At 42.2% G+C, this 72,089-nt stretch overlaps 1 protein-coding gene and 1 pseudogene across 1 annotated transcript; both read right to left on the bottom strand.

Annotated features, from left to right (window-relative positions):
- Positions 1 to 33,504: 33,504 nt before the first annotated feature.
- On the bottom strand, positions 33,505 to 33,610 carry LOC129022204 (5S ribosomal RNA; annotated as a pseudogene).
- A 23,990-nt stretch (positions 33,611 to 57,600) lies between these two features.
- Positions 57,601 to 60,532, bottom strand: MC3R (melanocortin 3 receptor). Its single transcript, XM_063659343.1, has 2 exons — positions 60,393 to 60,532; positions 57,601 to 60,153 (listed from the first exon to the last, which is right to left on the bottom strand). Exon 2 carries the CDS (start codon positions 60,123 to 60,125, stop codon positions 59,043 to 59,045), a length of 1,083 nt encoding a protein of 360 aa, XP_063515413.1. The 5' UTR covers positions 60,126 to 60,153; positions 60,393 to 60,532; the 3' UTR covers positions 57,601 to 59,042.
- Positions 60,533 to 72,089: the final 11,557 nt, after the last annotated feature.

Here is a 72,089-nt window from a genome sequence, read left to right as displayed (position 1 = left end):
TGAGTGGATGGGAAAGATGTAAATGAAGAGGAATTGGAGGTGAGTTTTGAGAGGCAGTTAGGGTTTGGGGCCCGGTGCTGGGAGGGTGGGACCATGGGGCTGGTAGTGGCTTTCACAACGGGAAGAAATGGTGTGGGCAAGGCAACTATCAGGGAAGCCTGGAGACAGGGGTCCCTAGCGACTTCTCTGTGCCATGGGTGATGGAGAATTGCTCAGAGCAGTGGGAGTAGGGACAGGCCACCACATTTGCATTTTTACAGCAGGGGTGGAGAGCTGACACTGCCCAAATTGCTTCAATAGAATAAAAACAGCGTCAGAAAATCCATGGACCAAAGTGAATCAGCAGCAACTCTCCAGCCCCCACATGCGTCTTGGCTGTCATTCTATCAGTGTTATTTTTTATTTTTTTAAATTTTTTTAATTGTTTTCCTGGAAGTGCTAGGTGCTTTGAAAAGACATTTGAGAAATAAAGGAAAGAAGGGAACAAAATACCCAAATTCTAAGACCTAAACACAAACACGCCCACATTTTGGCTTTTTTCCCCCAAATATAGTTTGTTTTTACACAGTCGGTGTCATAACACATGTGCAACATGGTGTCCTCATTTTTCACTTAGGTTATAAGCATTTCCAACTTTTCATATATACATTAGAACTATTACTTGTAGGGGAAAGATAGTATTCTATCCAATGAATGTATGAGAATTGATTTCATGATTTCTTTCCTTGTTCTAGGTAGATTAATTGTTCCTCGTTTTCTCTCCAAATACAGCAGCTCTTGTCAACATTGTCTTTGCGCATTTTCTCTTAAATAGTTTTTCTTTGGATTTTGATTGCACTTATCAAATGGCAGAGTTGAAAGCCAGAAAAAATGAGCAAATAGCAAGTTATCTAAATACAAAAAAGAGCTTCTTGGAAAAGAGGTGGTCAGGCACTGAGGAGCAGTTGATCAGTTTTCCTTTTTTTTTTTTTTTGACACAGAGTCTCGCTCTGTCACCCAGGCTGGAGTGCAGTGGCATGATCTCCGCTCACTGCAACCTCCACCTCAAAGCGATTCTTGTACCTCAGCCTCCTGAGGAGCTGGGATTACAGGCGCGTGCCACCACGTCCAGCTAATTTTTTGTATTTTTAGTAGAGATGAGGTTTCACCATGTTGTCCAGGCTGGTCTTGAACTCCTGACCTCAGGTGATCCACCTGCCTCAGCCTTCCAAAGTGCTGGGATTACAGGTGTGAAACACCACATCTGGCCTCAGTTTTCCTTCTGTAAAACATGTCCTGCAAAAATCTCCTTGTGTGAAGTGTCAAACTGTGTAATGTTAAAGGGTGGTAGGAAAGAATAAATGTCAAAGACAGTTGAAAAATTTAGCATGTTATTTTACTGCAGATCAATTTTTTCAGAGCCTCTAATGGGGGCAGTGTGCCTTATACATGTTTTTAATTCATTTTAGTTCTTTTTTATCTTTTAAATATATTTTAACCTTGCAGAACAGGGTGAACTCATAGGCAATATGCCCAGAGTCAGCCTGATTTTCAATAGCAGTGGCGTCCAGAAGTTCTTTCTGCGATTGTGGAAGTGTTCTCTGCACTGTCCAATAAGGTAGCCACTACCCATGAATAGCTGTTGAGCACTCAAGTGTGGCTATTGAGACCGAGGAACTGAATTTTTAATTTTAAATTAAATTTAAACAGCCTCTTGTCTATACTAGACAGGACAGGTCTAGAGGAAGACGTAAACTGACATCTGTCTCCAACGGATCTGTTCACAGAATCTTTCTTTTTCCCTGTGGCATTTCTGGAGAAAAGAGCATGTTTCACAGGACACACCTTGGGGAAGTTGGTGCAGAATATTCCACCTTGTAGGACATTTGAGAATCAAAGATCTCTAGGAAAAATAAGAGAAATCAAGAAGCAAAAATGAGCTCTCTGAGTGTAGGAATCTGGTTTGTTTTTTATTTTAGAATATATTTTAGAGACATGGTCTCACTCTGTGGCCCAGGCTGGAGTGCAGTGGTGTGGTCATAGCTCAGAGCAGCCTTCAACTCTTGGGCTCAAGCAGTCCTCCCATCTCAGACCCCAAAGTAGTTGGGACTACAGGTGTGCACTACTACGCCCAGCTAATGGAACCTGGCTTCTTGTCTTCCAAGTGCTGAGCAGAGCTGACACACAGCAGATACTCAGTGAAGATTCGAGAGATGAAATCATGGTCCCAAAGATAAGCAGAAGAATTCTGACAAGAACCCACATCTCCTAAATCCCCTATTCAGTTCTTCCCACTTGCTGCTGTTCAAGTATCACTTCTTCTTTGGCCTTTCTCAAGATAATCCTCTTTCTGTCCCACTCAGTGAAGCTTTTCCTGTTTTCTGCATTTTTACGGTGTTTCGTTGCCATAAGCTCTTCTCTACTTTCATGTGCCTTTCTCTAGTTTTCCTAACAGATCTTTAAATAAATCCTCTGTCCATGTTTGCTTCCCTATCTTTCACAGCAATAGGCATGTTGGGTGGGTAGATAGAATGTCGTACTCTTCTGCTTGATTTCCTTATGGGAGGTTTCCAAATTCAATCGACGCCAGGAGAAGCAGGAATAGGTGACTTTCTTTCGTGAGTGGTGCTTTGAGCCCTGCGGAGGTGCTTGCTTTTGTTTCTTTCTCTTCTGTATTATTACAGCTACCTTAGCTAAATCAAGTCCTCTTCCAGGTCACACATGGTCTAACCCTGGGTGCAATGACTCTTTGAGGAGGCAAGAGTTTAAAAACATTTGAGAGGCAGGGCGTGATGGCTCACACCTGTAATCCTAGCACTTTGGGAAGCTGAGGTGGGCAAATCCCTTAAGCCCAGGAGTTCAAGACCAGCCTGGGCAACATGGTGAAGCCTTGTCTCTACAAAAATACAACAACAACAAAAAAAGTCAGGCATGGTGGTGCATGTCTGTGATCCCAACAACTCGGGAGGCTGAAGTCGGAGGATCACGGGAGTCCATGGGGTTGAGGCTGCAGTAAGCTGCGATTGTACCATTGCACTCCAGCTTGGGCAACAGAGCGAGACCATGTCTCAAAACAAAAAAATGTTGAGATCATTTATTGAGATGGGAAATCTTTAATTATCTTTTTTTCTGGATACAAGGCCATGGTTGCTCAAGTGCTTCAAGGAATGGTGGATAGGAAAAGGTTGATAGTAAGTTATTGAACACCTGGGAAATTCCAAGAATATATGTTAGGAATGCATTTAGCGGCGAAGAGAAGGCAGACTACAGAGTGTTGAACTAGTGGGTATTATTTTCTCCCATATGAAGTCCAGAGGTAGAAGTCCAGACCCAGTGCTGTCAGAGACCTGGGATTTTTCTCCCTTTCTGCTCCACCATTTCCAGAATCTTTGTTTTGTTATAACATTTGTCACCTCCTAATTGCAATGTGGCTGCTATACCTCCAAGCATAAATTCCGTGTACCAGGTAGAAAGAAGAAAGATGAGTAAATGGGCTTTGGGTACTTCCAACTTTGTCTTTCTTTGTCAGAAAATCAAAAGGTTTTCTGGAAGTTGCCCTAGAAATGAAATGTTTGCTTACATTTCTTTCACTAGAATTGGGTTCCATGGTCATCTTTAGGCAAATCGGTGGGCAAAGGATATAAAATTATTATGGCACATTTAACCAATCATGATTCACCCTCTGGAGCTGGGATCAAGATATCTCTGCTGCTATCTGGAAAAAAAAATTCAGGCGCGGGGAGAATTTGTTAGCAGGGAAGCAATGAGAGGAGTGGATATTGGGAAGGAATCTTCCAATGATGATTGGATGGAATCTTCCATGATGATTGTAACAGATACCTCTTGGGATACATTCTTCCCTTTTGTCCCTTAGGTAGGTAGTTCTCAGGTGCATTCTGTAAGACTTCTAGAAAGGGCCATGAGTGGAGCAACTGGTCACCTCAGCAGTGGACAACTCAGTTACACATTTTTGTACTGACTCTTTCTCTGTCACTATTTGTTTCCTCTGTCCCTCTTTTTACTCCCTGATAATCTCACTTCTAAATAAACTACTCATGTATCAGCTTGCATCTCAGGCTCTGATTCCAGAGGAGCACAGGCTGTGATACTAACCAACTGGACTTCTGGAAGGGAAGAAGCTAGAAGGCAGATAGAGATGCTTGGAGACAGGGACCTCAGGAACAGGAGGGTACGGGTCTCTACTCTAGTATCAGGGTGCCTGCTCCTATCACCTCTCTAGTTGCCTTGTTTGCTCTCTGTTTCAGAAATTGCCCACTGGAATACAGGAAGGTCTCATAAAGAGGTGAAATAGGCTGATACAGGCATTAAAGAGTGGGTGGGGATTGTGGTGATCTGGAGAACACCTGCCCTCTCCAAAGGGGGTAGCCACTAGAATTTTGCCTCTTTTTCATTTTGTTATAAAAAATTTTCAAATTGAGATGCTATAATTAATATTTTACTATTTGATTTACCACATAAGTATTCATCTGCCCTTGCATTTACCTACCATTTCATTTTATTTTTGGATGCATTTCCAAGTATGTTGCAGATATCGGTACACTTTGCACCTGCACACTTCAGCATGCATGTCATTAACTAGAGCTTAACATTGATTTACAGTTCTCCCCTCCCTTTTTAGAGTTAAAATATACATAGGTGAAGTGTATATATTTTAAATATACCATTTAATGATTTCTGACAAATACATGTATCTAAGTAACCCAAATAGCTGTCAAGATGTAGAACATTATAATTACCCTAGAAATTTCCTTCATTTGCCTTTCTAGTGTCTCCTCACCCCTACCCCACCAGAGACAATCACCATTGTCTTTTTCTCCCATATAGTTTAGTTTGGCCTGTTCCTGATCTTTGGGGGAAATCATCAGAAATTTGATTTTTTTTTTGAGATTGAGTTTTGCTCTTGTTGCCCAGGCTGGAGTGCAATGACATGATCTCAGCTCATTGCAGCCTCTGCCTCCCAGGTTCAAGCGCTTCTCCTGCCTCAGCCTCCCGAGTAGCTGGGATTACAGGCATGCGCCACCCTGCCCGGCTAATTTTGTATTTTTAGTAGAGATGGGGTTTCTCCATGTTGGTCAGGTTGGTCTTGAACTCCCGACCTCAGGTGATCCGCCCGCTGTGGCTTCAAAGTGTTGGGATTACAGGCATGAGCCACTGCGCCTGGCAGAAATTTGAGTTTTTACATGAATTAATTTTAAATGTTGTTAACTAATGCAAATTATATAAAAAATATTGTGTGACCAAATAAATCACGTCTACTGGCCTGATGAAATCAGCAGATTGCCAATTTGTGCATTCACTACACTCCATTTATATAATTTGTACCCAATCCATTTCCATGCCAATGTAACTTTAAATTAGGGATGACCCATCCAGGCTACCCTGGCGTAACATTTTTACACCAGTCTACATTGTTGCATTCCCACCTATGCTCCCACAGTGAATTGTAGTATTTTTCCCTATTTCCTAGTTCACATTCTTGAAGGTATTCTTTGGTTGGTCCACTTCATTTTTTCACGCCAGACTGTGGCGCCCACTGCTAGGCAGCTCCTGGATTGGCTGCTCTTGTGCACAGTGTTTGCCAAAGGTCCAATCAACTGTGGCCACGGAGGTCATGTGATATTAAACATGGCTGCCTAAGGGCTGGCTTTAATAAGGGGGTCTTCTGTTCAGGGCACAGCTGCTTAGGTCTGTTTGTGGCTGGCAGAGGCAGAATACTTGACTTGTAGCAGCAATGATAGCGATCAGTCAGGTAGTGGAAAACTTGATTTTAAGGGCTGTATAACACTTATCCTGCGGATGGATCACAACTAATTTAATTTTTACTATAGTTGGATGTCTAGGTGTTTTTGAATTTTTAAATGATATACACCGATATGATGAGCTTTCTTGTGCAGAAATCATTGTTGGCATGTCTGATTATTTCTCTAAGATCAACTTCTAGATAGAGGGTTGCAGGAGCAAAGTGTATGCACGTAAATGCTTGACCAGTTGATAGTCCCATCAGCCACAGAGGGATTTAGAGCAGGCGTTAAGCTTGAAGCTCTGAAGTCTGCTGTGAGAATGAAATGAGATAGCAAATGTAAAACATACATCACAGTGTCTGGTATATAGTAGGTACCCAGTGAACAATAACCAGTATTCCCATTTCCCTATGCCCTAGTCATAAGCAGACACTCATATTTAAGAAAAGTTGCCAACCACCAAAAAGTGTTACCATTATTTTTCACTTGCATGTTTAAGGCTTTTTATTTGTAGATGAGCTTGCACAGTAGTCAGGGGCTTATTTGTCTATTCAAGTGATCAGGACCATTTTGGATATTTTCTTTTATTTATCTTCTTGTTCAAGGAAGACTAGGGAAGAAGAAGGGACATATTGTGTTTTTGAGATACATGTGTGTAATCTCTATTCTTAGCACTGTCGTGGGATAGGCGTTACTTTCCCATTTTGTGGATGAGGAAACTGAAGACCAGGGAGGATAAGTAATTTGTCCAAGGTCACCCTAGTAAGTTGGGGTCTGTCTGACTTCAAAATCTATGTTCTCAGTTCTGTATTGTGCTGTCTTTTGCCCTTGATCCTTTTGGAGGGAACGCGTGTATTAGGCAATTGGGTGCCCGCAGCCTTCTATTTATTTGTTTTTTACTCTATGGTATAACAGGTATAGCATTGTAGTAAGAGCCTTGTGTTTGCATCCAGGCTGCCACACTTACTGGCTGTGTGAGCTTGAAGAAGCCACTTCCTTTTTCTAAGCCTCAGCTTCCCCCTCTGTATCCTGAGGATAACAATAAGTACTTCACAGCATACTGAGTGAGATAATGTGTGCAAAGCACTTAGGTCAGTGCCTGGCATATATTAATAATTCCGTAACTGGGTAGTAGCAACAATAATGTGTGCACCCTTATTGCTGAGTTGTCAACCGAATTTCTTTTTCACTTGGAGTTATAGACTTTGGAATCTGGAAAAGTTACTGTTATACTGGTGGTTTCTTAGGGGTTTGTCATCTGTTTAGTGCAAGTGTGTGTGTGTTCCCAGCATTCTGCCTTCCTCTTCTGTCAAGGCATCCTTTGCCTCTCCTTTGTGGCCCCCCCAATTATTCTATGTACTTCTGTGGGGCCACCAATCACCCTGCTCTCTCCTGACTACAGAGGCTTAGCCAATCATAGGATGTCATGCTTCTGATAACAGTAATTGGTCCAAGGGCAGTTGACCTAAATGTGTCCAATCAGAGTGTTTCCTGGAATAGACTTTTGGCATGGTTGAAAGGAGTTCTCTTCTTGTGGGAGTGCCTAAACTGGTGCTGTAGTCCTGACTCAGAAAGAGCCTTTCTGCATGAGAAGAGGATGAGGCAAAGAGAATGATTGACAATGTTGGGAGAAACAGTCTTATCATAAGTCCATGACTTTCCAGCAATCTTCCTAGATATAAGAGCCTTCATGTTCCTTTGTGACTTAAGCTAATTTAAATAGCATTTCCAAAAGGAAGGTATACAAATCCACCGCATTTCTCAGTACTTAATTATAAGCTCTGGGCCATATTTTGGCCAAGTCCACATGGTTCTTCTGGTGCAATTATACAAAAAATTTATTCTAAACATACATGTATATTTCTTTCGTTTTCCTGGCAATCACCAGGGATACTATTTAGGCACTAATACTCTTCTCTGTTTCTCCAAACTGGTTATACCTTTCTGGATTTGGAAGGTAAAGCGTATTACCCCAATACATCAAAAAGCAAGCAGGTGACTGTTATTAAATAGCTATTGAGAGAAGTTTGTCTTGCAGTTGATGAAAACCTGCCATGGTACAAGACGCAGCACCCTAAAACGTTTCCACCAAGAATTAGAGGCACTAGCAAGAATTCACACTGGAGTTAATTGGGGTCTTCAGAGGTAGGAAAACACTTCCTGGAATAAAGGAATCTCCTCCTGGCACATGCCTGATGAGCTCAGCTGGGATGCACTTGTTCAGAGGGGTGCGTGCCCTGGAAAGGGACCGTAGTGGATGGGGGAAGAGTTAGGGTCTATTGGTCTGTAGATGGTATCTAATTTGGGATTAGGACTCACTGGCCAGTTTTTTTTTTTTTTTTTTTTTTTTTTTTCAAGAAGGTTCCAGGAAGACTCATTTCTGCCCTTTGAGAATTTTGATACTTGACATTTTCCAGGTTGATATTTGAGTTCCAGTTCTATTTCTATTTTCTTATTTATGGTACAATTCAAAGACTGTTGAACCGAAGGCATCTTGTTTATTCCACAAGTGTTTACTGCATACCTCTGTTATGCCAGGCCCTCTCCTAGGCCCTGGGGAAGCATGACCAAGACATGGCTTCCAACCTAGGGAAACACTTTTCAATGGCGGGGAGGGGTGTGCACACCAATGATGAGTAGGTTGTGGTTAGTAGGATGATGGGTTTTTGGCATCTGGTGTTTGAGCTTTTGCTTTTTTGATTGCCTGCCATCTATGCCTCCTTTTCAGGTTATAAGCTGCTACTTTCCTTTGGGGCCCCATATACTCCAACTTGCAGATCATGTAGCTTGGATGTGGCTGGCCCTCCAGTTTAGATCAAAGGGTTGGCATATGACTTAGGTGTGGCCAGTGAAAACATTTTGCCTCCTGGTGCAGTAATTGTTCCAGGATGAGAACACAATTTAAGCCAGTGAGTGTCAGTATTGGGCCTACTACTAGGACCATCACAAAAGACAGGCGTCATCCTCTGGGATGAGTAAGCTGGAAAGATGGAAGCCTGAAACTGCTGGCAGTACCCTTGCTTTGGCAGGGGAAAGGTGCCTGAGAGTGACACCAGCCTGAGGCTCCTGCTGAAATCGCCTGTGTTCTTATTTCCAGCTGTGCCTGAAGTCAGGTCTATCCTTTGGACTTTCTCTTCAATTTAAGTCATTTTGAGTAGTGTTTCTGCCTCTTGGAATCTAAAGGATCCACATGAATGTAATGAAGTTATGTGCCAGGTGCTATGAGGCGATGAGAAGGAAGAAGAGTATGTACCACTGTCTTCCTGGAGGAAGTGACACAGGACCTGAGTCTTGAAAGCCCAGTAGGACTTAGCCAGCTCAAGGGGTTCTGAGCAGAGTGAGCTACATAAGAAATTACATAGGAACATGACAGTTTGTGCAGTGTTTTGGAGATCAATGCAGTTCATTGTTATTGGAGTGAGGTTGGGAGTAGTGGAACATTAGGTGGATGAATAAATGTCCCTATCCCCGTCCCCAAGCTGATGTGTATTAAGCACTTTCTATTTATCCTTCAGGAATTGCTGTGCACTTTACCTGGATTTATCTCATGTAATCCTTCCACAGCCTCTTGAGGTGCACACTCTAGTTATCTCATTTTACTGATGAGGAAACAAGCTTGGGGAGGGGCTAAAATAATGTGTCCAAAGTCACTTAGCTAGGAGATGGTAGATGCAGAGCTTATGAGGGCCTAGGGGAGACCTCGGAGGCTCTTTGCCAAATTTTGATTTTATGTTCAAAAGACTTTTCATCCATCCTCCCATTTCTGTTCTAAGATTGGACCATCCTCACCTTTTGTTCATGTTAGTGTCCATTCATCCCAAAACGATGCGAGCTCAGTTAGTCCCAAACTTTGACTTGACAGCAAACCCATATATAGAATTTCAGAGGGAATGTCTAGAGTTTCTGTTTGGATTGTTTGCCTTGCTTGGGATGAGATAAATCAAAGCGGGTGGCAGTGCCTGCATTCTGAATGTCCTGTGCTGACATAGGTAGGTTATAGCTGCTACCTGAGAGCAGTTGTGCTTGCCCACATGAGTGACAGCAGATCTGTGATACACCTCTTGGGTTCTGAGAAATAAGTGTGATCTCTTCCTGGTTGATCCTCGTACCTCCACCCCGCATTTTGGTCTGAGCCCTTGATGGATTCAGTTTTGTTTCCAGTTCAGGAGCCTACGCATTTCCCCAGGATGCAGGAAAAATGTGTCATCTTCCCTCCCTTCCGATAGCGGACCCTGTGTGTGAAGCTCTGCCTCCCCTGGAGGGTGGTGTCATCAAAAGTTTAATGGTTAAAACACTTCATACTCAATAATCAATAATCAAACACATCAGAGGGAAAGTAGGCTTACAGATTAATGGGTAGTAGCTTAGAGAGGGTGGGTGTATTAGTATGTTCTCATGCTGCTGATAAAGACATACCCAAGACTGGGTAATTTATAAACTGGTAATTAATTGGCTCAGTTCCACATGGCTGGGAAAGTCTCACAATCATGGCGGAAGAGCAAGGGACATCTTACATGGCAGCAAACAAGAGAGAATTTGTGCAGGGGAACTGGCCTTTATAAAGCCATCAGATCTTGTAAGACTTATTCACTATCATGTGAACAGCACAGGAAAGACCCTCCCCCATGATTCAACTATCTCCCACTGGGTCCCTCCCATAACATGTGGGAATTATGGAAGCTACAATTCAAGATGAGATTTGGGTGGGGACACAGCCAAACCGTATCAGTGGGTTTTGTGAAGGAATTTTAGGCCGTATTTGGCTTATTGTGCAAGAAAAGGGGAATAGGTTCACTTGTTTTAGGGTTCATTTTTTTTTCCAGGAAGGCATTTTTATTACTTTTTTTTGAGGCTCGGTAACCTCAGAACAAGGCGAATAGGCTGCAAGGTAATACTTGAAAAATGAGAGTTAAAGCTAGAAGGAAAAATGATCCTACTTGAGCCTTGTAAAAATTCTGTAACTTAGATACAGTAGGTGCGTGGCCTTGTCTCTGTTTTACAGAAACAGAAAACTGTGACGCCAAGAAGCTTAGCAAGTGCCCGTGGTGCATATGTAATAACCAGCAGGTGTGAGATTTCAACTCAGATCTTCATATATGGGTTCCAAGAGGGTGGATCAAGAGGCATTAGAGTCAGGGATAAATTTGATTCCATATTTTGGAGAAAGGGGACATGACAAAGCATTTGACTCTTTGCTTCAAGTCTAGTTGAAGAGACAATGCTGCTGGAAGGAAATTCAACAAATATGTCAGCCAAATAATTCCTGAATCCAGAGCATGTCCCAAGAAGGGGACTAGTGACTAAGTGAATGGTGATTTACTTGCAAATCACCCCAAACCTATTTAGAAAAGCTATGCCTTAGTCAGGGGGCTGTAACAAAACACCTGGACTGGGTGGCTTAGAAACAACAGAAATTGACTTCTCCCTGTTTTGGAGTCTGGGAGTCTGAGATCAGGGAGTCAGTGTGGTCAGGTTCTGATGAGGAACCTCTTCCAGGTTGCAGACCCCAGTCTTCTCATTGGAAGGAGGGCTAGAGAGCTCTCTCGAGTCCCTTTTATAAGGATACTAATCTCATTCATGGGGGCTTCACTCTCACGACCTAATTATCTCCCCAAAGATTTACCTCCTAATACCATCACATTGGGGATTAGGATTTCAACATACGGATTTTGAGGAACACAAACATTTAATTCATAACACATGAATTCCCTCTACCCTTTTTTTTATTTTTATTTTTTTTTAAATTTGAGACAAGGTCTGGGCTCTATCACCCAGGCTGGAGTACAGTGGTGCTATCTTGGCTCACTGCTACCTCTGCCTCCCAGGCTCAAGCCATCCTCCCACCTCAGCCTCTCAAGCATCTGGGAATATAGGTGTGTGCCACCACACCCAGCTAGTTTTTATTTTTTTTGTAAAGATGAGGTTTCACCATATTACCCAGGTTGGTCTTGAACTTCTGAGTTCAAGTGATTTGCCCGCCTCGGACTCTGAAAGTGCTGGGATTATAGGCGTGAGCCACCAAACCTGGCCCCCTATTTACCCATTTTGAGGTTGACATTCAAAACTTTTATTTGTGGGTTCAAATCCTTGCAAAAAATATTACTTCTGGCATATTATAAATATTGACATTTTAAAATAAAAAAGTTATATGTTTAAATATATCCAATGAGTTCAAACCCATCATTATTCATTTAAAAATGTATAAAAAATTATTTAAAATTTTACATGGTCTCTTTTTTCTTTGAAGTTACTATTTTAAAAATTTCCATACAGAGTCTTACTCTAATTAAATTTATATTTCTGCTTCAAAGACTTTTATTGATCATTCTGTTATGATTCTCTACAAGCAAACATATACATACACACACACACACACACACACACACACACACACGCTGGAGATGGTATATATTTTTTCTAGCACTGTAAGATTTTTAGTGCCTAAGGAAATTCTTCTAGGTTTGATTTGAAATTCAATTGTTATTAATATAATTGAGCCACATAACACAAATTCATTAACAATATGAGAATTTTTTTTTTTTTGAGATGGTGTCTTGCTCTGTCACCCAGGCTGGAGTGCAGTGGTGCGATCTCGGCTCACTGCAGCCTCTGACTCCCAGGTTCAAGCGATTCTCTGCCTCAGCCTCCCAAGTAGCTGGAATTATAGGCGTGCACCATCACACCCAGCTAATTTTTGTATTTTTAGTAGAGGCCGGGTTTCACCATGTTGGCCAGGCTGGTCTCGAACTCCTGGCCTCAAGTGATCCACCTGCCTCGGCCTCCCAAAATGCTGGGATTACAGGAGTGAGCCATCACGCCTGGCTGAGAAATAATTATTAAGCATAAATGTAATATTTTATTAGACTACATTGCTTAATAAGATGGATAGAGCTTCTTAATGCTATTCAAAAGGAGGAAATTACTTATTCTAATGATACAGGGATCAGCATTAATTCTGTTCTTACTATGCATTTTTATAGATGTAAATGCTGAGAAACCTTGTTCACACATGAATAAATCGATAGACGTGAAAATAATTTTGTTACAGCAATGCCACTCAATTATTTAAGCTCCTCCTGAGCTATATGCCAAAAATCGCATGGCAAATTTGCCATAAAATTTATTCTTAATGATCTATGAGCTGACAGCTCAATTAGGTCTTGCTGTAATATTTTTGAAAGCAAAGAATTGGAAGCTATTGGAATTGTGGAAGGATTTATCCCCTAGACTGTAGGGTTATTCATTTTCTCAACACTTAACTCCAGTATTGAGAATTATCATTTTGTGTGATGCCTTTGGACTTTTTGGACCTGGGGACGTTACACCATAGTAAAATTATGGGTAGGGAGAGGTAGGCTGTGTGTGTGCATGTGTGCGTGTGTACGTGCCTGTGTGTGTAGAAGGAACAGGATAAATATGAAAGAGGAGAGAGGAAAAGTTGGTGCAGGATTCTTGAGCACTCCTGGGCAGAAGGAATGTTCTCAGGTCAGTTTTAGAGTGAGCATGTTTGAGATTTGAGAACCTGGAAACTGATAATTTGAAAACTATTCCTTTGCTGGGTGTGGTGGCATGTGCCTGTAGTCCCAGCTAGCTGTGTCTGTAGTTCCAGGAGGCTGAGGTGGGAGGATCACCTGAACCTGGGGAGGTTGAGACTACTGTGAGCCATGACTGTGCCACTGCCCTCCAGCTTGGGTGACGGAGTGAGACTGATATGGTTTGGCTCTGTGTCCCCACTCAAATCTCATTTCAAATTGAAATCCCCATGTGTGGAAGAAGGAACCTAGTGGGAGGTTTCGCCCATGCTGTTCTCTTGATAGTGAGTTCTCACAAGATCTGATGGTTTTATAAGTGTTTGACAGTTCCTCCTTCACATGTACAGTCTCTGTCACCTGGCACCATGTAAGATGCCTGCTTCCACTTCCACCATGATTGTAAGTTTCCTGAGGCCTCCCCAGGCAGGTGGAATTGTGAGTCAATTAAACCTTCTTCCTTTATAAATTACCCAGTCTCTGAGAAGTTCTTTATAGCAGTGTGAGAATGGACTAATATACAGACCATGTCTCAAAGACCCCAAAACCAAACAACAACAGCAAAACTATCCTCAAGGCTGACTCCAGAGTCTTCATGGTGTGCATACTCCACTTTGAAGCTCGCTGCTGCAGGCAACGTGAGTTCAGGCTGAGTAGACCATAGTGGGTATGGGGAATGGTAGAAGGTTTGCCAGGCAGCTGGGTTTTGTAGCGACCCGACTACAAGAGGTCCAATTTGGACAGCAGGGAGGGGGAGAGGTGTGAGCTTTAGAGTGAGAGCTCAATTCAAATCCTGGCCTCATCCAGTGGATGCAGAAACTTGGAAAGTTATTCACTTTAATAGGCTTCTGTTTCTCGCTGCAAAATGGGGATAAAAATGATATTTGCAACTTTAGGCTCTTTGCAAGATCCCACAGAGACAATGAAAGACAAGGTTTCAGGCTAGCATAGTCTTCAGGGCAAGAGTGGTCCCTGTGCCCAGCAATGTCCTCCCACTCCCAGGGTGGGGGCTACATTGGGGTGAGGAGTCTGGAGTCAAGGGGACATGCCCGCCTTAGCCCATGCCCTCTCTTCTGTGCTGCCTTCCAGTACCAGGACCCTGGAAGGAATTCCCTCCTGCTAAATCCCTATGTCTTCTCCCAGGGCTGCACGTGTCTCTTCTCTGATCAATTCTTCCAGAGTGCCTCATCCACGGGTGCCCCCATCAGCCTGAGGAGTGGCTAAGGCCCTTCAGGGTGCGGGACTGAGTCAGGGGAAGGAAGAACAGGGGGTAAGGCTGGGGGTGTGGTCAGTGTAGTGGGGGGCTGTGGCACCTCATGAGCAGAAGTTTTAGGCTTGGGTGGAAGGAGGTGAGGGAAGTCTCATGGCCTGATGTTGGGACTCTTCACTGGTATGTAGATCGTGGGGGTGAAGGTGGGGGAAGAGATGAATCTTGGTGGGGGGGTGAAAGATCTCCCCTCTCAAAATGAGGAAAAGAACATGGTTTCTGTGAGTTTCACAAGAAAGTGGAAGAGGCCAGATGATGTGACCTGGTGAGGGAGGGAGAAATTCTTTGCAATCCCATCTTCCCATTCCCACTCCTGCCCAAAAGGAAATCATTGTCTTTGGCAGAATATGCAATTGATGTCGAATTTGTACTATCCACAGTTATTTGGATGAACTGTTGCTTCATGCATGTGTTTTTGTTTTCATTTTCCATTTTGTTGTTAGGTGGGTATGTTTGTCAAGGTCGGAGAATAGAACTAATTTTATTTAACGATTTCTTACCCTACTTTGTAACATTGAAATATTGAGACTTACGTATGTGGACCTCAATTTGTACTTTTGCTCTAGGTCCTGCCAATGTTAAGATCAGTACTGTTTCTGCTGCAATAAGTATTTTCCTAAATACACAAACAAAACAATAAAAAATGAAGAGGTGGGCAGGTTATATTAAAATATGTCATTCCCAAGTGGAAGATCTGCTTTTTCTGGGGGTCAATCATCACTGTACTAGGCAGAACAGGCCAGACTTGCCTGGTTCTTAACCTTGGCAGCTCATTGCAATCACCTAGAGAGCTTTCCAGATGACTGGTGACTGCGTCCCACCCCTAGAGGTTCTGATTCATTGGTCTAGGGTGAGGCCAGGCATCCAGCTATCTAAAAGTTGCCCGGTGATTACAATGTATAATAAGGGCTGAGAACCAGTGAGCTCGAGGAATCCTCAATTGGCTTCAGATGAGTTGAGTGAAGGTTTACCTTTTTCAGGTGGGTAGTGTTATGCCTGATGAGAAAAACTGGACTGATTCTCTTATAATCTGGACTTTTTGGCCACTGTAACTGCCTTTTAAACAGCTGCCTACTAGTTATGTTGCCAGATGTTGTTTAATCTTTGTACCTCAGTTTGCCCATTGATACAATGGGAGGTAATCATAATTTCTTACCCTTTGGGGTTGTCCTGGGGATTAGTAAGATAATTTGTAAAATGTTTAGAACAGTTGTCAGCACTGAGCCGAAGCTACATGGCACTTCTTAAATAAGGGCTGATTTGTTTCTGATGCATTCAATCTGAGACATCCCTTTGTGGACCATCGGTCAGGGACAGATGCCCAGTATTCTTTAGCTAACTTTAGCAAAGGTACACAGAGTGGCTTGATTTGTTTCTGGACATTTACCCACAAGGAAACAAATGGACCACACAGTTCTGTCTGTACCAACTCAATGATGTTGGATATAAAAGGAGCATTAGGGAGCAGAACAACATGTAATTAACCAGATAGGCAAGATTGTTGAGTTTAGCATCAGCTTTTATTTTTCTGTCTATTTTGGGTGGTGATGATGGGGTTGAAATATCTGGAATAATACAGAGAACGTCTGTGCTCACACAAGGAGTGCTTTTTCTCCCTAAGTCAGGGCCAGCTTCATGGGCATCTGACCTGCACAGTTGCTCAGGGGTCTATGTTCAAAGGGGCAGTTGCTTTTGGTTTAATGCCCTGCTGTGGCCATCTTGAAACTCTTAACAGTTTTGTCACTGAACTTGTGTTTTGTAAGTGAAGTCTGATGGCACAATGTGTGTGCGCAGAGGAGACACCTGCAGTGTGAGTATACATTGCAGTTCCTTACTGCTCATTTGCATATAGCTTTCACAATGACCCATGAGCTCAGGATTCCAGTGGGCCCACCCCTCACAGAGTTTAATGAGACTCAAAGGGTACAAGACAAGCACCTTGCATTTTTGGCTGAAGGAGCTGGGAGGCTGACAGCCTTGAGAGGTTAATTTTTTTTTATTTGAACCAGAACTTGCCTTGAAGGCGGTGTTGTTCTAAGAAACAAAAATGACATCCTTTTTTACTTCTCTGTACTAGCCAACCACTTACGCTGAAGATGAAACAGAAGGATAGGAAAGATAGGGCAACCCAGAGCCCGTTTTCCTTTCACTTTTTCTTTCCTCATCAGTAAGCCAAATGTAGACAGTGTTGGTAGGATGTGCAAGTATCAAGAAGTGAAATAAAGTTATTGGTTCAGCGTTTCTAATGTTCTGGCGAGAATGAAATACATATGCACGTATGAACTACAAAATACAAATTGGGTAATCTCAGTGACACTGCACATGAGTTAAATGCTCTTATATTTGCATTCAAACTGACATTGCACAACATAAACAGTACAATTCATGCTAATAATTTATTTTTTTCTTAGAACAATATTGATTAGCAAATAAAAGACACCAGGACAAATTCAGAGGCCGTGGAGAAAAGGAAACAGCTTTCTCTTCTGGTACATTTAACAGCATTTACCACCTACTTTTTGGACAAGGCACCTCACATTTTCATTTCCCACTGGACCCTGAAAATTATGTAGCTGGCCCTGTCAGAATTATGCTAGAAGAGGTCAGTCTCCACGGGTGTCTTTCTGCATTAGCTTCAAAGCTGTTAAGCTCCTCTTAAGCCGCTGTGCAAAACAGGTTGCTGAGTGAAGGCTTTTGGAAGTGCCTGTGGTGAACATTGTTTGGCTTCTCAGCATCTATTTCTTCACTTTTCAATATTCTTTTGGCAGTAATCTCTCTACTCTCTGACTGTGTGCTTCAGTGGCAGGGCCACACCCACAGGTCAAAGGTGGAGTGACCTAGAGTTAGGTCAATCACTGCATCACAATATCTTGGTCTTACTGATTGGTTCAGGGATGGGCATGTGACCCAACCAGAGCCAATGAAATGCAAGGAGTCTCAGGCTGGGAATCCTGGGAAAGAAACCAGGATTCATATTTGAACCTGGAAGCAAGTTGGCTAAAGGTTGCTACCATCTTGCTGCCAGGCATGACCTGAGGAAGAAGCCAAGTTATTGAGATGGAGAGAAACCAAGTTGCTGTTAATATGATGATGTCTGAATTATTTGCAAATTGAACATAAAGCCAGATCTATCCTTTTCAGTTAAGCAATCAAATCTTTGTGTTTTAGCTGTTTTTTTTCTGTTATGTGTAACTCAAAGAATCCTAATAGATAAATGACATGTGCTAAATTATTGAGTTAAAATACTCTTTGATTTTTTTTTCTTTTAGAGACAGGGTCTCACTCTGCAGACTATCCTGGAGTACAGTGACATGGTCACAGCTCCCTGCGCCTCAATCTCCTGGGCTCAAGCAATCCTCCTACCTCAGTCTCCCCAATAGCTGGGCTATAAGCATGCACCACCACACCTGGCTAATTTTTAAATTTTTTGTAGAGGCAGGGTCTGGCTATGTGACCCAGGCTCATCTCAAACTCCTTGCCTCAAGCAATTCTCCTGCCTCAGCCTCCCAAACTTTTGGGATTACAGGTGTGAGCACCTGCCCCTCTTTGATTTCTTATAACTTCTACAAATAAGATAATAACATGTAAATAAGACAATAATGGATAATAATGGATGGGATAATATTTTGAGACGTTAAATTTAGAGTTTATTTCTTTTTCTTTTTCCCTTTTTATCTCCCATTCAGGTAGAAAGCAGCTTTAGTGTTTTTTTCTTTGGGCAAGATTTGTGGTAGGCAGGAAGCTGAACCTGCCTGGAAGCCACTTTTCTTCCTGGATTTGTTTTTGTTTTTTGTTTTTCAAAGCCTAAGTAAGACAGGAGTCACAAACTGGGCCCCACTGGGCCTGTTGTTGCCTACGAGGCATTTTTAGTTGACTTATATAGTAGTTTTAAAATTGGACCATTTCACTCACACATCTGGATTTCTGAGATCTCCAGGAAAAATCAGATTACCTGGCAGCTCTGGTCCTAGCATTCCTGTGTGATAACTCTTGGGGGATGTGGAATAGCAGCTTTCTTCTTGAAATGGGCCATGTGTTCTCTAGTTTGCCACAACCTTACTACTTCCTTTTGCCTTATTCCCTGCAGATTTTATTCATTAACATACCTACTGGGGCCCTGAGCTCCCACGTGGCTACCTGCCTAAGCCCATGCAGAAGAACGGGGTTTGAGGAGGGAGGGAATGCTGATGAGAGAGATATTAAAAGAGATGAAAGGATTTCCCCAGATTTACAAAGAAATTCCATAGGCTGGGGCAGGAGAAAGAAATCCTTGGGTCTCAGAGCAGTGGGATCCTGGGCCCTGTTCCCTGGACAAACCTCCAATATGGCAGGACCCTACAGAAGATCTTAGAGAGGAAAGATTTTCCTTCCTTAGAAGGAAGATCTTGGAGAGGAAGGATCTTCCTTCCTTAGAAAGAAGATCTTAGAGAGGAAGGATCTTCCTTCCTTAGAAGGAAGATCTTAGAGAGGAAGGATCTTCCTTCCTTAGAAGGAAGATCTTAGAGAGGAAGGATCTTCCTTCCTTAGAAGGAAGATCTTAGAGAGGAAGGATCTTCCTTCCTTAGAAGGAAGATCTTAGAGAGGAAGGATCTTCCTTCCTTAGAAGGAAGATCTTAGAGAGGAAGGATCTTCCTTCCTTAGAAGGAAGATCTTAGATGCCTCCCCATGTTTACCCAGGGGAGGCATATCCTTAGCAGGGGGCTATCAGCATCGCCAGAGTCCTGACCCTAAACCTGGGATGGAAAAAACAGAATGAAGGAACCTGAAGACACTAGGAACTAAGAATGCTCTTCACAGCTGCAGCTACTGTGGACAGATGACCAGTGTCCCGGGCAGCTTCCCAGTTGGTTCTGGTAAGGTCTTAGCCCTTGTGCATGGCCTTCAGGGTGCAGGTAATGGTGGTCAATGGTGGTGGTTTTGGTGAAACACCAAGAACCATCAGGACTGAATTTCTTACTCCAGCAGAATGAAGGCTTGGTGTCAAAATCAGTTTATGGAAGATAAAGAGATACACTATTTTTGGATATCTGAGTTTATGGAGAGGGAAAGCCACTAGAAATTTTTAAAATCCCCTTCTGGTTTGGAACTTAGCATAAGACAGACCTGTGTTGAAATCTCCAGTTTTTGTATACAGTAACAAGCTATACAGTGTGGGCTAGGTTTTCAGCCTTCTGTGACTTAGGTTCCTTATTTGTAAACTGGAATTTGTAGCACCTGCTTGGCCCGTGGTAATTCTGGGGGTCGAATGACATAATAAAACTGAAAGTACTTAGCCCTTTTTTTTTTTCTCAGATGGAATCTCGTTCTGTTGCCCAAGCTGGAGTACAGTGGTGCGATCTCGGCTCACTGCAACCTCCACCTCCTGGGTTCAAGCAATTCTCCTGCCTCAGCTTCCCAAGTAGCTGGAATTATAGGTGCATGCCACCATGCTTGGCTAAGTTTTGCATTTTTAGTAGAGATGGGGTTTCACCATGTTGGCCAGGCTGGTCTTGAACTCCTGACCTCAGGTGATCCGCCTGTCTCGGCCTCCCTAAGTGCTGAGATTATAGGCGTGAGCCACCATGCCTGGACATAGGTACATATTTTTATGAAGTAATTATCTCATAGTTACATGTTTACAGTTTGTACTTTTACACTTAGTATGCAAGTTTTTCAATATTGCTGCATACTGGACATAGTTATCACAGTTAATATTTGCACACTGCTTCTCTGAATTGATGTAATAATAATAATAGATTGAATCCCTCCTCTTAAACAATGAGCTAGGCTCTTTACATATATCATTTGATTTATTCTTCTTTACAGTAGCATTGGTTGGTGTTCATGGCATTTATTTTTGGAGTTACTACCTGTGATGGCGTGTTAGAGAGGTTATTCTGCTGGTGTGTCTTCAGCATTTCTCTATCTCTGGCTCATTTCCATTTGGCAGGCAACAGTATCTAGCTAGACTTTCATAACACTGTTATATTTATTATATTTATTTTTGGATTCTGGTTCTCCTCTACTTCTAGGCACATAGTCTGGAGTTCTGGGTCCTCACAGGACTGCTGCACTGATGAGTTTTGCCTGAACTGTGGTGTAGACTTTGGGTACTTACGAAATGCACTTCTGATGTGTAATGCCACTGGGATTCAGGATTGCTTGCTTCTGCCACAAAAGCCCGCATATCCTGACTAATGCTGCAAGCAGTGCGATTTCTGCATTGTTAGGAACAGATATCCATGTTCCATTTAAAAATATTTAAGTTCACAAAGGTATCCTCTTCCTAATTTTCCGTCTATTTTAGGACAGGTTGTATACTAACGTGACAGTCATCCTGGAGGTAATACAAAAATAATAACTGAAATTTGAGAAAATGGGTATTTTTTTAAAAATTTTTATTTTTTTTAAGAGCAGGAGCTACCATTTATTGAGTGCTTATTAGTGCCAGGATGTTATAAAAATCATATTATTTATCACCCCCTCCCATTTTATTCACTCACTCCCATTTTGTTGATAGTGATACTGAGCTCACAGAGGTTACATAATGCCCAGAGTTACAAAACCAGCCAGCAACACAGCCCCTCCAACAGAAAAGCTCTTTTGACTACACCATTCTGCCCTCCAAAGACCCCTTGATAGTGCAAACTAACTCTAAGTCTTTTTTTCCCACCGAATTTCTTAGATTAAAATTTGGAGAGTTTTAATGAAATGTTCTTAACTTGTGGATAAAGGGGAAAAGTCCTGGGAAAGTTTATTTCTTTCCATGTATGAGGCAGAGAAGGATCCAGGACCATTTTCTTTGTGTTATTTCTTATAGAAGCTTCAAGGAATAACAGTGCCCTCCCTGCCAAACACCAGAACACCAAGACAATTGATGAAACCACCCTTCCTCATCACTTCCATCTGGCTGCATATTCTTTCTTTCTTTTTTTTCACATTATTTTCGTGGCTATGTTGCCACTTTAACAATGAATCCCAAACTTACAGTGTGTCAGAAACACTCATGGAGCTTGTTAAAAACATCACTTCCAAGTTCCCACATCAGACCTGCAACACTGGCTTCACCACAAGTATAGACCAGAAATGATGCTTTTGGACCATCTTTCACAATTTGAATGCAGTCAGGTTTGGGAAGTTTGCACTTCTTTGCCAATACAAGCTCTTACACAACAAACATATACACTCCTGAAAAGTTGTGGTAAACTGAAAATTTTTAAATCATCACATTTGAAGTGCAAAATGTGTTGGATTTAATAAATCCAAAAAATAATGGATAGGTAAAGGAGATTAAACTTTCTAAAACTAACCAACCTGCAATAATTCCTTTAGTAATGTGAAGAATACTTCCTACAATTTATTACTTTTCAATAAATTCAGATTTAAAGTCAGTAGTTTTAGTGTTCTGTATTTTATATGTGTAAACCTGAATGACTGGATATAAGAATATGGCTCTTTCAGTCACATCTAAAATACTGTTAAACAGAAACAAAGTAATTATATTAATAACAAAAAAAAATACACTCATTTCAATAACATGATGAGATAAAGCTGTGAAAATGCCTAGCATACCATACATAAATGCTTGATAAATCTGAAACTCAAAAATCCTCTGCTAAGAAATATGATCTTTATGAACATATAATCTTCATAAAGTTGTTATGAGGATTTAAGTGAGTTAATGTGAACCAACTACACACTCACTAGTTGGTTGTAGTGGCCAACTGCAGCCAAAAAGTCTCAGTAATACAAGCAGCTATCTAGTTATAGGGAAGGAAGACACAGAAAGAAACACTACTAAGCATGACATGCTATAAGCATTATCTCAGGTAATCCTTATATTCCTGAGAATTAGGTTTGTTTTTCTCATTTGTACTATACAAAAACAGGAATGACAGGCCCTGGGTCACAGGGCTTATAGCCATAAGGCTAAGAGGCAAACTCAATTTTGACTGCTCCAAAGCATTCACAGAAAACAACAACAACAACAACGACAACAAAAAACATACCTGTGGTAGTAGGAGTTAAAAGGATCATGGGTCGTTGGCAGCAAAAGCAGAATTATTCACTCATTCGTTTGTCCATTCAGTCATTCATTCCACAAAGATATATGACATTTAGCATCTGTCATGGGCAAGACAGTGCTAGATATAAGACCCAAATCTGAAAGTGTATCAAGAGAGACAAACACATAAAGCAGAAAATTGTCTAACAGTGCAGAAATAACAGGCTCAAGAAAGTGGAGAAAACGGGTTTAATGTCTCACAGTAGAAAGTACAGAATGTTCAGGAAGGCTTGGATTTAGGGTAGATGTGCATTGCCTTTAGTTCTTTTTTGCACATTTTGCTTAGGCTAAATGTGGGTTTCTGGGAGGCAGCGAAAATAAACGATGACAAGGAGAAAAATAGCTGAATCTGGTTAAAGGTTTAAGGAAGGAATGAAAGCTGCAGGTGAAGTTCTGATAGAATGAGATTTTATTGAAAATGCTGAAGAGAAGGGTTAGATGGAAGGGCATAGATATAAATATGATTCTTTTTGCTGGTGCTTACAGACAGGCATCCACTGGACTTTTCTATCATTCATGTAAAATTGTGCTTGAATGCAGGGGGAAAAACCGTTCTTCAAAACAGAGGCTCCCATGTGGCAGAGTGCAGAGAGGGTCCCTGTTCCTGGTGGTGGGAACTGAACACCAGGTGTTCAGTTCATGGTGACATCTGTGAACTTGTGTGGTCAGAAAGTGAAGTGCCACTGGGATTCAGGATTGCTTGAAAGTGAAGATTTACCCAAAGATTCTGGATGTGGGCAATGTGGGGGAATATTAAACAAAATGACCTGTTGGGAGTTTTTTCTGTTCACCATACCATTTCCATGATTTGGGTGAATCATGCTCACTTGTGCAATTTTTGGCCAAGTTGCCTTAGGTAATTTTTACATAATATTTATAAAACCTTCCTGTAATTGTGACTCATGGTCATGCTTCTACTCAGAATTTTGTTAAAGCTAAACATTTCAGGGAAAAAAGAAGGCCTGAGTGATGTGGAAGGCTTTCAGAGAACTCAATTAAGGAAGGCAGGGTGGTCAAGGCTATCATTTGCCGCAAATGCCCTTAGTCACCAAAGCTGCAGCGATAGAGATGCTAATTACATTTCTTTTACATTTCCCCTTCATTTGTTTGGAATAAAAAAGCAATAATATATACACATTTGTCGAAAGTATTCAAATGTTACCCAAATACATAAAGCCAAAGTGCAAGTTTTCTTACCTCTTGTCTGCCCGCGACTCCCAACCTGTAAATGTGACAACTGTTAACTCTTTAATATACATTCTTCTAGGACTTTCTTTATGAATGTATACTCTTTAGCTAATTACAGTTATCTTTTTATTATACTAAAGTAATACAAGGTCAGTATGAAAAGTACACAGAAACCTTAAAAAATATATTCCCAACATTTTGCCGTGTGTGTGTGTGTACATATATATACAGGTATATATGTGTGTTTGTGTATATATATGTATACGTATATACACACACACATGCACTTAAAAAAAAAGAAAGTAGTATCATAAAATGACCCAATGGGCAGTAATACTTTTATCATGTTTTAGACATGAAGATGTTTGGGCTTAGGGTAGGGACATTGAATAACCTACCCAAGATCACACAGGTTACAAGTAACAGAGTTGGGATCTGAACTCAGGTTTGTCTGACTTCAAAGTCTGTGTCCCTGGTAACTATGTCCTCCTGTTGCCCTTTCTATGTCAACAAACAGATTCATCCCATTTTTTAAATAATGCCAGACAATTATCTCGTATAAATGTGCCATTAAAAACAATCTCACTTGGTAGCTTTTCAGATGAACTGAAAAGGTGAATGTTTGGTAGCTTCTGTTTCTGTATTTTGTTTGAAAAGTCATGATGTTCTGATGCCAAGGGTTCTTCATGGTTCAAGGTACCTCAACTGCTGCTGAAAAACAGAGCACTGTGTTCAGCTGTCCTTCAGGAAAGTAACACTGGCAAATTATATTGCGATATGTATACCGAGGAATGTGGTTTATGAGAACCTGACCCTGACACTCAGTTTTCTGTCCATTTTGCGTTTCTCCTTCCTTCTTCTTTTCTTTTCCTTCAACACATTAACCCTACATCTGCTGAGTATAAAGGAAGTTTTTTTAAAAAAAATTAATTTTCACTGACATATAATAATTGCACATATTTATGGGGTACAATATGGAGTACAATTTATGGGGTATATATTACATATATATTTATATATATTTCATATGTATTTATATATTTCATATGTATATTTCATATATATTTATATATATTTCATATATATTTATAAATATATATTTCACATATAAATATATATATTTCATATATATTTATAAATATATATTTCATATATATTTCATATATATTTATAAATATATATATTTCATATATATTTATAAATATATATATTTCATATATATTTATAAATATATATATTTCATATATATTTATAAATATATTTCATATATATTTATATATATATTTCATATATATTTATATATATATTTCATATATATATATAAATATATATATTTCATATATATTTATAAATATATATATTTCATATATATTTATAAATATATATATTTATAAATATATATATTTCATATATATTTATAAATATATATATTTATAAATATATATATTTCATATATATTTATAAATATATATATTTCATATATATTTATAAATATATATATTTCATATATATTTATAAATATATATATTTCATATATATTTATAAATATATATATTTCATATATATTTATAAATATATATTTCATATATAGGAACATATTTCATATATAGGAATATATTTCATATATAGGAACATATTTCATATATATGAATATATGAAATATATATATTTATAAATTATATATTTCATATGTATTTATATATATTTATATTATATATCATATATTATATATTATATATAATATATGTCTATATAAATATAGACATATATTTATAAATATATATATTATATATATGAAATATATAAAAATATATTTCATATATATAAATATATATTCCCCATATATATATTTCATATATATATATGAATCCTTCCCGCTTCAGCCTCCTGAGTAGCTGGGACTACAGGTGCGTACCACCATACCTGCTTTTTTTTTTTTAATTTTTTTAATTTAATTTTTTAAATTTTTTTGTAGAGATGACATCTCACTGTAGCCCAAACTGGTCTCAAACTTCTGGACTCAAGCAATCCTCCCACCTCAGCCTCACAAAGTGCTGGGATTATAGGTGTGAACCACCACACTAGGTGGCTTATTTCATGTAATGTAATGTTTCCCAGGCTCATCCATGTTGTCAAAATGACAGGATTTCGTTATTTTTATGGCAAATTGTACTCCATTTGTGTGCATATACAACATATTCTTTATCCATCCATCTGCTGTTAGACACTTAGATTGATTTCATATCTTGGCTCTTGTGAGTACAGCTGCAGTAAATATGGGAATGGAGATATCTCTTTGATATACTAATTTCATTTCCTTTGGATGTATATCTAGTAGTAAAATTGCTGGATCATGTGGTAGTTCTATTTTTAGTTTTTTGAGGAATCTCCATACTGTTTTCTATAATGGCTGTACTAATTTACATTTCTACCAACAGTGTGTGAGTGTTCTCTTTTCTCCCCATCCTTGCCAACACATCTTTTCATTTGTCTTTTCGATGATAATCATTCTAACTGGAGTGAGGTGATATCTCATCATTGTTTTGATCTGCATTTCCCTGATGATTAGAGATGTTGGACATTTTTTAAAGATAACTGTTGGCTAATTATATGTCTTATTTCTAATGTCTATTAAAGTCTTTTTCCCATTTTAAAATTAGATATTTTTCCTATTGAGTTGAGTTTTTTACATATCATGAGTATGTTACAAGAATATATCATGTGAGCCACCGATTCAGGAATATACCATGACTATATCACAAGAATGTCAGATGTATGGTTTGCAAATATTTCCTGTAGATTGTCTCTTTGTTGATTGTTTCCTTTGCTGTTTAGAAGCTTTTTAGTTTGATGTAATCCCATTTGTTCATTTTTGCTTTGATTGCCTGTGCTTTTGAGGTCTTATGCAGAAAACCCTTGTCCAGTTCAATCTCATGAAGCATTTCCCCTGTGTTTTCTTCTGGTAATTTTACAGTTTTGAGTTTCACACTTAAGTCTTTAATCCATTTTGAGTTGATTTTTGTATTTGGTGAAAGATAAGTGTCAGGTTTCATTCTTCTGCATGTGGATATCCAATTTTCCTGGCACCATTTATTGAATAGACTACCCTTTTCCCAGTGTGTTTTCTTGGCACCTTTGTCAAAAGTTAGTTGGCTGTAGATGCATGGATTTATTTCTGAGTTCTCTATTCTGCTCTGATGGTCCATGTGCCTGTTTTTATGCCAGTACCATGCTGTTTTGATTCCTATAGCTTTGTAGTATATTTTGAAGTCAGGTAGTATAGTGCTTCCAACTGCCTCCAACTTTTTTTTTTTTTTTTGGTCAAGAGTGCTTTGGCTATTCAAAGTCTTTTATAATTCCATATAGAAAATTATTTTTAATAATATTCTTATGATACCCTAAGGGCTTTAATCACTGGCTGCTGAGTTTAATATGGGAAAGTCTGTAGAATTTCATCTCATCCCCTTCCACTTTGGTTCAATGTATGGTGTAATGGCAAATTTTATGTGTCAACTTGGCTGGGCCATGGTACCCAAGTATTAGGTCAAACATTACTCTAGATGTTTCTGTGAAATTATTCTTCAGATGAGATTAATATTTAAATAAGTAGACTTTTAGTAAAGCAGATTACCCTCCAAATTGTGGGTGAACCTCACCCAACCAGTTGAATGCCTTCATAGAAAATGACAGAGGTCCCCAGAAGGAGAGGGAGTCTGGCCTACTGAAGGCCTTTGGACTTGAACTGCAGCTCTTCCCTGGGTCTCCAGCCTGTTGGACTACTCCACAGATTTTAGATTTGCCAAGCCTCCATGATCGGGTGAGCCAATTCCTTAAAACATATCTATCTGTATCTCTCTCTCTCTCTCTCCCTCTCTCTCTCTCTATATATATATATACACATATGTATATACACATATATATACACATATATATGTGTATATATATATCTACCTATACTTCCTGTGAGTTGTGTTTCTCTGGAGAACTAATAGGTAGGGTGACTGTATAATTTACTCTCCACACTGGGACACTTTTAATCATTGCTGTAATACATTAATTTTAATCTAATCTTCTTATCCCTTGCCCCCTCCCACTTCTGAGTCTTCAGCATTCATTACATCACTTTGTATGCCTATGTGTACTCATAACTTAGCTCCCACTTATAAGTGAGAACATATGGTTTTTGGTTTTCTATTCCTCCATAGCCTTTCTTTTAACATTCTGGAATAATATAGCCCCCCCGCCCCATCCTTTTTTATAAAATTGTTACTTTTTTAATAGTTATTTTAAATTTCCTCATGGTTAGATTCAGGCTTTCCATTTCTATTTGGGATACTATGTAGTAATGTTGTAACCATCTTAGATTGTCCCATCTGTAGATACACTCTGTCCACCTGTGCCTCACTAGAGATGTTAACTTTTATCACCTAGGTGACTTCTCCACTGAACGGAGACTGTTTTTCTTGTATTAAAGAAGCAATTTGTATAGAGACACTATAAGATCACTCATATATATTGTTTCTCATCAAAATTTTCCCCTAGAGTTGGCATTCTTTAATGATTTTTGCCTGAATTAATGATTTCTACAGATCTGCCACTTCCTGCACATTTACCAGTTGGCAGTTAACATCCTCTGGTAAATAAGAACCTCCCTGTGTTAGTTAGTTTGTTTTTGCATTGCTATAAAGAAATACCTGAGGGTGGGCAATGTATAAAGAAAATAAGTTTAATTGGCTCGTGGTTCTGTAGTCTGTACAGGAAGCATGGTGCTGGCATTTGCTTCTGGTGAGGGCTTCAGGGAGCCTACAATCATGGTGGAAGGCGAAGGGGAGCTGGTGTATCATATGGTGAGAGAGGGAGCAAGAGAGAGAAGGGGGAGATCCCAGATTCTTTTAAACAACCAGATCTCACGTGAACTAACTGAACAAGAACTTACTCATCGCCAAGCAATGGCTAAGCCATTCATGAGGGATCTAGCTCCATGATCCAAAACTTCCCATAGGTCCCATCTCCAAGAGTGGTGATCACATTTCACCATGAGATTCAGAGTGGACACACATTGAAACCATATTACTGCTGTCTCCTTTTCATTTTTCTTGTATTTACTTATTTATCTTTCTATTTCTCAGCAGTACGGACTCATGGATTCCTGTCTTTCCCAATGGTTTTTAAAAATTCACTATTTTCCTTAATCATTTTGGTACTCAAGTTGCCCCAGATTTACCCAGTGGGAGCTGCTTCTTTTGACATGCCATCATTGTTTCAACCACTTTCTTATTTTCTGTTATAACAAGATGTTTCAGGTATACCTGTACTTTCCCTGCTCCAGCCCTGAAATCAGCCACTTCTCCAAAGAGCTCTGGTTTTTAGTGGGGAATGGTTTCTGAGACCAAGATTTTGTTTTTGAGATCAGTTCTTAATTATGTCACTGCATTTTTCCCCTTCTCTTCAAAATGATGTATTTATTATGCCATTGTCAATGTTGTTAGTTACACTAAAAATATTGAAGACTCTTATACATAAAGTGATTGCTACTTGTCCTTAGAGAAGACTGGAAAAAATTTTTTTCGAGATGAGGTCTCACTCTGTCTCCCAGGCTGGAGTGCAGTAGCACAGTCACAGCTCACTGCAGCCTTGACCTCTCCAGGCTCAGGTGATCCTCCCACCTCAGACTCCCAAGTAACTGGGACTACAGGCATGTGCCACCATGCCCGGCTAATTTAAAATATATATATTTTTTTTTGTAGAAATGTGGCCTTTCATGTTGCCCAGGCTGGTCTCAAACTCCTGGCCTCAGCTGATCCTCCCACCTCAGCATCCCAAGTAGCTGGGATTGCAGGCACCATGCCCAGCTAATTTAAAACTTTTTTTTTTTTTTTTTTTTTTTGGTAGAGATGTGGCCTCTCTATGTTGCCCAGGCTGGTCTCAAACTCCTGGCCTCAGTTAGTCCTCCCACCTCAGCCTTCATGCCCTCCTGATGAAAACAACTTGAGAGAAACATTTATAACATCAAAACTTAAAGTTATTTCATTCAGGTTGTTTTTAAACATTATTACATGTTATGTTCTTGTGAAGTGGCCTTTCAATACAGGATATCAGTGGCTTTATACAAGTGTTGAGAAAGCAAACACATTTTACTGCATTGTAGTTTTGTTCATGCTTTTGATGTTATATATGTCTACTTTCTCTGTATGGTGGAAATCTTATACAATGGTATGCTGCTCCACATCTCTTCCCAAGTCCACTTTGAATGGTGTCATGTTAGTAGCTTGAGATCAGCCATGATGAGAGCATTTGCACAAAAGAAATTGGCAAATGCTCTAAATCCGAGCTTATTTCTCCCTGGAGAGCTGGTGGTTAAACATTTACTAGGATACCACTGCCCTCAACCCAGTCAATTTCAATGATGTTGTGAAATTAAATAATTCAGACTTAAAGCAGTTGAAGCTTTAAACTGTTTTGAGCCTTGAAGAGGCATGTGGTGGCTATGTGGTCTGAGTCACATAACATGCAGTTACAACTTCTGGTTTTTCCTATAAATGATTAGGAAAGACCACAGAGATGACACCAAGGATAAGACCCCTTTAGATCATCACCCCTCCTCATGGAATGTTAAAGCAATCTTCCTTGGAACGTAGCAAGCTGTAACCAATCAAATCACTGTAACGTATATATTGATCTCATGTAGAGAGGGTTGCAGCCCCATTCACTGTCTATATAAGTAAAAACCTTACTTTCCCACTTTGCAATTCTGACCCATTCTTTTGGAACCTGTGTTTTCCAGGTGGCCATCCTTAAGCCTGTGCTTGTATAAACTCTATAATAGTTTCTGAATCTCATTATTTAAAGTTGACAATATCAACTGATTTATTTCCATCATAATGTTACTAGATCTTTGGGGTATTGCTTTTGTGGCTGGAAACCTGTGTGGCCAGTGGTGCCTTTGCCTTCATTCTTGTCCTGCATCCAGGAAGAATGAGGAACACACACAAGTGGAGGGTGAGCAAAACTAAGAGAAACTTTATTGAGTGTTAGAACAGCTCAGAGGAGACCCGCAGTGGGTAGCTCCTCTCTACTGGCAGGTCATCCCGATGAGTGTTCACTTCTCAGCAGAGAGGGTAGCTCCTCTCTGCAGCTGGTCATCTCATTGTTTGCAGCTCTCAGCAGAGAGGAGGTCCTGGAGTGAGTAGCTCCTCTCTGCAGCTGGTCATCCGATTGCTTGCAGCTCTCAGTAGAGAGGAGGTCCTGGAGTGAGTAGCTCCTCTCTGCAGCTGGTCATCCTATTGTTTGCAGCTCTCAGCAGAGAGGAGGTCCTGGAGTGAGTAGCTCCTCTCTGCAGCTGGTCATCCTGATGTCTGCTCTGCTCTGGCCGAGTCCAGGGTTTCTACGTCTTCAGAGGCAGGAAGTGTTTGGTGATTGGATCATGGGCAGGAAAAAGCACCATGAGTTCCCCCTCCAGTCTGCAGGCCTGGCAGCCTGGCCCCCAGGCTCCAGGCCTTCTGCAGCCTGAAGGTGGGTCTTCACTGGAGACCCCTCTCCTTCTGCCCAGGAGCCTGTCCACCTCCCCTGCTGTTCATAGTGCTTAGGCTGTTTGTGCCAAGGGACACCTGCAGGCCAGTGCTGAGCTGCCCTCAGACCCTCCTCAGCTTCCCTTCTGTGCTCGTTGATGCCCAAATTCTGGAAGGGACCAAGGTGGCAGGGGTCTGGTGTGTCAGTGCTGCCACAAGCATGAGTCCACCTGGCTGTGCTGCAACAGTGCCCAGGCTTGGCCCCAACTTTGCTCCACTATCAGAGTGGGTGCTGGGAGCAGGGAGAGGCCAGGCAGGCCTGAACCAGTGGGGGACAGTGGGGCCTTCCCAGGCCCGTAAGAATACAGAGATGCCCGGGTCCGCAGCCAGGCTGAGGCAGCTGCATCTGCACCTGGGGAGCTCCTGCCCCACCAATTTGGAAGCAGTGGGGCTCCTGTTTGTCCCCAGCTCCCGCTGGCTCCATGGAGTATGCAGCTCTGGTAAAGAAGAGGCCACTGACAGCAGGGAGAAGCCAGGCAGCAGGAGCAGGCACTTTTGAGCTCCCCAGGCCCCCAAGAGCACAGAGACATTCAGGTCTTGAGCCATGCCAGGGCAGCTGCAGCAACAACCAGAAAGGATGGGGCTTCTGCCTGCTCCATGGAGAGGGAGGCCCAGCCGTGCCTCCCCACTGCAGTTGGTGTCTTGGCAGTGGCCACTCTAGATGGGCCACTACTGCCATCGATCCCCCTTCTAAAGAGGTACATCTAACTGCTGTTAGGATAGGGATGATGGTTGCTCTTAACTGCTTCATGCTGACAGGGGGCATTTTTTGGGGAAAGCAGCAGTCAGTTATCTCTCAGAGGCTTATCTAAGAGTTCCCAGTAAAAAAGGAGCCATCATCTGAGGCTCCAGTTGCACGACCACTTGAAATTTAATGGTTTCTAGGTGAGAAGAAACAAATTTTACAAGGAGGTTAAGTATGCGGTGGGCTAGATCTGTTTCACACTGGTGGAAGAAATTGAATCTTCTATGGGGACAGTTAAATTTTAAAAGAGAAATAACTGTTTAGGGGAGTAGAAAATCCCTTGGGAAGAGTCCTTGACAAAGATGCCTATGGTGAGGAACAGAACAAAGGTGAGAATAGTAAGCCTAGGATATCCCTGGAGAGTTAATTATTAGCACTTATCTTTTTGCTAATCTTTGTGATTTTTTAGCTTGAAGTCCCTGATTTCCTCACTCCAGTACTTTAGGTGCTCTCCTGGGTCAACAGAGGCAATTTCACTGGTTTCCCAGGCCTTAACTTGAGTATAAAGAATACAAGAATCTATTCCAGTGACCTTTACCGCTGTAGGAGTAGAAAAAAGTACAGTGTAAGGTCCCTCTCATTCCAGGCCTAGAGAGGGAGAAAGGAGAGGGAGAGCATTTACCAGTGGTGAGTCCCCTGGGTTGAATAGAGGGGGCCCCAGGTCACGGGGTTGGGCCTCTGATAGTTGTTTCAGTTCCTTTTGGAAATGGGCTAAAGAGGTTATATGTTTAATTAAATCAGAGGTTTCTTGGTCTAGCAAGAAATCATTGGTGAGAAAATGCCATTCATACATCATTTCAAAAGGACTTAAACCCAGCTTTGAAGGGGTGTTCGTAACAGGTAGTTGGGCTATGGGGAGAAGAGCAACTCAGGGGAGATGAGTCTCTTGAGCTAGTTTCCTGAGGTGCCTTTTGATAATATCATTTCTCTTCTCTACCTTTTCCAAGGATTGTGGTCTCCAAGCACAGTGAAGATGGAATTTTATGCCTAGTGCCTTTGAGGCCCCTTGCATGACAGCCACTTTGAACGAGGGGCTATTACCACTTTGGACGTACCTAGGAAGTCCAAAGCAAGGCATCATTTTGTTAGTGGGTACTTTTATCACCGCAGAGGCTTTCTCTGTTTCACATGGAAATGCTTCTACCAAGTTAGTGAAAGTATCTACCCATACTAGGAGGTACTGGATGCCCCTTTTCTTTGGCATATGGGTGAAATCCATCTGCCACTCTTCCCCTGGGTAGCCTCCTATTCTTTGGGTTGCAGGGTGGAGAAGCCATTTGTTGAGGGGATTATTTTTAAGGCAAGTCTCACAAGCATTAATGACCTGTTTGTTTTTAGCAAATTTTTTTTATTATACTTTAAGTTTTAGGGTACATGTGCACAATGTGCAGGTTAGTTACATATGTATACATGTGCCATGTTGGTGTGCTGCACCCAGTCTCCCATCCAAGTACTAACCAGGCCCAACCCCGCTTAGCTTCCGAGATCAGACGAGATCGGGCGCGTTCAGAGTGGTATGGCCGTAGACGTGCTGCACCCAGTAACTCGTCATTTAACATTAGGTATATCTCCAAATGCTATCTCTCCCCCCTCCCCCCACCCCACAACAGGCCCCAGTGTGTGATGTTCCCCTTCCTGTGTCCATGTATTCTCATTGTTCAATTCCCACCTATGAGTGAGAACATGCGGTGTTTGGTTTTTTTTGTCCTTGCGATAGTTTGCTGAGAATGATGGTTTCCAGCTTCATTCATGTCCCTACAAAGGACATAAACTCATCCTTTTTTATGGCTGCATAGTATTCCTTGGTGTATATGTGCCACATTTTCTTAATCCAGTCTATCATTGTTTTTAGCAAATTTTTACCAGAGAACAACCTTTGGGCCATTTGATAGGTTTTATCCTTACCTAGGTGGAAGGCTTGGTGGAAGATTTTAAGGACTTTCCATTGGCTGGAACCTTGTAGATAAATCTTGCTGTCCCCTGATTGCAGCCTTCCTGAGCTCTGAAGGGTATATCCCTGAGAAGCAGCCCATTTTATCTCTGCAGAAGAATACTGAGGTTTTATTTCTTTTGTGGTGCCTTCCCAGATCATAGGGGCCTCTAGTGGATCAGAAATCTGGGGCCCTCTCACTGCTGACTTAGCTGTTTGGTCTGCCAACTTATTTCACTTGGCTACTTCATCTCTCCCTTTCTGGTGGCCTTTACTGTGTATTACTGCCACTTCCCATGGAAGAAAGACTGAAGATAATAGTCTGTTGATTTCCTGCTGGTATTTAATGGGAGACCCATTGGCTATGAGGAAGTCCCCCTCTTTCCAGATAGTGGCGTCATCATGGAGGACTAGGAAAGCATACTTAGAATCAGTATAAATGTTAACCATTTTCCCCTTGCTTAATTCAAGTGTCCTCGTGAGGCAATTAGCTCAGCTAATTGAGCACTTGTGCCCGAGGAGAGAGGCACACTCTCAATAACATCATTCAGGGTGACTACTGCATACCCCGCCTTATGGATCCTTTGCTCCACAAAGAAACTCTGTCCATGAAGAGAATGCATCCTGAGTTCTCTAAGGGGGTTTCTTTGAGGTCCTCTCTGGTCTCGTAAGTTGGTACTACTATCTATTCATAGTCATGTTCAAGCTCCCCAGCTCCCTCTGGGAGGAAAGTTTCTGGGTTTAGGGAGGGACAGGTTCTTAACTGGACTGCTCACCTGTGCTGTGCACCTTGACTTCTGCTGTCTTCTGCCTCTGGAGCCCTCAGATCTAGTTTTCCTTTCTGGGGCCTCAAACTGAAGCCTGGGGGAAAAAAGGTGCCTCAGAAGGATGTATGGACTCATTAAATTAGTCCCAGGTGGCTCTTGCCAAATTGTAGCCAGCAACTGGTGGGGCAGCCCCTCTGTTGCTTCCCTATCATAAGCTGTGGGACCAGGTCCTCCTCAACCAAGGGAGAGAAAGGGAGTCCTGGGAATTGGAGTCCTGGCTCAACTAGGTGCCTCCCAAAAGGACAAGTTAAGTGCAGGGGAGGGGAAGGTGCCTGGGGAAAAAAAGCCTCTTGCCCTATGCATGTGAGCTCCTTCAGCAGGGGAAAGAAAACTCTCAATTGTTATATCCTCCTTACTTCTAAGAAAAGACAGACACCACATTGTTCTCATGTACACTCCTGATGACTAAGCCAAATGCTCATTCTACCCAGTAATATTTCTGTCATTTTCAACAATATCCTTAACATTTACTACTGTATATAAAGAAGAATTAGGAACCATGATAGCTGCAAAAGAAAGAAAGAAAAAATGATAGGTAAGATGGAGCTCCTAGTGCTGACATCCTAATCAGTGGTTGGGGACTGGAGTTAGTCCAGGGGCCTTTGCATAACACTGAGGTGTAGCCTCAGCCAAATACCCTCATTTGCCCTACCCAGGACCTCTTTCTGGTCCCATGCTATGGCCAGACCCTTGTGAAGAAAAACTGGGTTGGAACAAAGCCAATATTCCCAACCCCTGAGGGGAATGGGGGATTGACAGTGTCCTCCCCAGCAAGCCTGTATTCTGTGTCTTGTGCAGCACCCACGCTAGTCACTTTTAACTGGCTAACAGAGACCTGGTATTTTTCTTTCATTTTGACTATTGTGTAGTTTAGAGACTCCAGAAAAAAAAAAAAAAAAAAGGACAGAAAGATCTGCTTTTACTCAACCTTCTGCAGATCCCAGACAAGCCCCCCACAAATGGTACAGGATTTTTGGGGTGTTGCTTTTCTGGCCAGAAACCTCTGTGCCTGATGGCACTTTTGCCTGAATTCTTGTCCTACATCCAGGAAGAATGAAGCATGCAGACAAGTGGAGGGTGAGCAAGACAAAGAGGAGATTTATTGAGTGTTAGAACAGCTCAGGGGAGACCCGCAGTGGGTAGCTCTTCTCTGTAGTCAGGTCATCCCATTGAGTGTTCAGCTGTTAGCAGAGAGGAGGCCCTAGAGTGGGTGGTTCCTCTCTGCAGGCAGGTCATCCCAATGAGTGTTCAGCTCTCAGTAGAGAGGGTAACTCCTCTCTGCAGCTGGTCACCCAACATCTGCTGCTCTCAGCAGAGAGGAGGCCCTGGAGAGGGTAGCTCCTTAGCCCCCTCCTAGCTTCCCTCCTGTGCTTAACATTGGTGCCCAAAGTCAAGAGGGGGCCCAGGTAGCAGGGGGATGGCATGTCAGCACTGCCCCAAACTTGTGCCTACCTGGCCAGGCTGCGACAGTGCCCAGGCTTGGCCCCAACCTTGCTCCATGATTGGAGCAGGTCCTGGGAGTGGGGAGAGGACAGGCAGTGGGGGCAGGCACTTCCCAGCCTGCAATGGGGAGGAGGCCTTCCCAGGACCCCAAAGCAAAGAGATGCCTGGGTCCACAGCTGGGCTTGGGCAGCTGCAGCTGTACCTGGGGAGCTCCTGCCTCACCAACTCAGAAGGGGCAGGGCTCCTACTTGTCCCTGGTTCCTGCCAGCTTCATGGAGCATGCAGCACTGGCCATGCCTCTGAGATCGGAAAGGGCACTGAAAGCAGAGAGAAGCCAGGCAGTAGGAGCAGGCACTTCTGAGTCTGCAGAGGGCAGGGGGGCCTCCCCGGCCCCCCAAGAGCACAGAGACACCTGGAGCCACACCAGGGGAGCTGCAGTGGCACCTGGGGAGGGCGGAGCTCCTGCCTGCTCTGAGTGGGAGGTCCAGCTGCGCCTCCCCACTGTAGCCGGTGTCTTGGCAGTGGTCACTCTAGATGGGCCACTGCTGCCATTAGTAACTCTTATCACAATTGGTAGTATTCTGTTTAGTTATCTGGTGGCTTAAGATTCATGAGGGTAGAGCCCTTCTCTATCTTCTGCGTTCTCTATTCCCTGCACCTGCCACAGCAGTTGGTGTGGGTAGGTGCTCAAAAAATCATTTGTTAATGAAAGAACTAAGAGTTGCTTGTAATAAATGCTAAAGCCATTCAGAGGAGGAGGAACTGATTACTGATGCTACGGTAGTCAGCAAAGTCTTCCCATAGCAGGGGGCTTTCCATGGAAAAGCCAGTTCTTAAGAAAGACAAGGGATTTCTTTGTAGTTCAAAGTCACCTCTGAGTTTTCTATGAAAAGTAGTTCTACTGGGAAACTTTGCCAGGCTATTTAAAAATGTAGTTTGGTTTTCAAGGTAAATTTGATTTTTTTTTTTTTTTTTTTGAGATGGAGTCTTGCTCTGTCATCAGGCTGGAGTGCAGTGGCACGATCTCGGCTCACTGCAACCTATGGCTCCTGGGTTCAAGCGATTCTCCTGCCTCAGCCTCCCAAGTAGCTGGGACTACAGGCACACGCCACCATGCTCAGATAATTTTTTTGTATTTTTAGTAGAGACGGGGTTTCACCATGTTGGCCAGGCTGGTCTCAAACTCTTGACGTGATGATCCACCCACCTCAGGCTCCAAAGTGCTGAGATTACAAGCATGAGCCACTGCACCCAGCCAATTTTTTCCTTAGCTTTCTCTTAAGAGGGATTCAACGTGTTAAGCAGTAGGGTTTCCATTTTCCATTAAAGCACAAATGCCAATAATTATAAATAGAAATGTGTTGTAAAAATGGCCTTTCTTTGCACTTAGTGAGCTGCCACTTTCTTTTACAGTACACAAAAGCCCTTTGCCCATTTCATTTCAAATGTTAAGGAACAGCAAGGGGGTTAGTAAGTGAATCATTAACTTGCTTATGGGGTCTGGAGCCATGAATTTGGCACCTAATAGCTGCTTTTGTCAGTGCTTATAAAAGAAAATGTGTTAGTGGCTATTGTGACACATCATCAGAGTGGAGGCATTTTCTTAAAACTATTAAGTTATTCTCAGCTGTATTTGTCTTAGTCTTTCAACAAGAGCAGAGGTTTATCCCACATCCCGCAACATGGGAAAACATCAGATTTAAAATGCAGATAGTTCTGAGCTCACATCCCAATTTCGATTTACCATGTGACTGTAGGAAACTTACAGAGCCCTCAGAGCTTGAGTGTTCTTGCTTACTGAAGGTGAGGAAACACCTACTGGTCAGAATTGCAGGGATTTGATGGAACATACGTTGCAAGCTTCCACTACAGTGCCCATAGATTCACTTTCATCTTTCTTTCTTCTGTTTAAAGTTATCAGCTCTTGCTGCGTTATGTTTTTTTTGTTATGTAATTGTTTGGTGACCATCTAATGTGGGTTATAACAGCATCTTGTTCCTGTGCTTCCCAAGGCCCTTGAAGAAAACAGGAGTTGTGAGTTTTCTCCTGCTGAATGGCAGCCTGCCCGCAGATCTACTTGCTGTGAGTTGCCTTCTTCATTCAACAGTTTTCATTGAGTGCCTGTTCTGCGCCAGGCCTTGAAGCATGCCTTGGGAGTCATTGGGGAACAAGATGGCCAGGTCACTACTCAGAGGGCTCCTGGTCGCTGGACTGGGCATCTTCTGTTTTTCTGCCAGACCCATCTTCCCCACTCTGCACCTGCCCACTGCCCCGGAGGCCTGACCACATCACAAGCTCCCTTCAACTCTGGCTTCAACAGAAACCACATATTTATGTCTTTCTTATAACCTATCTTGCCCTAAACATGTCCTACTCTTTTTGTCCATTTTATATACAGAATTGTTTCTTTATATGTTCCTTAAAACTTTAACTCTTAGTAACCCTAATTCCTGGTTAAAAAAAAAAACCCCGGAAGTAAACAATTTTACTTGTAACAAAGTAAAGAAATTTAGTTGTTATACTAGGTGCAGAGCCCAGGATAGCGGACAGAGCTGTGAAGACAATGCCTGGAGGACCTGACCCCTCCAAGCGTGTTGCCCTCTGGCTTCTGATAGGGCTCAGCCCATGGGGCATGAGTGGAGATGTGAGGGAGAGGGATGAGTGAGTGAGGTTGGACGATGAATTCCTCTGGCTGCCTCCTTGTGTCCCCATAGCTCTTTTGAAATTAGCCTTCTCTAACATCTCTCTCCTTTCAACTTTAACTATTTGTTCTTTGTCTCCTTGGGCTCAGTGCCTTGAGTTACTGCCATGTCTCTTGTGGTTCCCCTATGATGCAGGATATTTTGCTCCTTAGCTAAGTCCAGGTTATAGTCTCACGACCGGGAAGAATTAGGCACGTGGTCATCAAAGAGTGAGTGGAGTACAATTCATTAAGTAAAGGAAAGCTCTCAGTTAAGAGAGGGGCCCTGGAAAGCAGGTTGCTGATTACCCCCTCACAGTTGAATACAAGGGCATATGCATATATATAATGCTGACGGGGCTGGGTTCCCTATTTGTATAAGGCGCAGATTCTTGGTGGTGTCACCCCATTCCCCCAGTGCACCTGCAGACCCTTAGTCTGCTGTGAGCATGTTTAGGCGAGTCCCCTGTGCAAGTTCCCTTATCTGCACAAAACATCTGCACAAGTGTAAGCACTTGTTGGGTGGGTTAGAGGTTCCCCAGGGACCCAAGTTGGCTAACTCCTTTCACCTACACCTACACTTTGTAAATAATACCTTTGTGAATAAATTCTATTTGAATTAGCTTAATTTAAAAGGCCCATCTGTTTCCTGCTGGGGTCCTGACGCAGTTGCAAATAATAAACACCCATCCTAGCCCTAATGTGCAGTGAGATGCATGTTACCAAAGCAGGATTCTCCATATTCAATGCATTCATAGGGTTTCTTTTCTGTGTGAAATCCATGGTGGTGTGTAATGAGGGATGAATTATAGCTAAAGATTTCTCCTTGTTGGTTATACCCGTGAGGACTTATTGCAGTATGAATTTTCTGATGTACAATGAAGTGTGTTACTTTTTGAAACAAAACTTTCCCACATGATGACATTCATAAGGTTTCTCCCATGTTAGAATTTTATGGCACTTAATGAGATGTGATTTCTGGCTATAGGCTTCCCCACTTTGCTTGCATTTGTAGGGCCTCTTGCTCTGGTAAAGTTTTCTTTCTTGCGTAAGAGTTATGCTCTCATTGATCTCTTTTCTCAGATTCATTACTTCCATAATGCTTGTCTCCGCTATGAATTCTAAAACGTGTGATGAAGTTTGACTTTTGACCTAAGGCTTTCACATAATCATTACATTCAGAGTTTTGGATAATTACTTTCAACACTGGATAAGCCATAGCAGAATGATTTCTTTGTCTCTATCACACTGAGATGACTTTCTCCTTGTACAATTTCCCTTATGATTATCCAAGTCTAAATTACGTTTCAAATTTGTTCTAAGTGAATCCCATTGATGGGGTTTTAGTTCTTAGAGAAATAAGTTTGGAGGTTAAACCAAAATGTTTCCAACATTATTACATTCGTTGTGGATCACCTTAGTTTGGATTTTGCTGTAGGTAGATGTCATGTGTCTGGAAAGGGTCACCTGTTCCCTATCATCAATCTGTCAAACCATCATCTTTGTATATTTTTTCTAAAGTAGAATATAATAAACTGTTCATGGTGAATCTTTCCACTTATGTACGAATAAACCCATCTTGAAAAATGCTTTGCCCCAGGAGTTTGAGACCAGCCTGGGCAACACAGCGAAACCCCATCTACTAAAACGGAGAGGGATGAGTGAGTGAGGTTAGCTGGGCATGGTGGCACACGCCTGTAGTCTCAGCTACTCTAGAGGCTGAGGCAGGAGAAACACTTGAGCCCAGGAGACGAAGGTTGCAGTGGGGTGAGATCATGCCACTGCACTCCAGCCTGCATGACAGAGCAAGACCCTGTCTTGAATGAATGAGTGAATGAATGCATGAATAAATAAATAAATGCTTTGCCATGGAGTTGCCTCCTTCGTTCCAGCCTTCTCTTTAATCTAAGTCATCTCAAATGCAAATATCTTCACTCTCTCTCAGTTCTGAGAAGGAACATACTGGACAGAGCTGTTTTGGAATTTCTTCCTTTCATCCATGGTTTTCCTCCTTGTTCCAACTTCAAGTTCACATGTAGTTTGCTGTTTTGATAATCCATGGAGACCTGGCTTCTTAAGTCAACCGCATGATACCTCTAGAGGGCATTTGAATTATTCCCCTTCCCTCAGGTGGAATCCATAGCTACATTTGTGATTGTAGCTGATGCCTGGTACTTGATTCTTTCAAAGTCTTCTTGGGAAAGAGCAGAATCCAGTAAAAGTGGAGTTGGCTCATCCAACATCGGTTAAACACTCTGTCATTACACAGGCTCTTAGGCTCTTGGGAGGGGGAGACACCATGGAAATCTTCTTTACCTTGGGTGCAATGATCAAGGACAGATTCAGGCCTCCAAACCTTCTGAGACTTTTGGCTCTGCCCTGAAGTCTTGCTGCAAGTCTCCAGGCTGAAGGGTCTCCTTTCTAGAAAGAGTCCTGCTCCTGACCTCGGTAGACTAATTTTTTTTTTTTTTTTCTGTTGAGCTGGGACTACCACCCGCTTCAGACCCTGAGCCCAGAGGAGGAGTTTTCTTGCAGCCACTCTACAGCCCACCTTGGGCACATGCCATGCGGTGGCACATGCCATTCGCCTGCAGCAAAGCCAGACTTCAAGTGGCGCTTGGGTATACTCGCTATCTTGTAACTTATTGCAGGTGAATATGTTGCTAAACTTTCTGCCACTACAAATCATGGCTTGTTCTTTCTTCAGCTTCCAGTATCGATTTCTTCACTCTTCTTCCAGACTCTATTTACTGCCTCCTTGAAGCCTTTCTGGCCTTAAAATAGTGCCTGACACCTGTGTGGGTGTTAGATAGTTTTTCAACCTAGCAGGCAAGACACAGAATAGGTCTAAGAATGGGTATTCAGATGACCTTGCCTTTATATCCCTGGAGCACCCCAGAATTCAGCTTAAAAGCTGAAGATGAGTCCGGCACAGTGGCTCACACCTGTAATCCCAGCATTTTGAGAGACCAAGGCAGGCAGATGGCTTGAGCCCAAGAGTTTGAGATAAGCCCGGGCAACATGGTGAAACCCTGTCTCCACAAAAACACAAAATATTAGCTGGGTGTGGTGGTGTGTGCCTGCAGTCTCAGCTACTCGGGTACTGGGAGGCTGAGGCAGGAGGATCACCTCGCCTTGGTGAGTCGAGTTTGTGCCAGTGCACTCCAGCCTGGGCGACAGAGTGAGACTCTGTCTGAAAAAAAAAAAAAAAAAGCAGATGAAGTTCAACCTAGGGAAACGGAGACCTCATGAAGGTCAACCACCCGCCTAAAGTCACATATCTGGTTACTGCCAGACCTAGGGCTAGAACCCTGCCTCCTGGTTTTAGTTCTGTATCTTATCTCCTCTCATTTCTGCATCTCCCATCTTAACCCGTTTTGTTTATGGATAAATCCCAGAAGAGAAATCCTTGCCTCTAAGGGATGCAGAATTTTGGTAAGGGCTTTCAAAATAGAGCACAGAAATGAGAATTTGCTAAAGAAAAGCTCAGAGATTACCCCAAAATGACACCTGTACAAGACTGCAGGAGGATCCTGAGAGTGGTGTTAACTCTGATCAGCACGTCTTCCTTCAGGCAGGTTATCTTTGGGCACTTGAGAAGGAGGTGAAGCTGCAGACTGCAAATGACAAGGGTCAGTGTGTCTCAGATTTAGCATCTCTGCTCATAAAGGGTACACTTGATGCAGTGGTTTGCTCTTCTAATGTGGCTTTTTTCCCTGCACAGAGTGTTCAGGACCAAGAGGAGCAAGGCACTGGAAACTCAGAACAGCTTTTGAAATCGATCAAAACACCAAAGACAGAACTTCATTGGCTTAAATGGCTAATGGCTCGTGTGACAATTTCACTGGGGTAGGACAGTCTGACCTTTCATTTTGAAGAATGTGTAATTACTAAGCTTTTTTCCCCTAAGCAGCAACAGTCACTTCCTGTCCCATTTAATTTAATTTTTGTGTGTGTGTGTACCGAACATCTAATCACTATCCAGTCATAGGAAAGTAAAGCTAGACAGATTTTGGTCTTTTTCTTTTCAGAAGTTTGAATTTATCCATTAAAAGGGTGTGTCCATCTTATCAAAATTGCTCTTGGATATTAGGCAAACATTTTAGACTTTGAGGTTTGGTTATTTTCTAAACACATGCTAGTGTTTCCTTTATTAAATGGTGTACACTTTCAAATCCTTTGAAAATGTGTTTTTATGATGAAATGACGGCGATCTTCCCCCCACCCTCACCCCCATTTTACTCCTCGCATCGCAAACAGCTCAGGCTTTCGGCTCAGACCTGGGCGTGCCTCTTGGCTTTGCTGCTTTCTAGCTGTGTGACCCTGGTTAAGTTACCTGCCTCTCTGAGCCTCAGTATCAGCACCAACAAAATGAGGAAGATTTCTGTGTGTGTGGTTTTTTTTTTGAAGATTAAATAAAATGAAAAGAGAAAATGGCATGATGGACTCGAATGGTACAAATTCAGATCACTGCAGATAGTTTAGCACACAGTGTCTGGCACCTGAGGCATGAAGAGGATTTAAATAAACATGAAATTAAATAAGTTTGTCAATTTAAAGCAACTGGAATGGTGCTTGGTGTATGGTGGCCTCCCAGCACATATTAATTCTCTTTATGGTTATAGTCATTACTGTTTGCCACAATCCCTCACCTCAGATAATGGAAAGATATTAGAATCATATCTTCCTAACTGTTGTGGGAGCTTTAATACAGTGCTAAATCGAGTGCTGCAGGAGTGACATGACTGTCTGAGCCTTGGTTTTCTCCTTTTTAGGATGGGAATGTTATACTCTGCAAGGTTGTTGTTGAGATTAGAAGTAACACCTGAGAAGAGTCCAGCACAATGTGGTTGCTTGAGAAATTGTAAATATTAACACTAACAGGTGTTTCTTGAGCAAAGATAGAGCATGCATTAAAATATGTATCTATTTTTTCAGCAAGATAGGCCATCAGAGAGATGCTCTAGGTTTCTTTTAGGTACACCAGTGTGAGTTAAGAGGCTCCCTTGATCAGGGGAAAGGGGAAAACAGAGTTTTTGTAGGACTTCACAACCTTAGCAAGGCTGATCTTACTTTTGGAATACAGAGCATGTGGGTGAGAGGATCAATTAACATAAGAGGCCACGGGGGCTTCTGGAAGGGAAAAGGTTGACAGCACAGTTGCTTCTTCCTGGGATTTTTTTTTTAATGCAATGATTTTATGTATTTTTATAGCCAATTACAGTAAAATCTAGCAAATTCCATGATTATTTTGAGAGATCTTTATAATGAACAGGAATAGATGGATAATGATGGCATATAGATCTCCACAGAACGATCAGGAAGATCTAATTATACTCAAAAATGCCTTTAACTATTCTAATAGGAAAATGAGATACAAGTGTGGAAGGCTGTCAAGACTATGACATGTGGAAATGAGTGATGCTGTTAATAATCACAGAGCTGGCAATCTCTCACCTGGACTATTACCACTGCCTCCTAACTGCTCCATTCTGTCACCTAAGTCATCTTTCCTACACATCTAACACGTTGTGTTACTTCACTGCCCAGATTTCATTTTTATCATTCCATCACTTACAGAAATCCACCCAGAGCCCTCGGGATGCCATATAAGGTCCTTCTTTCCCCATTATGAGGCATGTCTGACTCTCCAGCCATGTCACTCTCTGTTCCTAAACAAGCCCTCTGTGCTCCAGTCCTACAAGCTGCTTTCAGTTCCCAGAATGCCTGTTGCTCCATGTGGAAACTGCCCAGGCTGCTCCTGGGAAGCACGGAAGCAGTACAGTGAGGGAAATCAAACAGCCAGCCAGGCATTCCTGAGATTTCAAGTTAGAAAGACTTACTGGGTTTGGGGGGACGGGGTTCCCACTAAGACCTAGGGACAGGGAAAAGAAAAGTACCAAGAAATAATAGAAAATAGCTGTGGGGATGGAGTTGCTCGATTTAGCGAATAAAAATACATCTCACTTGAATCACCTCATTCATTTCCTTTGTAGGGTTGCCAAATAAATGGCAGTTTTTTAAGTGTATGTCCTGTGCAATATTTGGAATACGCTTAAACTATATAAGATGATGATTTGTTTATTTGCAATCAGATTTAACTGGGCATCCTTTATTTTATCTGGCGACCTACATAGGGGATGAATGAAATAGCCCGTGGAGGTTGGGTCTGACATGGAACTGGGAGTAGGTTTGAGTGCTGGTTTTAGGTTGCCAAAAAGGAGGCCAAGCTGTGGGAGGTTTATGCCCTGGAAGTCTGCAGCTTCAGTAAGTTTAAGGGGCCTGGCCATGATGTGCTGGGAGTCTGGGCCACTTTGGGGTGGGGTGTAATGTTGGGGTAGTGGGATTCTCGCTGTGGTTGTCCCTAGTCTGAAAAAGCTGGGACCTAATTTGTTCTTGGAGATATGAGCAGAACTGAACCTTCCCTCTGTGATCCTAACAAAAGTGGAAGGTATTGGAGTGCCTTCAGGGGCATGGTCTGGACATCCTGCTAATACGGGTAGGTGGGTCACTGACCATTGCAATGGAACAACAGGCACATTATCTCATTTCATTTGTCTTTTAATTGTTAGAACAACTTTGTTGAGGTATAATTTATTCCTGTAAAATTCCCTCATTTTAAGTGAAGGGTCAATTATTTTTTAGTTTCTTGCTGAGTCCTGCAGCCATCACTACATTCCAGTATCAGGACATTTCTACCACCCCAATAAGACCCCTGTACCTGTTCATAGTTAATCCCTGCTGCTTCCCCCAGGCCCAGAAAACCACGAATCTACCCTCTGTCTCCATGAATTTGCCTTTTCTAGATATTTCATAAAGTCATACAAAATCTAGTCTTGTGTGTGTCTGCCTTCTTTCACTTAGCAGAATGTTTCTGAGGGTCAATCGTGTTGTAAATGCAATCCAGTCCTTTTTATTTGACTATTTATATGACTATTATTTCATCATATGGATGTGCCACATTTTGTTTATCTCTTCATCAGTGAATGGACGTTTTGGCTTTTCAATTTTGGTTATTACAAAAATTCCTACTAGAAAATTTGCACAGGGTGGACGTGGTGGCTCATGCCTGTAATCTCAGCACTCTGGGAGGCTGAGGTGGGGAGGATCACCTGAGGTCAGGAGTTCAAGACCAGCCTGGTCAACATGGTAAAACCCTATCTCTATTAAAAATACAAACATTAGCTGGGCTTGGTGGCAGGCACCTGTAATCCCAGCTACTGGGGAGGCTGAGGAAGGAGAATCGCTTGAACCTGGGAGGCAGAGGTTGCAGTGAGCAGAGATTGTGCCACAACACTCCAGCCTGGGTGACAGAGCAAGACTCCATCTCATAAATAAATAAATACATAAATAAAATAAAATAAAATAAATTTGCTTGCATACCTTTTTTATTTCTAATAATAATCTGAGTGTGTAAGTTGGTGTGGGAAAGGAGAATTTTAAAATTGAGTAAAAATTGAGGAAATGGTTCACCTGTTTTTATTTTATACTCCTGCTTTAAGAGTTAAGATACTATTTACTTATTTCTTTTTGATTCATAAAACACATCCATTTGATTAGTTCTGAGCAGTACTGTGGCCCAGAAAAATCAAAGCTTCAGTCTAGTGGTATTATGAAACCAAGGACAAGACTAGGCATGAGAAACAAACCATTTAGCAGGCTAGCTTATGCAAACCCTTAAATGTTAGAAAGAAAGAACTGAAAAACCCAACTTGTAGGAATACTCACTACAAAACTAAGCATTTCTCCTATCATGTATATCTGTGGTTTCGGATATAATTTTTAGAAGATGGTTTAGTATTTTAAAATGGATGTACTAAATTGCTATCTAGAAATTACCAGCTATATTTTAGAGCAAGCAAAAGAACCCCTGCAGCCTGCAAGAATGAGTGGATTGTGCAAAGAAAGCCTATAAAAGAGCCCAAGTGTTGGGGACTAAGAGAGTAGAATAAGAGAGAAAGGTGGACAGTGACTTGTTTTGCTTGCCTTTTTTTGGAATCAGCACCCAATTCTCTTGTGTGAGACTTCCTCTCCATCTCTGCTGGTCCATGTGGCTTGGGTGTGGCTGTTGCCCCATCACTAGCTCCAGGGTGTGGTTTTATCTTGGCCTGAGCAAAGATGCTGCTCATAGTGATTAGTTCAGGCTGGCATACATTTGAGCTAGCTGGCCTGAAGTTTGTATTCTTTTTTTGAGGTGGAGGGACATGAATAGGGAGACTATTGGGAAAGAGTAGCTGGTTTTCTCCTGGAGTTGGTGAGCTGATAGTAAAAGTAACCTGTTAGAGAAAAAAAAACAAAAGAAGAGAATGTTCTTGGGACACACAGAAGGAAAGATTTCTGATGTTATCATTTCACTTCGCAGATGAAGCAGGGCCTGAATAAGTATCCCCTCTCCATGCTGTTTTTTGCTCAAGTTTGAGATGAGATTTTGTTGCTTGCAATGGAAAGAATCTTGACTCTGCTTGTGTCTGGAATAAATAGGGGTCATCAGAATTTGATTTAAAAGTGGCATGCTGTCTCTTGTTCCTCAGTGTTGTGGAGGAAGTTCTTACCTGCACAAGTGTTTCTGGCTGAGCTTTAGAACACGGAAAACAATTTGTTTGCCTTTGCACTAAATCTTTGCTTCCTTTTTTGTTCCCCATTAGGAAAGTGATCTGAGATTGGGAGAAAAGTCTTGGTTAACATAAAACCTGCTTGATAAGGTGTTCTTATCATCTTCAGAGTCTGTTTACCTGCCCAGTGTCAGCTGGTAAGTACAAGAACCATTCATGTTACAGATGGGGAAACTGAGGCACAGAAATGCTAAACAATTGGGTTAAAGAGACACAGTGAAGGGATCAATCCGTCTGTAGCTTTCTGTTCCCTTTCCCTGCAAACTTTCACTTTAAAGAAGAATCCAAACTATGCTTGTCCAAGGGGTGTCGCTTTACCTGCCCTGTAGACTTTGTGAGGACCGGGCTATCTTATTCTTGGCTGCATTCCAAGCACTTGGTCCATGTTGAACACTCAACCTGTGTTGACAAAAGAGAAGGAAATTCAGGCTTGGAGAAGAAGAAAGAGTAGGCCCAGAAAGAAGGTACAGGTTTTATGTGCTAAGTAGGATAGTTGAAGCCTAACGTCGTCTGAAAACAAGGAATTGCAAAGTTGGTGATTGCTAAATTGGCTTGAAATTATATATAAGATATACTTGCTAAATTGGCTGGAAATTATAGATGAGATATACGTTCAAAAAGATAAGGTCTTATCCTGGCAGGAAAATGCATAGGAATGATGAACATTTGCCAAGGAGACTGTTGGGACTTTTTATCCATGATGTTCACCACGGTCCTGAAGCAAATTATTCATCCCATTTTACAGAAGGGAAACCCTTGGCTTAGTGGGGTGAGCATTGCCCAGCACTGATGGCATTCCCATCCTGAGCCGACTGATGCCAGTTCTCCAAAGTGTCACACTGGAGCTTTTTAAAAATAATCCCTCCATCTGGTGGGCACTTCCCTCCAATTAAATCAAATGCTCTGAGGGATGGGACCTAGAATCACTATGTTTAAAGTTTTGCAGTTGCCTCCAAATTTGAGAACCACTTCTCTCAGTGGTGCTAGTTCACCTAGAGCCAGTGCAAATAGTTCTAGGCGCCTTGACTCACCCTCACTAGCCATCCTCTCTTCCCATTGCTCCATGCCTTTCTTGCTTGATAGCTCATTTTTCCTCTTTTTGGAGTTTTCTGGTGGGATTTTGTATTGATGGAATCATCTCAGAGATGGGTGACTCAGAGGGTGGACTGTTTGCTGGTGATTCATGCCCATGTCTGGAATGTTGATAACTCACCTATCTGCATCATTTCATCCCAAACAAATGGGTGCCGTGGAGAGGCTGCCAGAGGAGGATGAGAGAGGGGAGACAGAAACTAATCCCGTATGAAGAAAAATGCAAGACAATTTCATTTAATTATGATCCCTTTTGATTTCCCTAGGCATTTCCTTTGGTCTTACAGGATTGAGTGGATACAGTGGCTTTGGGAAGGAGCCATGTTAGCTTTGACTTCCAGCTGTGGGTTGCCTTGTCCTCCGTTCTGCTGTCTTGGTTGTGGGAGGCCTCGCCATGCCAAGCATGGGCCTCAGAACAGCAGCATTGGCATCAATGGTGTCTGCTAGAAATGTGGAGTGCCAGGCCCCACCCCAGGCCTGTGGATCAGAATCTGCATTTCAACAAGATTCCCAGGGGATTTGGGTACACATTTTTATTTGAGAAGCCCTGTGGGTTGTGTCCAGAATGTACTATGGTGACCCACTAATATTCTTTCGTGATAATATTAGCAATAGTACAAATACTAATGGATGCTAGGCAGTGTGCTGAGAAGCCTTATATGTATTACTTTGTTGAAATAGCTAAACAATCCTTGACTTAGATGTTAGGATTATTCCCATTTTTCTTGGGGAGGAAACAGAAATAAATGGCCCCATACTGGTGAGAGGCAATGAGAAGCATGATCCCAGAGGAATTCAGGTCTTGCCCTCTTCTAAAATTCATGGTAGCTCTATGTTACACTGTTCATCTTTTTGAATGAATTAACTAGGAAGTCCCAAGTTGCCCTCATTTATTCATTTGCTCAGTCCTCAGACATTTTCTGAGTCTGCTTTGGACCAGGTTGCGGGCCAGGCCCTGGGGTGAACTTGGAGATGAATGAGGTAGAGCCTGCCTCCTCATGGCCCTCTCAGTGTGGAGGGGTGGTGGGAAGATGGGAGGGAAGAGGAGAAAGATATAAATATTGAATGTCTTCTGCTTCCTCTGGGCACTCGTAGTTTATGCTGTCAGCCAACCTTGAAGTTGAACTCAGCATGTTGTTTCTCTCCCAAAGACTACATCCATTGCTCTAAGCACTGGCGACTCATGCATTTTACTGAAGGTTTTGTGACGAGAGAAGAGGTTTCTTTGCACCCCATGCGTCAAACAGCTTAGGAGACATCACCACGAGACTTCTAAGCCCTCCTCATTTCTTCCCTCCACTTTCCTCCATGCAGCTCTGAATCACCATCCTCTGCCTCCTTCTGCAAAGACTCTGAGGTCTTCACTGGCTGGTCCACAAACCCTGGAGATGCAGCCTCTCACTGAGCATCTCAGAGCCTCCACTCATTGGAAACCTGTCTTTCCCTAGCCATTTGGCTGCCAAGAAAACCCAGCTTGTCTTAATGTTATTATATTTTATAGTTACCATAGCACATGAGAAATGGTTTGGTGCAGTGCCATCCAGAAATCATGGGGGTCACCAAAAAGGAGGCCAGTGGCTAAACATAGTAGAAATGCTGGTTCTGTTGTCCAATTTTCTACCTTCATTTTCATACTTTAATTAGAAATGTTTCGGTGAAGTTCTGCCTGTTTATTCTTAGTATAAATAGGATGGCAGATCAGACGTTACTTTAAATTGTCTAGGAGTTTGCTTTTGTTTATGTGGTTTTTAGCTAATTCTTTTTTGAAAATGTGTAAACTCACTATGCAAAGCGGATCAAGATAGAGGAGGTCCCATTGAACTTGGAGCCATTCTTCTCACTCAAGGTCCCTCTATTCTCCCCTTTCCCTGACTGGTTTCTTCTCGTCCCCCTTAACCCTGACACTGGCCTCTGAAGAATCAATACATTGGCCTCTGTATGTGTCAGAATACTGTTGGTTAAAAAATGGCAAATAGCTCAGTAACTGAAATTCTGGACTAGCTTCAGGCATAGCTGGATCATGGTGCTAAAATTCTAGGATCAAAAATCTCTCTTTCTTTTGCCTGCTTTCTTTGATGTTGGCTTCATCCTCTAACAGACTGGTCCCTCACTCCTTAAGCCTCAGTTAGCTTGGTAACCAAAGGCCTGGGGGAGGAGGTCCTCTCTTTGTCTTAGTATTTCAAGGATGGTATTATTGAGTCTCCCCAGGCTGCCTTAGGTCATGGACCTGGCTGCTGTGGCCAAGAGATAGAGGACTCCAGTTGGTCAGGTGTGGGCCAGACACTTGCCTTGGGGCTGGTATTGAGGTGGAGTTTGTTTCACCTGAAACACAGTGCTGTGGCAGCCGTGACCTGTGACCACCACAGACAAGGATGAGGGTTGAAAACCACACGTTGGATTCAGAATCCAGCTCTGCCAGTCGCGTAGATGGTATGACTGAAACCCACAAGATAACAATAGACTTGCTCATGTCATACGAGCCTTGAGCCACGCCTGGTCCCAGGCTCTCCTGAATTTTAGCTCGGTTTCCTCCACTCAGCACCCGCATCTTTTCAGGGTGAGGAAACAGTTTCTTCTTTCCTGATAAACAGAGTCCTTCACAGCCACTCTCTGGTAGTTACCCTGAGGACCACCTGTGACTATGCTCTGTGTTCTTTCTGATGCTGAGTGGGATGTGCCAGCCTCTTCAAAATCCAGCACACATCACAGAAGCAATGAGAAGAACACTAGGAAGAATTCTTTCCCCCTAATAAAGAACAAACACATTGGCAGGATTGTACATGTATCTATTTCGGTGCTTAGGCCTGTGCTCTGTAGAGTGTTTAGAGAAATGAACTGATTATTGGGATATTTCATGGGAAATGTGTGTTTCCGGCTTGAGCAGCTCACATCATTAGCCAAATTCTTCACTTCCACTCGGCGAAGAGCTCTGGGGGTGTAGACTTGATTTCAGCACGGCCTAATTAACAAGATGGCAAAATGGAGCATTTGAAAGAAGATTTTGTAAGTTCTTACAAAGTTTTCAGAAGCAAAAGCTTCATGAATGGTCACAAATGGATAGAATATAGAATGCTACGAACCCCCCTGCCAAAGCCCCTGTTATGCCAAATAATGAAGAATTTAATTATAAAATAAAATTCCAATTTAGCAGCTGCTAGATTCCCACTTGGCTCATGAGAGCTTACTTTGCATCACTTCTTAGTCTAAAAGTGACAACCTTGCACTTGTCCTTGGTGACTATTGAAACAGAAGCTGAAATTCCTTCCAGAGAAATCCTGACCACCAAGGAGATTCTGTCCAGGGTTTGCTTATACAGAGAGCATTTATTGTGTGCCTTTTATTTCAGCTGCCATGTGGGGTCCTTTGCATTGATTTTACTTTGCTTTTTAAGACAGGTTTTAAAGTGCATAGTCATTATTATCCCATTTTACAGATGAGGGGGCTGAACCTCAGTGATCATCACACAGCAAGTAAAAGATGCAGGATTTGAACACGAGTCTGCCTGACCTCAGAGACTGGAAAACAAAATCAGAAGGGCGCTCTAGGGCTTCAAGATTTTCTTTTTGCCTCTGTGCCATTAGTTGCAAACCCCTGGGTCGGAGGTCCATGCTTACATTTGTTGATTTTTTTTTTCTTGAGGCAGAGTCTTGTTCTGTTCCCCAGACTAGAGTGCAGTGGTGCAATCATGACTCACTGCAGCTTCCAACTCCTGGGCTTGTCAAACAATCCTCCCACCTCAGCCTCCCAAGTAGCTGGGACTACAAGGTGCATGCCACCGTGCCTGGCTGTATTGCCCAGGCTAGTCTGGAACTCCTGGCCCCAAGCAGTCTTCCTATTTTGACCTCCCAAAGTGCTGGGATGACAGGAGTGAGCCAAAAATCTCACTCAGCCATTTGTTGAATTTATCAGTGACCTAATATGCTTTCAACTTTTGGTTAACAGCCTGGTAGAAAGGAGAAGTTAGCAGAAAAATGAAACAGTGTAGAAAGTTCTCTGATGGGGAGTCTCTGGGGCCTGGGGAGCATTGCTGAAGCCATTTTGCCCATCCAAGAAAGCTTGGTTTAAGGTGGCCCATGTTAATGTGACACATAAGGCTTAACATGCTCCCTTTGCTCTTTTGAATTAGTGGATTATTTGACCTAGTACAATAGCACCTTTTTCTGAGTGCTACTTCCAGGCATGTGATTGGATGCTCACATACACCACGTTGGCAGCCTGCATAAAATCAGGCCCCCATGTGGTTCTGTCCCAATGTGGCATCACAGTCAAAGAAATAAGGTGGAGAGGAACAAAATGAGGGTAATGCAGGCAATTTCATCCCCCTGAGAACATTTGGCAATGTCTGGAGACATTTTTGTCATGTGTTATGATTTGGGGAGTTACTGGCATCTCATGGGTAGAGGCCGGAGATGCTACTAAACATCCTAAAATGCACAGGACAGCCTCCTACAACAGAGAATGAGCTGGTTCCAAATGTCAGTGATATTGAGGCTGAGAAACCCAGGTGAAATGCAGAGAAAATATTTACTGCATTCTCTCCAGAGAATGCCAAGGGGTCAGAGAATACGTGCCAATTGCACAGCCAAACTGCTTGAGAATCCTGACTTGATCTGTCCTTCTCTGCGGACCCATCACATGTATGGCAGCTTCTCTCTTGCCCCAGTCTCAGTGGGATTCTTGACTTCCTCTCCTCTCCTGCCTTATTTCTGGGCCTTTCTCCGCCTCTCCTCTAATGGTTTTATTTTGAGCATAGGTTTTCTCAAACTTCAATTTTTCAAACATTCCTTTTCTGAATTTTAAAATGCCTATATCCCATTAATTTAATTTTTTTTTCCTTTGGAGACAGTCTTGCTCTGTTGCCCAGGCTGGAGTGCAGTGGTGCGATCTTGACTCACTGCAACCTCTGCCTCCTGGGTTCAAGTGATTATTGTGCCTCAGTCTCCTGAGTAGCTGAGATTACAGGCATGCTCCACCATGCCCAGCTAATTTTTGTATTTTTTGGTAGAGACAGGGTTTCACCATGTTGGCTAGGCTGGTCTTGAACTCCTGGCCTCAAGTAATCCACCCACCTCAACCTCCCAAGGTGCTGAGATTACAGGCGTGCTCCACCATGCCCAGCAAGTTTTTGTGTTTTTTAGTAGAGATGGGGTTTCACCATGTTGGCTAGGCTGGTCTTGAACTCCTGGCCTCAGGTAATCCACCCACCTCGGCCTTCCAAGGTGCTGAGATTACAGGTGTGAACCACATCACTGGCTTTATTTAATTTTATCCTAGTCAACTCACTTCTTTCTTTGCAGGTACCACTCAAGTCTCATGTTTAGAAATACTATTTTAAAAATCCTGAGTTTTATAAACAATATAATATACATGCAGACATACATATTATGTTAATACACTTTAAAATATTCAAATTGTTGTTTACTTGGAAAGTTATTCTGTGAAAAAAGTGGGCATGCGTTGATATGTATACCCATCACAAACCATCTTGTATGCCTCCGTGGAATTCACTTTGTACTTGTAGAAACATTAGGCTAAACTTTCACCGTCTCTCCTTCCCTTCATTAATAACTGCTGTTTTCAGGAACCTCAGAGATGAGGGGCAGGAAAACTGCAGGCAACTTCAGAAATGTCTAGAGTCCAGCAAGTGAAGGGGAAAGGGGACGTGAAGTTCATGTGCTAATTATTTTTGGACATTGTTATACTTCACTGAATCATCACAGCTGCTTGCTGCCGTGTAAGTAGGTGGAGCTCCCACCTTGCAGATGAGCCAATGAGGTGCCCAGAGGTCAAAAGACTTGCCTAAGGATGCACACCCAGCACTGCCTGGCTCCTCCTCCAAAGCCTTTTTTGCCTTGCTGGCACTACCGCCTTGGGCGTCCTTGCGTGTTGGTTTTTATCCACATCTCTGATGATTAAAGAAAAGTGGATTCAATGTGTAAGTGCTTCTTTAAGCCTGTAGCGTTAGTGGTCATTTTCCAATCATCTCAGCTCTGCCTCATCCCTGCTGAGTAGTATCGGTCAAGATGGTCAAGATGATTAATGTCTGATCCACAGCTTCCTTATCTATAGAACAAGAGCTAAAAGTGCCTTTCTTACGGGGTTTTGGCGAGGATTAAATAAGTTAATATACCTAGGTGCTTAGTAAAGTATCAGCCACATAATAAATACCATATCATGTCTTTTATTATTATTTTTGTTGATTTGGCTCCTAAATAAGTGCTCTTAGATATGAAAGGTTGAGTTCTCTGATTGAAGTGTTTCTCTTTTATTTTGCATTTCATTATCTGGTTCTTCCAAGCTTCTAGATTTGCATTGGTTTTTGGATGATCCAACACTAATTTAAGGTAGGTGACACCCCGACCTGAAAGGATTACAGGAAGGGGTGATAGGGCAGAAATGTAAGCTCCTGAGGTGTTGATTTTTGTTATTCTTTAAGGATAATAATCAGTACTTGTTGGTTTTGGTGGTTTTCTGAGTTTGGTGTACATCATACACCGTGTATACCAAACTCGGAAAATCACCTGTGGATTTTAAAATTTTCAGATATCTGGAGATGACCTCTGATCTACTGGATCATGAGGTTCAGGGAACCGGCTCTCTTTCTCAAACTTCACATGGTGCTGACAGTCACCAAAATTTGAGAATCTCCAGTGTGCTATATTCTCTTTGGTTAGATTTGAGCTCATATTTAAATGTGTTAATAAAGTCACATATTTTTATTGACTATTTTTATCTCCTAGGCACTACTTTCTGGTGAGAGAGATTGATGAGAATCAATCAAATAAATTAACAAGAAAATATAGAATAGTAATAAGATCTGTGATAAGACAATGATGGTGTGAGTGACTGAGATCCTCCTTTAGAGAGAACAGTCAGGGAAGGCATCTCTGAGGATTTGGGCTGGAGGCTGATAAGAAGGAGCCTCTGCTAGGAAGATCTGAGGTAGAGACCCGAGGCAGGGGAAACAGTGGTTGCAAAGGCCCTGGGGCAGAGAGGAGCATATGGCAAATGCGAGTCTGGTTTAGGGGCGGGGCAGAGGCACGGTGTAAGGGGAGGCTGGAGAGTTAGCAGAAGAGATCAGATGACTAGAGCTTAGTAGGGCTGGGTAAGGAACTGGGCTTTTATTCAAAAGGTAATGGGAGACACTGAAGGGTTTTGAGCGGAAGTGTAATATAATCTGATTTATATTTTTAAATAATTGCACTGGCTGCTATGTGGAGAATGGATTTTGGTGGAGGTGAGGGTGAATTAAAAAATGTTTTCAGCCAGAGAGGCTGGCGTATGTTTTAGCACCCAGCCCCTATAGAAAGATTTCAAAATTAAATTCAAAAGTTCATTTTAAATAAGGACAACAGGCAACAACTTCTCAGGACTCAGAGAATCAAGTACTGCAGGGATTCTGCCTTGGGGATGGGGGTGAAAAGTGACAAATGAATTAACAGATGAGCTAAAATCATGGTGTGCTTTTACTTTCAACAATTAAGCATTTTCAAACATGACTGTCCTGCCGCTTAAAACATCTGGTGAGTTCCCACTTGAGAATCTGAGAAAGTGGTCGTGGAGCAGACAGTAGCACCCCAGCATTCAGGGTTGTTCACTAGAGAAACGGATGCCTTAGTAATTTACCTCTTTGATGCACTCCCCAGGGCTACTCACAGACTTTGGAAAATTTATAGCAAGTTAAATAATTAATTGTGCCTTTTGATTTTTATGACATATCTCTGGAAACTCTTCTGGGAACATCTGGACCTGTGTGTGGTGGAAACATGCATCAGATTCTCTCTGCATGGCAAGACATGGCTCCCAAGTCATTGGGTCCTAGCTCAAAGGTCGCTGTGTCTTCATGAGAGGGGCTAGGACACTGGTTGGATTTGGGGGTGGGGGCTGGCCAGCCTGACTCTCCCTATCTCTACTTGCTGGCTGAGTTCCTATAGATAAGCTCCTTAACCTCTCTGAGTTTCACATGCCTCATCTGCAAAATCAGGATAGCCATGGTATCTACCTGGTAGGGTTATCACAAGGAGCAAATGCCTGTGAAGTGCTTAGCACAGTCCCTGGCGTGGGGTCAGCATTCTAGGCAGAGCAGTACTTTTACTTCGCATAATGCTCATTTGAAAATCCTCTATGCCCTTGCTTTTTAAGATGGGGACCCCCAACCAGCAGTCACGTCCCCGAGGAGCTTGTCAGAGTTAGAAATGCAGACTCTTAGTCCCTACCTTGGACCTGCCGAATCAGATTCTGCACTTGCACAAGATCCCAGGTGACGCTCGTGGGCATTCCAGTTTGGAAGTACCCCTGCAAACTAAAACCTACAGGGAGGAGAGGGGGACCAGCTTTGATGATGAAAACCTGCTGGCAACAGCATATTGGTGCAAAAGGACATCAGCCCCAGGATGCAGAATATACCATGACCCTAACTAGGTGGGTGTTCCCAGACAACCATATCACCCCTCCAAGACTAAATTTCTTCATTTGTAAAATGACTTACCTATTTTAGAGGTTTGCTAACGGGATAAAATGAAATAATGTGAAAACTGATATAAGAGTGAAAAGTAAGTTATTTTTATCTTGTTTACATAGAAAAAAGACATCATAATCCCTATAGCTATTCATATCACTTTCAAGTAATTAGATTCCCCATTCTCTACATTTACCCACTAAGCGGCCATGGAAAGTCCTGTAATTTAGTGTCTTGATTAAAATAATGGAGAATGACAGTGGCCTGGGAACCACAAACCTGGTATTTTTTGAAACTAAATGGGAGAGTTTTGTAGTTTGGCTAAAAGGCATTGCCCTAGAAAAGACTAGCACTGTGATCAGTGGAGCTGTTTATGCCACTTACAAAGTCATCACTGAATTGCAGTGAAACATACCATGGCCATGTGCAGGAGTCACCAGAATGATTCCAGGTGGTGTATTTCAATGTAACACACGTTTAGCAGCCATAAAAGCTTTTTATTATTTCTAAATATCATAAAGCAAGAAAGGAATGGTTTTGCTTATATTAGCAGAAAATCTTCAAGTATTAAAGAACCCCAGTATATGCTAGCACAAGAGAAACACACAATTGCACCCCAAGACACAGCTTAATATAAGAATTTGTGACGGGGAGATATAGGGACAGCCAGAAAGCACAAATTGAAGTTATCTTGGGCAGAAAAGGATCTGACAATGCCAGCACTAGTCAGCCAATCTCACCCTTTGCTCCCAGGAATGAATTCCTGTACTTGATAAGGTATAGACATTGATAACAGGGTCATTCAACTTTAACACAATGCCAAGCAAAAAGGGAAAAGAACAAAAAAACTTTCTCTTTCATAGATAATATTGAAGAAGTCCTGTGATAGAGATGCAATTACTATAAGCAGAAACAAGGGCTCCCAAGAAAGTCACACAGTGGTTCTACGGTTTCTCAAACTATCTTAAGTTACAGTAAAGCAATTTCTTGTGATATATATATATATATATATACACACACACACACACACACACACATACACACGTACTCCAACCCATGATTTCCTTTCTTGTTTTAAAGGCTAACAGTAAATGAGAGAAAAAAAGAAGTTATTTTAAAAAGAGTAATTTATACCTTAAAATAGCAAGGTATCAAAATACAAGTACACAAATATATTCTGATTGTCCAAAGCACTTTCTCTCTTTTGTTAGAGTTAGTTTGAAGGTTGTCTTAGACTTAATCCATAAAAACAAAACAACAACAAACACCAACACAACAACAGAAAAATAGAAGTGGGTTACATCCTCATGCTACCTTTGGGGGTGGGGACAACTGAAGGGATATGGGGGTAAGAAAAGGGGAAAATGGCATAGCATTGCTCCTTTCACAAAGAGACAATTGTCTAACTGTAAATAGAATAATAGAGTAGAACTCAGTCTCCTACGGAGTTATAAGTGCAAAGCTATCTATCTGTGTAGCTGGCAGCAGGAGGTCGTAGCTGTAACAGGTTTGCTTGCAAGAGACCTGAACCACCCTTATTGTTCATGAGAATCCTTCAGTCTGGTCTGGCCTGGAGCGTGAAGACGTGGGTGTGGAGCAGATGAGCAGACAGGCATCGCACACCCTGGGTGTTTGGAAATGAGTGCAGAGAGCACGCAGAGAAGACTTCGCTGATTTCTCCCAGTGACTATTTGGGAAATCAGAGTTTGTGACTTACCCATCTTGGAATCCTTTCAGAGACTCTGTTGTTCACCATTTTCCCCTTTAAAAGGCTTTGTAAACTTAAATGACAAGTACAATCATGGCTGTTAACACATTTTTGTATCTTCTAAGTATATATTTTTTTCTTTCTAAACATCTTGGGTGGATGGAGGGTCAAAAGTGACCCGACTGATGATCATTTGCATGGCCCTGCATCCTAGCCCAAGTTCATGCCGTTGCAGCCACAGAGAAGCTCCTTAAAGGTGTTGCGCAATTCCAGGCTCCGGAAGGCGTAGATGAGCGGGTCGATGATGGAGTTGCACATGATGAGGACCAGGTAGGTGTTGAAGTGGGCAGTGTAGCAGATGCAGTAGGGGTTGGTGGGGCAGGTGATGATGAGGACCAGGTGGAGGAAGAAAGGGGCCCAGCAGAAGATGAACACGCCCAGGAGGATGGTGATGGTGACTGCCCCCTTCATGCATGAGTGTTGCTGTGGGGCCACCCCGTCGGCAGGTGGCAGTGCTGCTATGCGCTTGACGTGCAGCCGCGCAAAGAGGAACATGTGTACGTAGAGGGTGCCCATGAGGAGCATCATGGCGAAGAACATGGTGATGAGGCACACAATGACCATCTTGCTCTCCGAGTAGACGATGAACACCACGCCACAGACGCCGCAGCAGACCCAGATGGCCACGATCAAGGTGAGGGCCTTCCTCACGGTCATGATGCTGTGGTAGCGGAGCGCGTAAAAGATGGTGACGTACCTGTCGACGGCGATGGCCAGGAGGTTGCAGATGGAGGCCACCAGGGAGATGCAGATCATGGAGTCGAAGATGTTGTCCATGTGCTGGATAAACTGGTCCTCGAAGGTCAGGTAGTCGCTGTGGACGATGGCGATCATGATGGTCTCCAGGGCATTGGACACACTTACCAGCATGTCGGCCACCGCCAGGCTGCAGAGAAAGAAGTACATCGGGGAGTGCAGGTTGCCGTTCCTGACTACGGCCAGGATAACCAGGATGTTTTCCAGCAGACTGACGATGCCCAGGGCCAGGAAAACCTCGGACTTGATGAAGACCTGCTCACAGAACGCGCTGCTGCTCTGGTTGCTGAAGAAAGGGGCTTGGAGGTGCTCGGAGCCATTAGGCAGTGTTGGCTGAACAGAGGGCAGGCAGCACGAAGCATTCATTGCTGACAGAAGGGCTGATCCGAGCTGGGGCTCCAGCAGGGTCTGTAGGAAGCTGCTGCTGCTCACAGGAAAGACAAAATCTCCCTCCAGGTACTTCTTTTGGATGCTCATTCAATCTGGACTTAGAGTTTATTCTCCTCTAGAATAAAAGGATGGGGAGGGTAGAGAGACAGATAGTGAGAGAGGGTGGAGGAAGAGACAGAGAGAGAGACATACACACAGAAAGAGAGAAGGGGGAAGAGAGAGAGAGGGAGAGTAGCTAGTTAGTAGCTAGCATGCAAGTTCGTAGCTTGGAGACATACGGAGAACTTTGCTGTTCCAGGAGGAGCAGTTTTTATCTTGTTTACATACAAAAAAATACACCATAGGGTCTCTTACCAGCTGTCTTCCTTCTGTCTCCCTCTCACCCCTCTGTTTGTCTCTCCTCACTTCCCCACCTGGGAACAGAAAACTTGCCACCGGTTGCTACAGTTACAGCTCTTTTCATGGCAAGACAGGGGATGTGTTACTTGTCGCTAGAAGTGAAGGGAGAACACTCAGGTTTTTTATATTGGCCAAGGGCAAACAACTCCTACTTAATCTTCAGCGCAGCAGAATGACCACTGAGCATCGGGCACCTCTCTGACTGACAGCAGGTACCTGGCCCTGAGGATTCTGCAGGGAGATTAAGAAGCAGACTAGTGCCCTCTGCAGGCTGCACGGCTGTCTGCTTGCTGGCTTTGCTTAACCGTTTATGTTTGTCCTGGAAACTGTCACAGGCATCCACTCATCTGTTCATTTGTTTGTTTGTTTGTTAGTTCACTCATTTGTTGTTGTTGTTTAGCAAACATTTATTGAGCGCCTACTATGTGTCAGGTCTCTGCTGAGTGCAGGAAATACAGTGGTGAGCAAGACAGCAGCCACTGTCTCAGGCTTCCCTGAACTCAGAGTCTGGGGTGGAAGAAGAGGAATCAATAAATGCCTGAATCAGGAAAGTCCAGGAAACCAGGGATGCAAAGAGGAAGAGCCCTAATCTGGACTGTCAAAGAAAGTTCCTGGAGGAAGGAGCACCTATGCTTTGACTTCAAGGAGGAAGAGGTCATATCCAGTTTGGGGTGGGTGGTGGGGTGGGGGCTGGAGCTGGAGGAGGTAGAAGAGGACTCCAGGCAGAGGGAATCACACGTCTGCAGCCTGGAGGCAGAGAGCACCCTGGCCATAGGAGTCATCACAGATTGTGGATGTGGAGATCCCATCTGACCTGCGGAGTCAGAATCACCCAGGTGTAAGACCTGAACAAGTATGTTTGCAATTTTTGACAGGTGAGCTGGGGCATAGTCCCAGTTGAGCTCCACTGAAAAGGAATCTTGGGCTTTCAAAAGTGCTGAAAGTAGTCTGCTCTGGTCAGAGCACGGAAATAGGAGGCACAATCTGAGAAATGAGGCTGCACAGGTTTCTTAAAAAGTTGAGAGATGGCTGAATCCTGAAGGACAGCCTCAGCCAGATGTGGGAATTTAGACGGTACCTTGACAGCAATGGGGACTGTGGAAGAAACATAGGTAGGGCAGGAATGAGATGGGGTCTGCATTTTAGAAATATTCCTGGTTGCAGGGTGGAGAATGAATTAGACGGAATGAGCATGTAGGCCAGGGAGTCCGGGGCAGAGGGTGCTGCAAAGACCCAGAGTGAGATGATGGTGGCCTGGAGCAGGGGAGTGGCCATGGGGACTTGGAAGACTTGGAGGTTGGTCAGAGAGATTCAGAAGGTTGGATAATGCAGCTTCAAAACTGATGGGTTATGGGATCACGGGAGAGGGAGCAGTCAGAAACACTTCTACTTCTTTCTTACATAATGGGGAGGATGGAGATGTTTTAAGCTGGAAAATGTGAAAGGCAGAAGTTAGCAGGTGGCCTAAAAATGTAGTGTTGTTCTTGGAAGTATGGTTTAACACTTGGTCCATGTTAGATCTGATTCCCCATGTAGATCATATGAACTCAGAAAACACTGAGTCTTCTCACCCCTACACACACACACACACACACACACACACACACACACACACACGCACGCACATTCTAGGTGAATTAATGATCCATCTGTCCATGTAACTATGTATGTGTGTGTAGGTGTGAGAAATATTAAAAATATGCATATGGAAATAGAAGAAAACTTAGGATCCTTGGGGTGGAAAGATCTTAAGCAAGATGAGCAATCCAAAATTTAGTACGGAAAAACACCCTGAACTAAGTTAAAAGAAAAACAGAATGAAAATTTTTGCTATAGGTAAAGTTACTATCTCTTACATACAAAGACTACTTTCACATTAATTAGAAAAAGATAAATTACCCGTAAGAAAATTGGGCAAAGGATATAAATAATAATTTACTGAAGAGAAGATGCAAATGGTTGATAAACATGAAAAGATGTGACGCCATCTAGGAAGTTGGGGAAATGCCAGTCAAAATGAGATTTTAATATCGTTTTCCCAGCTAGATTGACAGGAGATAAAAAGATGCTAAATTCAGGTAAGAATATTGGAAGGACACTTCACGCATTTCTAGTGTTTGTGAATAGTTTCACCATTTGGCAGTTTTTACTAAAATAAAAAAATGCATGTTGGTATGAGTTTCTGTCTATGAACTGAGGGGCATGAGAAATACTTTTGTTTATTTGCTTTTCTAAAAAAATATTTTGTCAAGAGCATGAGTTTAAGTTGCCCTGAATATACATTTCCACTTCTGTTTATTTTCAACAGAACGACTTAATTTCTGATGCCAAGCCACCATTCTTCTAGGTTGGAAAAAAACACATTCTTAATCCTTTTGGGAACTTCCCTTACCCTCAGGGTCACATCCAGTCTGTGGTTTCAAGGGCATGAGTCGTACATGTAAAGCTAGACTATAAGGCAGGGACCATTCGTTATCTACTAGGTCTTTTCTTGCTCTGTGCTTGGCACGTGCTAAGCACTGACCACCTTTTCCTGCTTTCATTCTCTGGTCGTGTGCATCCTTCAAAGAGAGCAGCTGGGACCTAGTACTTAAAACCTGTGTCCTCAGAGGTATCATCATCACTCATGAGTGTTTATTTGGTCTTCTCCAAACACTACTTCCCACTTTCCTGGGGGAGTTGCAGAGATGCAGCATTACGTTTTAACTGAATCTTGTGTGAATGAATTGGCTTTATTAATAACAATTGCAGGACATGACAGTCTCTGTCAGTGTTTACCGTATGTTGTTGGCATATATGGGGGTGTCTGTTTTGAATCAGTTATAATAAATGTAACAAGGAGATTCTTATTCTAGGAGATAATCAGCCCAGGTGGTCTCTTTGCCTGAAAAGCTCTTCCTCAATTTTGTGCGTGGTGTACCCTCCTTATTCTTCAAGATCCAGCTTAAATATCATCTATTTTTTACAGCATTTCTTAAATTTCATACACTAGTTTACCACCCTCTTCTCCTTGCTGACAAGCTGACAGGGTTCAGTACTCCTTCCCCACTCTCAAAAGCACAAGGAACAAGAGAAAAAAAGTGGGCCAGGCGCGGTGGCTCACGCCTGTAATCCTAGCACTTTGGGAGGCTGAGGCAGGCGGATCACCTGAGGTCAGGAGTTCAAGACCAGCCTGGCCAACATGGCAAAACCCTGTCTCCTCTATTAATAAGACAAAAATTAGCCAGGTGTGGTGGTGCACGCCTGTAATCCCAGCTACTTGAGTGGCTGAGACAAGAGAATTGCTTGAATCCAGGAATCAGAGGCTGTAGTGAGCTGAGATTGCACCACTGCACTCTAGCCTGGGCAACAGAGCGAGACTCTGTCTCAAAAAAAAAAAAAAAAAAAAAAGTGAATTAGACTTCCTCAAAATTAATAACTTTTGTGTTTTAAAAGATGCCACAAAAATGAGAAGATGACACAAAGAATTGGAGAAAGTAATTACAAATCAGATATCTGATAAGGGACATGTATCTGGAATACATAGAGAACATTTACAATTTAATATTATAACAAAAAGACATATAGCCCAATTTAATGATTGGAAGCAAAGGATTTGAATAGACATTTCACCGAGGAAGATATCACATGTCCAACAAGCACATGAAAAAAGACTCAATATGATTAGTTATTAGTGAAAATACTAAAATACACTAAAAAACCTTTGAATTGTCCACTTTAGGTGAATTGTATGGTATATTGACGCTATCTCAACAAAGCTGTTTTAAAAAATGACATGCAGAATATTGCATAATTAGAGGTCACATCCATGCCACGAAAAGGGGGACAGTTTGGCCAGCAGTCATGTTAGAACACAATGATTAGATTTTATTATAAATATGAACTTTTCATGAGGGGCAGATGCTGCTGATGCCTGTGTCCCTGCACCCAGCCTACCTCTGATTTCAGCAGCTGTTTGCTGGACAGCTCCCCCAGTTCCGTGTGAGCTCAGATTCAACTTACACTGCCAGGGTGCCACTTTAAGGGTGACGAACACATTCTGCCCCAGAGTCTTCCCTGGTGTGTGTGTGTGTGTGTGTGTGTGGCATTCCTCATCTGACAAAGTTCAACCTGGAAATGAGGGGAAGTAAATGCTCTCAGGGGCAATGCTCAACTAATGAGGGCCAGAGGCAATAGATACATTCTTCAGCTCCCCCATCCTGCAGGTGAACAATGGGAGATGCTGTGTATGCTTCCCAGATATCCCCTGAACCTCCATCACCTACTGCAACATGCTTGATAATGTGTCTTATAATTGGCTTTTGCTCCGTATCCATCTCATTCTCTCTAAGCCCTCAGACCTGTTTCCCAGGATCACCTCTCAAATAAATTACATGCTCCCAAGTCTCTGTCACAAGTTCAGCTTTAGGGGAATAGGGTCCATTTGAGGACTACAGAAGACCTCCTGTGCACCAGGCTTCTTTGGCATACTCTTTCCCTTGCGTGATTACTTATTCCTAGAAGGCAGGGCTGTGGGTTGTCCACACAATACCTATTCTCTTCTTCCTCACCAATGGACTCCTGCTTTATTGGGGCAACAGCATGTCTAGCTGCAATACTAATGTGCCAGCCTCCCTTGAAGACCAGGTGGCTACATGATCCAATACTTGACAGTGATGTAAGGGAAGTCTTCTATGGAAGTTCCAGGGAGGCAATTCAAGTAACCCAGCCAGCAAAGTTCAAATGGCACAAACTCTTCTGCTCTTGACTCTTTCTCCTTTTTACTGCCTGGAATGATGATGTAAAGGCTGGAGCTCTATCCCTCATTTTATAAGTGTGAAGACAAGGGCCTGATCCTATGAATGTGGAGCCCAAACCTGAAAGACTTCTGAATCTCAGATGACTTTAGAGAGAGGTAGTCCCAGCCCTGAGTTGTTTACCTTTAGGTTTCAAGTTGTATCACAGAAAAATAATCCTTTATTTCTTTAAGCTCTCATTATGTGGGATTTCCTGTTTCATGCAGCTGAACTGAACTTCTGGCAGAAGGCCATCTTTAGCTCTGATTTCTGTCAGAAATATATCAAGTGCTTAATAAGTGTCTGAAAGGAAGAAGCCTTTAGCTTTCTCTATTTTGGTTTCAGACAACCTTAATTATGTAAAACCCCAGTAGACTCTACTAGTTAGACAGAAAAGGATGCGACTTCATTTCCTCAACTTTGTAATTATATCTATAATTATTTTGGCCATTAGACTGTATAATGCTTGTGGGCGGAAACTGACTTGTTCATCTTTATATGCCAGCACCTAGCAAAATACTTCTATATTCTTAAAGGAGATACAGTAGGCAGCTTCAAAGTACTATTGCAGTACTGCCATTATGGAAAATGGGAAGTTTCTTTAAAAGTTAAACATAAATTTACCATATGATCTAGCAGTTTCTCCCCTAAATATCTACCCTAGAAGAAACATATGTCCACATAAAGACTTGAAAGTGAATGTTTATAGCAGCATTATTCATAATTGCTAAAAATGCAAACAACTTAATGTCCATCAGATGATGACTAGACAGACAAAATATGGTATATCCATACAATAAATTACTATTAAGCAATAAAAAGGAATAAAAAATTGGTACATATGCCATATGAATGAGCCTCAAAAGCATGACATAGGTGGAAGAAGTCAGACATAAAAGATGACATACAGTATGCCACTACTTATAAAAAATATCCAGAGAAGACAAATCTGTGGGGACAAGCAGATTAGTAGTGGCCTGGGATTAGAGGTGGAAATGGGATTAACTATAAATGGGCATTAGGGATTTTATTGGGATGATGAAAATGTTAGAAAACTGGATAATGGTGATGTTGCACAACTCAGCAAGTTTACTAAAAATCACTCATTTGTATCCTAAAAATGGGTAAAGTCTATGGTATGCAAGTATACCCGTAATAAAGTTGTTAAAACAAGTAACTGTGATTGTATTCCTTGTGTCTTTAACATATTATAGTCACATAAAGAATGAATAATGAATATGCTAAATAGAATGATTTAGCCATTCTGCAATGTATATGTATATCAACACGTTATACACCATAAATATAAACAATTTTCACTTGTCAGTTAAAAGAAAAAAATGAAAAAAAAAAAAGAATTGCCAATGATGTATCCTTTCACGATGTTGACTAGAATGACATCCTTTCTGAAAGCACATAAAATTAATGCTTGTGAAACATACAGTATGTGCAGCCCGTTTCCAACCTCCAGGCCCTTCTCTGATTCCCTGGAAGTTCTAAGAACCCATCCAAAGCTAATGACTCTGGTGAGCTCTAGGTTGTGCAGCTCATGATTGAACATCGTCTCAGCTTCCAGTCATCATTAATTGTTCCTTTAATCTGGACTGACATTTTATTCTCATAGTCACCAGCTTTGACTTTATTCCCTTTTATTATTATTATACTTTAAGTTCTAGGGTACATGTGCACAATGTGCAGGTTTGTTACATATGTATACACATGCCATGTTGGTGTGCTGCACCCAGTAACTCGTCATTTATATTAGGTGTATCTCCTAATGCTATCCCTCCCATGACAGGCCCCAGTGTGTGATGTTCCCCACCCTGTGTCCAAGTGTTCTCATTGTTCAATTCCCACCTATGAGTGAAAATATGCGGTGTTTGGTTTTCTGTCCTTGCAATAGTTTGCTCAGAATGATGGTTTCCAGCTTCATCCATGTCCTTACAAAGGACATGAACTCATCCTTTTTTATGGCTGCATAGTATTCCATGGTGTATATGTGCCACATTTTCTTAATCCAGTCTATCATTGATGGGCATTTGGGTTGGTCCCAAGTCTTTGCTATTGTGAATAGTGCCACAATAAACATACGTGTGCATGTGTCTTTATAGCAGCATGATTTATAGTCCTTTGGGTATATACCCAGTAATGGGATGGCTGGGCCAAATGGTATTTCTAGTTCTAGATCCTTGAGGAATCGTCACACTGTCTTCCACAATGGTTGAACCTGTTTACAGTCCCACCAACAGTGTAAAAGTGTTCCTATTTCTCCACATCCTCTCCAGCACCTGTTGTTTCCTGTCTTTTTAATGAACGCCATTCTAACTGGTGGGAGATGGTATCTCATTGTGGTTTTGATTTGCATTTCTCTGATGGCCAGTGATGATGAGCACTTTTTAACGTGTCTGTTGCCTGCATAAATGTCTTCTTTTGAGAAATGTCTGTTCATATCCTTCGCCCACTTGTTGATGGGGTTGTTTGATTTTTTTCTTGTAAATTTGTTTAAGTTATTTGTAGATTCTGGATGTTAGCCCTTTGTCAGATGGGTAGATTGCAAAAATTTTCTCCCATTCTGTAGGTTGCCTGTTCACACTGATGGTAGTTTCTTTTGCTGTGCAGAAGCTCTTTAGTTTAATTAGATCCCATTTGTCAGTTTTGGCTTTTGTTGCCATTGCTTTTGGTGTTTTGGAGGACATGAAGTCCTTGCCCATGCCTATGTCCTGAGTGGTATTGCCTAGGTTTTCTTCTAGGGTTTTTATGGTTTTAGGTCTAACATTTAAGTCTTTAATCCATCTTGAATTAATTTTTGTATAAGGTGTAAGGAAGGGATCCAGTTTCAGCTTTCTACATATGGCTAGCCAGTTTTCCCAGCACCATTTATTAAATAGGGAATCCTTTCCCCATTGCTTGTTTTTCTCAGGTTTGTCAAAGATCAGATGGTTGTAGATGTGTGGTATTATTTCTGAAGCCTCTGTTCTGTTCCATTGGTCTATATCTCTGTTTTGGTATCAGTACCATGCTGTTTTGGTTACTGTAACCTTGTAGTATAATTTGAAGTCAGGTAGTGTGATGCCTCCAGCTTTGTTCTTTTGGCTTAGGATTGTCTTGGCAATGCATTCTCTTTTTGGTTCCATATGAACTTTAAAGTAGTTTTTTCCAATTCTGTGAAGAAAGTCATTGATAGCTTGATGGGGATGGCATTGAATCTATAAATTACCTTGGGCAGTATGGCCATTTTCACGATATTGATTCTTCCTATCCTTGAGCATGGAATGTTCTTGCATTTGTTTGTGTCCTCTTTTATTTCATTGGGCAGTGGTTTGTAATTCTCTATTCCTTTTTTTTGAAGCCTACTTCAGAATTTTATGCTGTTGATTGCTCTTGCCACCCATAAAAGAAAAAGTTTCCAGTTTTCTTATTTTCTTTTTCTGTTTTAAGAGACAGTTTAACTAAAATTCATTTTAAAGAGATTATGGCATTATTCTTTTTAGGAAGATGCCATTCTTGAATTTTTTGGAATAGGAGAGCATGCCATTATCTCAGGGACTTCTCAGATCAATTTTCTTCATCCTAAGTTAGGGTTAATCAAGTGAACCATTTTTGAAAGTTGAAGCCTCGTAGTGGATATTTTCTCCAAACGTGTTGAATGAATTTGTTGCGCTTTTAAAATATTGCCTGAGAAAAGATGGGCTGAGACCTTGATGTGCAATTGCTTATGTCTCTCCCATAAAAACCTCAACCTCTTCTTTTTTCTCATATATTATTCTTGTAGTTCTTTCTCAACTTTCTGCCCCACCCCCCACTCTCCCCAGCTGAAGTTCTTGGAAGAATTGTCAATAGTGGCTTTCTCTGTTCTTTTCCATTTTACTCTTCAACCCATTCACTTTTGACTTCTGCCCTGGTCACTCCACAGAGACAGGTTTTGCAAGGGTTACTGGTGAACTTTTTGTCATTAAATCCTATGCACATTTTCCACTTTTGCCTGAGTTGACTTCTTAGCTAAACTCAGCACTCTCGACTACTCCTTCCTTCTAAATCCACTCTCTTCTCTTGGCTTCTCTTGCACCACATTCCCCTGGTTTCCCTCCTATTGCTGTGGCTGCTGTTTCTCTCCCCTGTTTTGTAAGTTCATCCTTTTTACCACACCATGAATTATTGAGGTTTCTTAGCGCTGACTTCCTTCAAATTTGCCTTTTTTCAATCTTTTCTTCCTATGTAGTTTCATCCTTTCCACCACTCCAACATTCAGCTATATGCCCTTGACTTTCAAATTTATTCCCCTAGTGCAGCCTTCTCTGAGCTCAAGACCATTTCTCTAACTGTCATCTCTACATGGATAGTCCTGACTTGCATGTCTGGTACTGAATTTGTGTTATTCTTCCTTATATTTGGTTCTTTTCCAGTGTTCCTTCTTCTGTGAATGGCTACACCATCCATCCAAGTGTACAAATCAGAAAGGCTGGGATCTTGAATACCTCCTTATCCCTCACTTATAGTAGTTAAACTGTCAGCAAATCCAATTCGTTTCACCTCTGAAATTGCCTCTGAATCCATCCCCACCATCTCAGCTTAGGCTGCCACTATATCTTGCCTAGACCCCCGCATGAGTCCTCTGCTGGTCTCTCCTTTCCTCTTCTCACCCTCCTTCAATTGTTTTCTAGATGTGGTAGCACAGTGCTCTATTCCAGATCCAAATGTGATCATGTCACTTACTGGCTTAGAACTCTCCAGTGTGTTTCCACATTTCTCAGGAGGAACATAACCACCTTTGACAGCCAGCAAGGCTAGCAAGCCTTTCATTATCTGCCCCTCCATCTGTCCTGTTACATGCAATTCCACACCTATACCTCCATACATCTGCACTCTCTCTCTAGACATCCTAGCCTTCCATCAGTCCTTGGAGCATTCTGGTCTTCTGTGGAATCTTTGTACAAGTCTGCCCTAGATTGAGAAGACCCCAGCCTCCCAGCCCCACTTGCTTCCTGCAATCTACTGCCTGTGTATTCTTCAAATGGCAGCTCAAAGGCTCTTCCCCTTGATTGTCAAGCACCTACCCTTGGCCCCAATAGCCACATACTCCCTTCCTGAACCAGATAGGTCAGCTTACTTCTTACCTTTATGTGCTCCCATAAGACCATACGTTTCTCTCCTAGAGACACATCTCAGTTAAGTTTTAGCCTCACCAGTATTTGGTTAATGTCATGCTCACCTATCATTCATCAGCTCCATGGGATCAGAAAACAACCTGATTTTGGCCACCTATAAGTCCTCAGCACCTTGCACATATGTGTATTGGGTACAACTAATTGTTGAAAAACTAATCATAATAAAAGCTGGGGTCAGGGCATAACAAAGAGTCCTGATAACACCTAATGACAATGCATGGGGCTGTCAGGACCATGGGCAGGTGGAAATACACAACACTTCCATCCATCAGTGGAGAAAGTTGTACTGGACAACACTGGTCTAAAGCAATCCAGCTGTCTTGCCACAGTGTTGGGTCAGGTGCCCATCAGGTAGCCAAAGTTGGGCGATGAAGACCCTGTTTAGGTGGTGAGAGTGGATTAAGCTATAGGAGAGGGAGGCCTGCCTAAGAAAGCAGTTTGTACAGAAAAATGTGGAATGGAGGAATGAAAAGAGATTCATGGTATTCTTTGAGTGTTTGGTCCAGCCAGGTCTGAACCTTCAGCTCCTTAACTTTCCAGTAACATGAGTCAGTAAATTCCATCACACCAATTTCTTAAATTTTTGCTTAGGAAGGTTTGAAATGCCTATGTGACATTTGCAACTGATTGATACGTTAACATCCCGATAGTTTTTTAAAAAACCCATTGAATATGAAAGTGAAGTCTCTAATCATCATCTGGAGTTTGTCATCAGTGCATCGAGAAGAGAGCCTTTTTTATGCTGTGGAATCAAGATCATTTTTCTCCCAAATCTTGGTTTGTCTAAATTCATAATTAGGGTGGAGGTAGGAGGAAAGAGGCATTAAGAGATTAGAAAAATAAGAAAAAGGAGACCCATTTGTAGAATTCAGGCTTGTCATGAGTGTTGCATTAAGAGAGCAGTTGAAGCCCTTTCTATACTGTCTCCTCCTGTGATGATGAAATAGCAACCAGCCCAAGACTCTGGCTCTAGGAGTGTGAGGTATTTGCAGTGCTGGCAGCTTCCGATTGCATTTTTATTCTTGGAGCTTTCATTATCAGCTGCTCTGAAGAGTTTTCTTATTAAAAATGTGTGCTTGTTTTATGATTGAAATTATCTTGAGGAGACTGAATTAATAGACCTTGCTTTTCATTTAGGCACTGTATGCACAGAGAAAATAAAGATATTTGTTGTGCTTCTGCTCAGTTTATAGACCCTTCTTCTCATTTTATGAACACTTATCAGGTCCAAGATTAGGCCATTGTCAGGAGGAAGTGGGTCAAGCTGGGGAACATGGTTGCAGATGGACTCAGTATTTGCAGACAGGTTGCAGTTTGAGGCCACAGAGAACTCTCTAGGTGGGTAGGTGAGCAGCATTCTCCCTAGGTGGGTAGAATCCTGATGGCCTGCCAAGGGTGCCAGGGCCTTGTTTGGTGATACAAAAGCAGTTGGAAGTAAAGACACAAAGAGGTTCAGGCCAACACTTAACATCTGAGCATAGATGAACTAGGATTAAAAGTAACAATTAACATTTATTGAGAACTAATGTATGACAGGCCCTCTGCTAACTTCTTTACAGCTGAGAATCAGGATGAGTGGCTACAACAACCCATAGGGTAGGTAACAATACTATTGCCACTTTACGGGTGGAGACACTGAGTGCAGAGAGAATGTATAATTTGCAAAGGTCACATAGAAAGTGATAACTTCACATCTGGCTAACAAGCCAAAG

The sequence above is a fragment of the Pongo pygmaeus genome, chromosome 21 (genome assembly GCF_028885625.2).
Source record: "Pongo pygmaeus isolate AG05252 chromosome 21, NHGRI_mPonPyg2-v2.0_pri, whole genome shotgun sequence".
Taxonomy (NCBI): domain Eukaryota; kingdom Metazoa; phylum Chordata; class Mammalia; order Primates; family Hominidae; genus Pongo; species Pongo pygmaeus.
The sequence above is the reverse complement of the archived record's forward strand: the minus strand, read 5'-3'. Positions and strand labels throughout refer to the sequence as shown.

Excerpts from the sequence above, each read along its gene's own strand:
- MC3R (XM_063659343.1), bottom strand. The coding sequence starts at position 60,125 with ATGAGCATCCAAAAGAAGTACCTGGAGGGAGATTTTGTCTTTCCTGTG.